Source organism: Antechinus flavipes, chromosome 6, assembly GCF_016432865.1.
Source record: "Antechinus flavipes isolate AdamAnt ecotype Samford, QLD, Australia chromosome 6, AdamAnt_v2, whole genome shotgun sequence".
Classification (NCBI taxonomy): Eukaryota; Metazoa; Chordata; class Mammalia; order Dasyuromorphia; family Dasyuridae; genus Antechinus; species Antechinus flavipes.
This window is the reverse complement of record NC_067403.1, coordinates 15,646,921-15,704,800: the sequence shown is the minus strand read 5'-3', so window position 1 is coordinate 15,704,800 and position 57,880 is coordinate 15,646,921. Positions and strand designations below refer to the sequence as shown.

General features: G+C 36.1%; 1 protein-coding gene across 3 annotated transcripts; it reads right to left on the bottom strand.

The window, feature by feature from the left end:
• Positions 1 to 1,271: 1,271 nt before the first annotated feature.
• On the bottom strand, positions 1,272 to 52,412 carry ZCCHC4 (zinc finger CCHC-type containing 4). 3 transcript variants are annotated; one of them, XR_007948319.1, is made up of 14 exons: positions 50,507 to 52,412; positions 49,227 to 49,345; positions 46,255 to 46,337; positions 41,077 to 41,352; positions 40,384 to 40,464; positions 30,506 to 30,578; positions 23,417 to 23,567; positions 21,497 to 21,594; positions 12,733 to 12,854; positions 12,394 to 12,469; positions 11,575 to 11,626; positions 9,559 to 9,703; positions 2,565 to 3,063; positions 1,830 to 1,926 (listed from the first exon to the last, which is right to left on the bottom strand). XR_007948319.1 is itself a non-coding variant. In XM_051965908.1 (13 exons), exons 1-13 carry the CDS (start codon positions 50,655 to 50,657, stop codon positions 1,791 to 1,793), a joined length of 1,563 nt encoding a protein of 520 aa, XP_051821868.1. In that variant the 5' UTR covers positions 50,658 to 52,412; the 3' UTR covers positions 1,272 to 1,790. The 3 variants fall into 3 exon arrangements, 2 of the variants coding, with proteins under 2 accessions (XP_051821868.1, XP_051821869.1); XM_051965908.1 differs by lacking the exon at positions 2,565 to 3,063 and having other exon boundaries at positions 1,272 to 1,926; XM_051965909.1 differs by lacking the exons at positions 1,830 to 1,926; positions 2,565 to 3,063; positions 9,559 to 9,703; positions 11,575 to 11,626 and having other exon boundaries at positions 12,733 to 12,850.
• Positions 52,413 to 57,880: the final 5,468 nt, after the last annotated feature.

Here is a 57,880-nt window from a genome sequence, read left to right as displayed (position 1 = left end):
CCATCCGCCTTGCCGCCATGTCCCTCTGGCTCCTGGCCACCTTCATCTGACATACTGATCTGCCACCGAAACCTGCATCATCCACTATTAAATGCCCTTTGACACTGTCCCCAACCTTCCCAATCTTTTTACACCTTACTCCCCTTCACCTTCTCTTTGACCCAGTGACACTGGTCTTCTTGCTGCCCCAACACCACCTGAGTTCCAGGGCTTTCCATCCACTCTGCAGCTGAAATCTTTTATAAGTGTTACTTCCCCCATTACTAGGAAGCTCTCACCTTTTCCTTTATCAGTCTCCAGGATTGTCGCAGTGCTTGGCACCTAATAGGAACTTAATAGTTTTAATTCATCCATTCGTTCTCAAAAAGCCCTTATTACACACCGACATTATATGTCGGACACTGTGAAAGGCATTTGGGATACCAAGACAGAAATGAAAATAACTGTCTTCAAGAAGTTCACATTCTAACTGGGGGATACTGATGAATAATCCCTCACTTTACATATCCAAACACTTGCCCAATCATGCTTTTTGACCTCAACAGCACTTCTGGTTTCTAACCCTATGTCTCTTAACAAAGTCAATACCTTGGTTTAAGGACATTATCATCTCTTGCATGGAGTATTGCAATGGTCTCTTATTTGTCCCTTGCCTCAAGCCTCTCCCAACTCAAGTAAGGGATAGTATATCATGGACATGTATAATCCATAAAGCAAGTGAGTTAGTCATGAATGAAAGTGAGAAATAACATGTTGCTAGGTAGTCTGCAACAATAGCCAAAAATTTTTAAGTGAATTATAGCTAGAAGTCCAATGCAATAAATAGATCCTTTATAGAGAAATGGAGAAGAATTTCACTATCTGTGAATAGTAAAGAACAAACAAAAAACATAGCCATCAAAGTAGGCTCACAGAATTTTCATGAGAATATAAAATAAAGAGGAAATGTAAAAACAAAACAAAACAAAACAAAAAACTACTTTTGTTTCAAGATAGCTGGTAGAACCATTATGTATAAGTTTGAAAAATTAAGTGTCTCAATACTAATATCAGCAAACATCTAAACATTCTTGCTTTAAAAATAATATACTAATAAGGTAGCTATTTCAATCTTTACATTTTTAGAGCTCTTTCAAAATACTGAGTCATATTAGATACCAATCAAAAACAATGATATATGCTCATTGTACTTTTCAAGGAAGGTTTAAGTGCATTGTTGTTGTTGTTCAATGCTCTGGGTTAAAATCTGTGGGGAAAAAAAGACATCACTATTTCAAAATCTTATTAATTTTAATGGTCATTGTAGACAAAACATTATAGGCTTTAATATTCATCCTTATTTAGAATCTACAGAATAAATAAGCTTCAAGTACTAAGAGTTTTAGAAGTAAAGTGATCAAGAGAACAACCCAATCAAAGAAAGAATCTGGGTTCCAAACAGGTTCAACATGGCTCTTATCTACCAGATAAAGCATTCTTAACCAGAAGTCTGTGAACTTAAAAATAAAAAAAAAATTGATAACTATATTATCAATTTCTTTTCTGGACTCTTTTATGCATTTAAAAGCATCATTCTGAAAATGGATTCAGACTTGAGTAGCTCCCCAAAAGGGAACCCTTACCCCAAAAAGGATAAGAGCACTTCCACCAGAGAGAGCATCCTGCCTGACAATAGTAACTTTCTGAAGGTGCACATCTCTGAAAGTAACAGAATGTAAGTCCAATATAGCACTTTCCAAAAATGGCTCCAAAGGTTAAGCTGTAAATCTTATTCTCAGGTCACTGGACATTTAGGAGCAAGGATATTGATGTCCTCTTTTCTTCTTTTTCTTTTTCCTTGTAACAATTGCATGATTCATAGATTGTCCTTTAGTGGTCTCCATTTTCATCTTGTTACTTTTTTTTTGCTTCTGTTTCCTGACAGCCCTGCAAAACAAGGTGTTAAATTATGTTATAGAAAAAGCACAGTAAATTACAAATACGTTGCCATCCAATTAACCAGCTAACCAAATAAGCAAGTACAAGAGTTGAAAGAATTTACTGTACAATATAAGCCCATAAAATTCTAACAGTAATAACAAGGAGTTAGAGGCCTGAGCAAGCAAAACGTTGTTTGGGAAAACAAATTTCTTTGAAAGATGGTTACCAGTGATTCAGATCAGTCTATCCAGGACAAACAGCACAGAGTTAAACAGACAGGCCAATGAAAAACTATTTCTTAACACCCATACTGCTCAGCTCAGCACTTCAATCTTCAAATCCTTGAATTACATTTTCTAGAAAAAGGACTAAGACTTGGGAAGTTATCAGGGTGAAAAAAAAATGTAAAAGCATAACAGATGGGGATGACAATTGAAGGGCCCATTTTATAACCTCTCTAGTTAATTTTCCATTCCTTATTAAATCCAACAACTCTGACAAATGCTACACGGAAGGTATAAAATACATGATCACTGTCTCTTGCAAGCTTGCAATTAGTTTAAAGCAATGAATGATGGATCCCAATGATCTAAAGAAGAGTTAAGCCCGATAAGAATATGAAACTACAGTAGAGAACATCGAACCTTTCAGTGTGACCTCCTTCAAAGTGACAACAGATGGTTAGCCTTTTGAGGACAGGGACTGCCTTTTACTTCTTTTTATAGTATCTGGCAAATAGAAGGCACTTAATAAATGTTTCCTGATTGATGGACATGAGCCAATTAGTGGCTAAGAAAAATTCCACACAAAAGAACTTTGCAGCTTATCATATTTTGGAAGAAACTTGTATGCTTAAGGATCTGTCGCTAGCCCAGTCTAAGAGTCATGTCCACTTCCCATAGTTATTCTCTATAAAAAGAAGTGGATTCATTTTTCACAAAACACAGCAAGTCCCATGATGTCAGAGGCAAAGCTTTCTCTTGACATGTCAAATGTGATAACACCTCCATCAATGGGCCAAGTGTATTTAAAGACTTCACAGGCTTGTCGGTTACTCCAACTCAGCTCTGTATCTGATTCCTTTCTCTCCTTACTGTGGTTTTTCCATCATTCTTAGAAGTTACTTGCTTTGATCGAAAGAGTCTAGGTAGAAGTTAAATGAGAGAAAAAAGAACAAAATGAAAAAATATAGAAAGGAGGCATCATCTTTTCCTTTAAAACTACCTACGAAATCATAGTTTAAGTATCGACTTATTTTTAAGTCGATACAAAATTTTATAAATTTCAACCTCCTGCCTATTCCCAAAATCTGAATGACTGTCAAGAAAATACTAATGAAGACCACTGTTACTAACTGCATGGGAGAGGGACCCCAAATATTGAGCAGGCCAATGTTTTCTGCTCTGATAAGCTGTTATAGGTATTTAGGAAAATATGGGGGCTTTTTACTGCTGTGCTGCAATGTTCTACCAGATTTCTATTTTTTTTAATGAATATTTTTTTATTGAAGCTTTTTATTTTCAAAACATACACAAGGATAATTTTTTAACACTAACCCTTATAATAATACCTTGTGTTCCTATATCTTCCCCCTTTCCCTCTACCTCCTCTCCAGATGAAAAGAAATCCATTTAAACATGGTAAAAATATCTGAAAAGGCTGCACAAGAAAAATCAAATCAAAAAGGAAAAAAATGAAAAAAGAAAGTAAAATGTAAGCAAAGAACAAAAAGAGTAACAATGTTATATTGCCATCTATACTCAGTTCCCATAGTCCTCTCTCTGGGTGTAGATGGCTCTCTTTATCACAAGATCATTGGAACTGGCCTGAATCACTATTGGAAAGATCCATATCCAGCAGAATTGATCATCAGATAATCTACTTGTTGCTGTGTACAAGGATCTCCTGGTTCTGCTCACTTCACTCAGCATCAATTCATCTAAGTCTCCCCAAGCTTCTCTGAAATCATCCTGTTGGCCATTTCTTACAGAACATAACCTTCCATAGACATAATTTATTTAGCCATTCCCCAGCTGATGAGCATCCACTCAGTTTCCAGTTTCTTGCCACTACAAAGAGGGCTGGCACAAACATTTTTGCACACGTGGGTCCCTTTCCCTCCTTTAAGATCTCTTTGGCATATAAGCGCAGTAGAAACACTGCTGGATCAAGGGTATGCACAGTTTAATAGTCCTTAAGCAGAGTTCCAAGCTGTTCTCCAGAAAGGTTGGACCTGTTCACAGTTCCACCAACAATGCATCAGTGTCCCAGTTTTCCCACATCCCCTACAACATTTATCATTATCTTTTCCTGTCATCTTAGCCAGTCTGAGAGGTGTTCTACCAGATTTTTTAAAAACAGGTTACTGTATTCAAAAGTTTTTTTAAGGTTAGAAATTTTTATCCCAAAACATTTTCTTTTTCTGCTGTTAGTTGACTCCAAGGCCAACACTGTGTATCACACAAAGTATCTAGGCCACTGGCGCTTTCCTTCTCTTCATATTTATTTTCCATGGCAATGATCATCCTAAGGGAAGAGTCTATTTTTAATATTGGAGAGCTAAACTCTCACCATTATTCCACTGCCATGCTTTTTTGTCTGCCTTTATTTACTTCCAGGAGGCAAAGGAGTAGCAAGTGAATGGAAGATGGGCTGCCTAGGATGTTTAAATATACTTGCTAGAATTTTTGGTCCATTTGGCTAAGTATTTTCCAGACATTTATCCTAAATGGCTAGACTAAAAAACATTTAGGTGGCACTGTGGATAGAACACCAGGCCTGGAATGAGTTCAAATCAACCCTCAAACACTTCCTTTGTGTTTTGTGATCTTGGGCAAATCATTTCATCCTCTGTCTCAGTTTTCTTACTGTAAAATGGGTAGGAATAAGAAATGGCAAGCCACTCCAGTGCCTTTGTCAAGAAAACCCAAATGGAGTCATAGAGTTAGAAATGACTGAACAATAACCAAGAAAAGTTTTGCAATTTTAAAGGATTATGTCAGTGGATATTATTTTATTATTATGATTGTTACCATTTTCAATCTCTCTCTGGGGTGTTCCAACAGAGGCAGGCCTGTGACACTCTTGTTCTTTGGGACTAATGTTCTAAAATAGGGGTCCTCAAACTTTTTAAATAAGGGGCCAGTTCACTGTCCCTCAGGCTGTTGGAGGGCTGGACTATAGTAAAAACAAAAACTTTGTTTTGTGGGCCTTTAAATAAAGAAACTTCATAACCCTGGGTGAAGGGGATAAATATCCTCAGCTGCCTCATCTGGCCCGCGGCCATAGTTTGAGGACCCCTGTAAAAGGTAGATAAAAGATTGTGTTTTGTCATTGGATGTAGGCATTGGGATGTAGCTTATCTTCTGGGAGATCACTGAAAATATCTGCAGATTTTTCCTTGCAGACAAAAGGACAGCAGAGTTTTATACTTCACCCTGTTTCTAAATGGTTTTAATTTCTTCCAATAGGTCTTTATATTTTGAGAGCTTTCCTTTCCTTTTAGTTTAGAAATCATAGCAACATTTATTAAAAACATTGTTTTTCTCAGTAAATGTTCTGAAAGCTAGTGAATAATGTGGTAAGGTTTAAAGGATCTGGGTTTGGGACAAGTCATCTATCTGTTCAGAAGAATGGTTCAAAGGGCTATCAAACTGTGCATATCCTCTGTCCCAGCAGTGTCTCTACGGGGCCTTTATCCCAAAGAGATCTTAAAGAAGGGAAAGGGACCTGTATATGCAAGAATGTTTGTGGCAGCCCTCTGTAGTGGCCAGAAACTGGAAACTGGATGGATGCCCATCAGTTGGATAATGGCTGAATAAGTTATGGTATATGAAGGTTATGGAATATTATTGTTCTGTAATTAACGACCAGCAGGATGATTTCTGAGAGGCCTGGAAAGACTTACGTGAACTGATGCTGAGTGAAGTGAGCAGAACCAGGAGATCATTATACACAGCAACAACAAGACTCTATGATGATCAATTCTGATGGACCTGGATCTTTTCAAGAGTGATTCAGGCCAGTTCCAATAACCCTGTTATGGAGCCATCTGACCCACAAAGAGGATTATGGGGACTGAGTACGGATCACAACATAGTATTTTCATCTTTTTTGCTTGTTTTTTTTTTTTTCCTCAATTTTTCTCTTTTGATTCTTCTTGTGCAGCATGATAAATGTGGAAATATGTTTAGAAGAATTAAACATGTTTAATATATATTGGATTACTTACTATCTAAGAGAGGAAGGTAGGGGGAAGGGAGAAAATTTTGAAACACAAGGTTTGTAAAAGTGAATATTGAAAAGTAACTTTGCATATATTTTGAAAAATAAAAAGCTGTTATTATTTTTAAAAAAGAATGTGTCAAGTACATTATCAAACTGCACAACACAGCTGGTTTTCATTTTGTGTTGTGCGTTCCCATAAACAACTGATGTTGGATATAACTTGTATATGGCTAATAGTGACACCACCAGATTAAAAGGTTACCATTTGATCTTTAAAAAAGAAAACAAAAGAACCATTTATTAAAAACACTGGTTTTTCTTAATCAAAAGATACATTTGACAGAATATATGTATCTGATATCCAGTAAAATATTCTAGGACTGATTTCATTAGGGACAAGAAAGTATTTGAAGACATCCAGTCCATGCTATAGACAACTTCAAATGCAAGGAAGAGAGGTGTTTTCATTCTAATGAGGGACTTGGGGGTTTGTGACTCGGATCACCCAAGTTTTCAACATTAGTATTTCTTAAACTTTTACAGGTCAATGTTATCTCCAAGTGACAGTAACAATTTTGTCAGGGATTCTGCTCCAGTTCTAAAATTTACTAATTCTCAAGGAAATATGGGGGTTTACACACTTCACAGAATTAGTCCCTACTTAGAAACCTGTAAGAAGGGAGCCCCACCATGTGTCACGGCAGGCAGCCCCTTAGCTTCTGGACAGCTCTGACCCATCTCCACATGAAACCTAACTTTGTCTCTTTGCAATTTACATTCATTTCTTCTGATTCTGTCCTCTGGGGCTATAGAGAACAAGTCTGATTCTTCCTCCTCATGACAACCTTTCAAATCCTCATACCCTGCTTTCATGGTCCCCTACGTCTTCTCTCCAGGCTAAAAACCTGCAATTCTTTCAAGCGATCCTCATATGGCATGGATTCAATGTCCTTCCTCATCCTAGCTATCTTATTAATACCGTTCTTAAACCAGAATGCCTACAACTGAATACAATATTCCAAATGAAATCAGACAAGAATAGAATTTGTAGAACTATCATTTCTTGTCCCTAGGAATTATATAAAATGAAGCCCAAGATTCAACTGGGTCTTTTGGGTACCACATCACACTGGTGACTCATATTGAATATACCAAGCACTGAAATCCCTATTATTTATATATATAGTTATTTTTTTTTTCAGATAAACTGTTGTCTAACCACATCTAACCCATCATATACTTGTTAATTTGATTTCTGTATGTGTGCTTGTGTACAAGACTTCCTACTTATTCTTCTTGAATTTCATCTTATTAGAGTCACTCTAAAGCTTATATGTCAATTTTTTTTTAGAGCTTGACTTACTTAGTGATAGCTAGCACTTCCTTCTTATTGTCATCTGTAATTCTGATAAGTCCAGAGTTCTAACAACTCTCCTATATATTTCCTCACATTTATATTTTATAGTACAGTTCAAGAGGAAAAAAATGGAATTTTAAGTTTTTAATGTGCCAGTTATATAACCATGTTTAACTTTTCCCCATAAAACTGATATGGGACAATTTCCTATTTAGTTTAAGTAAAGATTTAGTTTAAAAAAAAAAATGACTTAGCAAACTCAGTGATACCCTGAAAAAAAACCCAAATCTCAGTGTTATCTTTAGATATAAAATTTAAGATAACAACAAACAAAAGCTGAACATTTTATTTTTAAAATATATCTTGTAAATGGCTATCAAACCTTTAGTAGTGATAAAACAATAAAGCACATAAATATTATAGAAAAATAAGATAATGAATAAGCTCGTACAATCAACCTTTTTCACATGTCCTGAGAATCAATCTATTGTCTCTTTCAAATTTTATGATTTTTGGATAAATTTTAAAAATTAGTTAGATAACCACAAGAGGGAGTCAGTCTCCAGTTCATCACAAAAGAAATTAGTAGCTGTAAAAATGTGTTTGCTTCTAAAATAGTCTAAGTTTATATTCATAGTAAAAAAGCTTGAAAGTTCTTGCTAGAATTATGGAATCTTTTAAAAAATGTTTCAGAAACAATCACTTCTTGTTTTAGCCTAAAAATCAATAAAACTCAAGTCAAGAAATATATATTAAACTCCTAGTATGAACAAGGCATTGTAATTTCACTATAATTAAAATACACTGAAAGCAATACTTAGGGTTAATTGGGAACAATAGCATAAGCAGGAATCTTCAGGGAGAAAAAAAATAAAGAACTATTTTAGACTTATTCAAGCATATCACTTCCCACAGGATTAATTCTTTATATCATACTGAGATGATGAAATCTCCAACAATGAATAAAATTGAGTAATCTGAGCTACTAAATGATGTCCCTCAATTAAAGTGCTATGCCCTATCATCAAACAGGCCACCTGGGAAGAAATTCGGAGAAATAGAATGATTTACAAAAAACAACAAAGAACGAAAATTTGTTTATATAGATAGATATATAAAAAATTTTCCGGCATCCTGTTGCCTAAGAGAATCACCGAGTTGGAAAAAACTCAAAAGGCAAAGTCTAGACAATCTGCCTTCATGCAAGACTATGTTTAAACTGTCCAGACAACAGAATGTGCATTTTCTTTTTAAAGAGGTTCAAAGAAAAATATTCTAATGTGATTTTGTCGAGTTATCCTGCAGCAATTATGACCTGTGTGACAAAAGGGTAAGTCAGGCAATCTCCTTGGGCCTCGGTTGACTAATCTGTAAACTGAGATGACCTCTAAGGATTCTGTCAATTCTAGTTATGATTCTGTGTTGATGTAACAGAAAGGAAGATTGAAATGAGTGAAAAGTGAGAACTAGGAATGGAGGCTGCTGAGTATAAACTGAAGTTACACACCAGGGAGTCTAGAAGAATGATGGTGTTCTCAATAGGAATAAAGATATTTAGATAGAAACATCTCCCTGTTTGATATTGATAATCAGAGTGTTCAAAGTCAATTCTGCTGTTAATATCTTAAGAAACCTTGATTAAGAGTGAGTGAATACCATGAATTCTAAGGTCTTAAAACATTCCATGTTTCTAGAAACTAAGATGTCAACTTAATATCTGAAATAATAAGATTTTTTTCCAAATAGCTTATTATCATTGCTTTAATATCCCCCTGTTAAAACTTATTTGCAAATGAAGGTAGGGAAAAGAGAGAGGAGAGGCATTTTGTGGGCAGTGGATGTGGAGGGAATAGAAGGAATACTATAGAAAGAATAAACATACTTTAGGAGAAAATATTTCACAGCTTATATATAATTAAGAAACAGCTGATTTAACATGTCTAAATTTCTTGACCACAGATAATTTTTTGGCTATCCTTTCAAAATTATTTGAGAAAAGTATGCAAATCATGATTTTTTCTAATAAGCAGAATAAGTCAAATAATTCAACTAACTTGTTAGCTCTTTTAGATGAAGAGAAATTAGGACACTTGGTACGTTTGTGATCTGCTTCACCACATATAAAGCAACCATCTTTAGCACCTGCACATGAATGATTGGGAAGTGCACAGTAATTGCAAATGCTGCAGTGAATCCAAGCTGCAAAACAAGAATTAGATTTTTAGAATACAATTCTAATTTAGTACACTGTTGAATTTTAACAGACATTAAGATAACTTACTTGAAGCAACATGATGACTGGGTCATTTTTTCCCTTAAAGTATTAGTGCTGAAGTTATAGATTAGAATCCCATGTAAATAACCTGGTTTTAACATATTATGTGACCATATACTACATGTATCTCTAACCAAGCCAGCAATATTTCCTCCAAAATATCATAAGTCAAAAGGGACACTAAAAGGCTGTTAAATAATCCAAATACAACCCTACCAATGAAAATGAAACTAAATGTCCTACTGAAAATAATCAGTTGTGTTGACTTTGTAAAATGTAGGCAATGAAGCGCACACACACACACACACACACACACACGTGTATATGTGGATATATACACACGTACATGTGTACACATATACTATATATACATATGTCATGTACGTATGTCTATTAAAAAGACTTATTTGATGGGAAGAGGTCAGTAGGCAATTAGAGATAAGCAAAATATGATATCATTACAGCATTTTTTAATGCACAGAAGAAAAAAGGGAATATGAATATATAGAACAATTTTTTATTACCTTGTTAAATTACATACAGAGGTGGATTATAATTATTATATATTACTTATAACATGTAATATTACATGTTATTATTATATATAAAACATATAATTATTATCTCTCTCCCTCTATTAAACAAATCTGTGCAGATGTTCAATTCTATATACATTACTCTCTCCAATTCTTTGTACAGTGAAACGTTTGCAGTTGCTTAATTTACAACAAAAAAGAAAATAAGAATAAGAAATTAAAAAAAAAAAAACTAAGGAAACTGTACCTTTGGTTTTCACCACAATAATGGAAAATAACAGAGTCCTTCAAGCTCCTAAGGTACTTATTTTTCTGTTAAGAAAAGTGATAGACTGAGGGGCACACAGCTAGTCTAATTTGGAAAGATCTCGGCTCAACTAACTCATTCTAGCTATGTGATTATGGGCAAGTAACTCAATCTCTCAGTCTGTCAAGCTCTAAAGCTCTAAGTTTCCAAGAAGTTGCCAATCAGTGACAGGGGAGATTTTTCATTGCAGAAGTTCTCTCATAAAATCACGGGGTTCTCTTCCCTTCACCAACCCTCCATACAACAAAATCAACGTATTGTCAAAATGAAGCAATACACTAACATTTTTTAAAATGCACCAAACCTGTTAAATTCTTATATAGAACTAATCTGGTACAATATTATTGTTTTTTAAATTTAAGAATTTCATCCAGTCAATATTACTAAAAAGTACATAACGGCTGACTAACATCCTAACGATGAGCCTGTTGGTACTGGTCTTCATATGGTAATCTGTGACTAGGTCTGCCCCCAAAGCATTTCCAGTTAAGTAAATTCTGCCAAATGCTGGGGTCCAATGGCACAGTTTTTCAGAAATCAAGATCACCTTCCAGATGCCTACAGTGAGGTCACAAAATAGGTCTTTGGGGGCTCTCCATTACTAACTTCCACAATTAGAAAAGCTTCATAAAATTCAGCTCCAATAGACCAACATAGCCTTGAACAGGTTTGGATCAGATTAACATTGGAATCTAATTTGTAAAATGTTATTATGTGCATAAAAAAAAAAAAAAAAACCCAACATTATCTTGGGCTTGGTCTAAACTGTTTATTAAACTTAGTCTTGATCATAGAAACAAACTATTAGAAAATTTCATACTCTAGAAACAACCAAAAGAAGCTGATTTATTTAATTTTAATTTTTTAAGTGAATTTTAAAAATTATTACTAGATAAATAGCAAGTTAAATATAATTATAATCTCACAAAGAAAAATATTCTCCAGTACTTACAGGGCTTGACACATTTTTTGCAAAGAAGACAATGCTTCCACCTCCTGCCATCCTATCAAAAATAATTTTTTAAAAGTATGTTATTTAGTTGGTGTATAACAACTCATATATAAATGGAAATCAAAATAAATCTCATAAAATATAATGTGTCATCTTTATTTATTCTATATTCTTAATTTCCTTATAATTTACAATGAAATATTTGCTTGTTCACTGACTGACTGAACAATGATTTTAACAATAACATCTATTATATTTTATAAGTCTAGTATTTGTATACAACAGAATGTCATAATCTATTTGTCCCACAGAAAAGTTTGCAGAATTAAAATTAAAAGAAAAAAAATTCTTTGAAGTATGTTATACTGATTACATAAAATGAGCAACTTAAAGACTAAATATTAATTATGCAGCATAAGTTTCAAAAGGTATGCTCTACCAATATTATAAATGATTAATTGATTTCGGAAAAGGTCTTAGAAGCTTATTGTACCTTTACTACACAATCTAGTTTTTCTTATTAATTTTAAGACTCAAGAAGTTAGGATAACTTCCTAAAGAAAATAATTCACTGGAACACAGACATAGTCATCAGTTATTAATCATCAGTTCTTAATCATTATTAATATGGTACTACATTCAGTTCTACAATTGGTTTCAGTGCTATTAGGTGTACTACAAAATTCTACTTGCCTTTCTCAAACAATTTATAACAAAAAATAGCTTCTCAGTTAAATAAACAACAACCCTTACATGTTTCACACATATGATATACACACATATATCAAATAAGCATTTAAATTACAAGAAATATCTTACCTTTGATGTACATGAATTGCAGATCTCACAGTGTTGATTCTCTAAAGAAACGTAACGCTGACACACGGCACAAAACCTAGAAAGAGACAGAATTGACTTGGATAGTCAGTTACAAATATTTTTTGAGTATCTAAATAATTCATACGTAGCATTATATGAACACTACTCATACCAAATGAGCAGTCTACAAATTCCTTGAAATAATGAAATCATGCAAGGAATTTAAGTTTAAAAGGATAAACCCATTATAAATAAGTAATCTGACAAAAATATTTATACTTAAATATGTATTTTTATTGTAATGGCTCACGGAAACTTGAGTCTCCTTAGCACCCTTACCTGTATCCTTCTTCTGCTGGAAGAATTATTTTGTTGGGAGGAATATTAGTGAAAATGCGCACAGGAGACTGTTTTCGACCTGTCTTTCCATGTTTATAAAGTGCATGATTATCATAATCTACCTAGGAAGTTGAAAATATAAGCATCAGAATTTATTTTAATAAAAGATACATTGTTATTGAAATAAAAAATTAAGTGTAAAAACTAATAAATTATAAATTAAAGCAAATTAAGAAAAGATATTAAATAAATACGAAAAAAGCAACATTTAATTTTTAATCTGATGATAAGAAGGTCTATGATGCGATGAAATCGCACATTAGCAGGTGATGAAATTTGTTTTTTATACATAAAGAAAAGTTAAAGGAATAACAGATAATGAATAGAAGAGTTGTGATTTAAACCTGGGAGTTCATATGAATGCAAATCTAATGCTGCTCCTTTTAGATGTGAGTTTCAGATTTTTTTTGTTTGTTTGTTGAGATTTTATAAAAATTAAAAACTGAGCTCGAAATCCTAGGAAATCCCACCTTTTGATTGCAATTGGTTCAGAGTAAGTTAAGAGATAAATTCTATCATTCACTATCATTTACCAAACATTTAAAGAGGAATTAATACTAGATACAACACAAATTAATCTCAGAGATTGATAAAGAAAACATTCTACAAAATTCCTTTTATGAAACAAGGAATGGTCCTAACACCTAAATCAAGTAGGAACAGAGGGGGAAAAAAAGAGAACTACTGATTAATAATCTTAATGGATGTAAAAATGATCAAATAAAATCTTGGCAGAAAGATTATAGGATCTTGGCAGAAAGATTATAGGAGGGGTTCTCAACCTTTTTTTGCATATGTTATGGATTTTTTGCAAAGAAGGCAATGCTTCCACCTCCTGCCATCCTATCAAAAATAATTTTTTCAAAAGTATGTTATTCAGTTGATGTATAACAACTCATATATAAATGAGTTTTATATATTCATGTATATTTATATTTATATTTAGATGTATATTTATATTTATATTTTATATACTTTTTGACAATATGGTAAAGCTTAAGGATTTTTTTTAAAGAATTAAATAGTAAAAGAAATTTCAGTTAGATGTTAGTAAATATAAAAATTTAATTTTTTTTCCCATCCAAATTCATGGACCACAAGACTAGGATGCGGTGTGTGTGTGTGTGTATTTCTTTATGAACACAAGTTTAGATAGTAACATAAAAATATAAAACCAAGCTATTTAATAATCCAGGAAGAAATAATAAAAAGATAAAGCGACTTCATTTGTATCCTTGACCTAGTGCTAGTAAGAAAGAAGATTTGAAATATTAGGATCAAAAGTGAGGGAAAAGAGGAAAGAACCACAATTTACCTGTTTCTCATTCTGCCTCAATCACTGCTAGAAAGACTTTGGCAAATATCTACAACTGGGAAGGAGAAAAGCCCCCTCCACCTTCTCCCCCCTCCATCCCTCCATCTTGACTTCCAGCTCCTATCCAAATCCTAGTCCAAAGGCACAGAAATTACACAACCTAGACTAGAACTAGTTAATCCAGATTCCTGAAGGAGATGTCTTGCTGACATCCCATATTTCAAGTGGGAATAGTTTTTCCAGAGAAACACTGTTCTAAACAGTAGCCAGTTTCTATAATACAATTAAATCCACACTTTTAGATATATTCTATTTTTGCCTGAAAACCTTAGAATGTGTATATGTATATATAGATAGTTCTATGTATAAAATATATATGAACATATACAGTGTGTATACATCTCTCTATTCACATATGTATCCATATGTATAGACATACTCTCACATATAGATGCAACATTGGTCTTACGAGAAAGGAAAAAGTACTTCTAAGTTAGAACTGATTTACAAGTGAAATTTGGGGAAAAAACCCATTTGTAATTTGGGGGCTTATTATATGTTTGTACTTCAGTGAACCATCAATGTTTTTATGACATACAATTCTAAGTTTGCTCCTTTCATATTTTCTGTAGCTGAATGAAAAAGGCTAAATCTTTAACATTCACAGTATTGGTTAAAGTAACCTTGAGGCAATGTGATGGAATTTGAAATCAGAGAGGTGTGACTGGAGAAAAGGTCATTTAGCTTCTCCAAGCCTCAGTTTCCTTGTTGCTGAAATGAAAAGCTTGGGTTGAATCATCCCCAAGATTTCTACCAGCGCTAAATTCTATGATGTATATACTTTTATCTCTTTATCAAAATGTTGTGGGGGAAAGTGGTGGTTTTACCAAGTCCACATTAATACAGATGAAAAGCAGCACAACTGTTCCTTAACTGATTACATTAGAAGAACTATTCCTTCACCTTTTCTAACCCTGCTTCTTCTTTCTCTTCTTTTTTTGAGCAAACACCAAAAGATTAACATATATTTTAAATAAAGTCAACTAATTTTACCTCTTAGAGACTAAATAAAAACATAATTCTATCTTTTACACTAAAATAAAAACACAACTGTCTCAAAAAGCATTTTACTGAATTAAAGAATATATTATACACATAACCCAAAAATTTAAATCCAAATAATTTTCCTTTTAAAAAATTTAAATTTATAGGAGACCTACAGCTCTTGACTAATTATTCTCAAAAATCCAAATTGTTTTGAACATACATACATATCAAAAGGAAAAAAAAAGAAAGAAATGGTCTTCCTAAGAAGATTTTTGAAAGCTTATTAGGCATTGGAAAATGAAATTTTATAACAGCTAATAGTTCCTGGTATATGACAAATTTCATGAAATACAAAGAAAGCAGATGGAAGAAAGAGGGGAAAAAGGGGAAATTTCTTCATGGTTCCCAAGGAGTCAAAGAATGTATGTGTCTAGAAAGTGGTTGATTGCACAGTTTTGCATAACCTAATTGCGATTATTATTATTTTTAAATGTGGTGGTGTTGTACTAATTAACCATAAACATATGGGATGTAAAATGCATGCTGCTAGGGAAAATTAATGTACCTCTAACATACATTCATATTTCATAGCCTGAGCTACAAAAATGAGCCTCCTATGGAAGAACAGGAAAGCAGACACCATTTTACAAACTGAATATTACTACTGGTGATGCTGATAGCCACTTTTCCTCCATTATCCTTGATATTTCATTCACAGTGATGATGAGAGGTTTTTACAGAAAGAAAATTTCACCCAATGGAACCAATTAATGTGATGAAGTTATATTCAAGAATGAAAACATTAAAATCTTTCTGACTTTTAATTTTTAATTCTACCTTTATTCAGATATTTTTATTGAAATACTGAATTAACTAAAATCAAAGTTTTACCCTATCTCTATGTAATACCTAAGACTTTTAGGGTCTTTAAAATATCCTAAAGTACTGTGATAAAGGATTAGGATCCCAGATCCTATATGGGATCTTCAAAAAAGCTCTTTTAAAAGCTCTTTAAAAAGTACTAGAATGAACCATGATAAAGAAAACCAAAGAGAATCAGTAATATCCCGTACTACCTCGTCTGAGATGACAAAAACATGGTCAGAATCCTACAGAAGCCCCGAGCAGTTGTGAGCCAAGGGGGGTGGAAGACAAAATTAGAAATAGCCTTGAGCAAGAGACACGGTCAGAGTTCTGTCCAACAGCCTGAGCCAACGGCCAGTTGGGTCTAAACAAGCTAGCATTCAATCCAAACTCTTAAAAACTCTAGGTATCTTAAAACCATATGGTAAGCCAATGAGGGAATGGCTAAACCAATCGGGGAATACAGCCAAAATGGAATATTATTGTGCAAGAGATATGAAGAGATAGGCTTTGGGTCAGAACCAGGAGGCCTTTTGAAAGGGAAATGCAGGGCCAACAGAAACACCAAAAGGCCCACCCATCTGATTAAACAAAAGGGAAATAGCAAGATGAACCATTTTCTTTCTAACAGAGGAAAAAGAAAGATATATTGCCCCAGAACGCTAAAGTCTTCAAAAGTCACAGAGAAAGTTAAATGAGAGAGGGAGAGAGTCTGGCGATACTTTTGTTCCATTGTTTTGTTTCGTTGTCTTAGAAAAAAGATTATAACACTCCATGCTTGGGAAGAGTCAAAGAAGAGGAGGGATAGCACTATCTTCTGTAATGGAGTGCATGGTATGAAAAAAATCACAAAAAGGCATGAAGAGAATGGACATCCCACAAGTTTTACTGTAATCTGAATTGGATAAAGCGGCTGGGTGAATAACATCCCACTTCTTCTCCCTCTTTATCTTTGTGTCTCACACAAAGACACACACACACACACACACACACACACACACACACACACACACACACACACACACACTGCAAAAATGCATTGAATTCAAGAGGAAAATAAGAGGGAAGTAACCACAGGGAAAGATGGCATTAAAAGGGTAGAGAATTTAGTCATTGTCAAAAGAAAACTTCAGCATTGGAGAGATATAAAGGGAGGATAGTAAAGGCAGATTAAAAGAAAAAAAAAGTTAAAATCTGTTAAGGGATTACAAGGAAAAGAAGAGGCACAAAAGCTAATTTCTAGATCACAAGTATCTTTTACCACTTTTTTTTCTTTTTAAGACATGATATGATATAAAGAGAAAAAAGTTTACTACCACAGGAATGGAAGGAAATACCCAATTAACTATGAATGTAAATAGGATGAACTTGTTCCCAAAATATAGCAAAATTGATTAAAAAAGCAGAATATCCCACTTACAAGAAATATACTTGAAACATAAATATTAATAATACAGTTAAAATGAGAAGCTAGAGCAGAATCCATTAAACTTTGGTAAACTTTCAAAAGGCACTGGCAGTAATCATAACTTCAGACAAGAATAAGTAAAAAAGAAACAAAATTAAAAGAGATAGGTAGGGAAAATACATTATGTTTAAAAGTGACATTGAAAACAAAAAGAAATTTGAGGAACATAGCATTTAAATTCTTAATAGAAATACTTAAAGGTTAGTCTAATTACAGGAAGAAATAGATAGTAAATCCATACTAGTAAAGGGACTTCACTATAGCCTTGTCAGATTTTTGAAATCTAACAAGAAAGATAAACAAGAAAGGAACTAAAGACTAAAATACTTGAATAGAACTTTAGAACAATTAGAGATAATAGATAGCTTGCAATTACCAAATGTGAATAAAAAAGATTTTATATATTTCTAAGCCATTCACTGCATCTTTATAAAAATTAATCGTGTACCAAGACATGAAAATATCCCAAACAAAGAAAGCAAAAATATAAACAAATTCTTTATAGACCACAAGGTAATAAAATTATATTCAATAAATGGCCTTTGAAGAAGGAATTAAAAATTAATTGAGACTAAAATAAATCCCAAAATTGGTGAGTTATAAAAAATTAGAAAAACAAAAAAGAATTTTATCAAAGAAAATGACAAATAGACAATATACTAAAATTTATCGGATGCAACTGAAGCAATGCAAAGGGGGAAATTTATATCTCTCATTATATCGCTAATAATTTTCATCAACAAAAGAATAAATTAACAAACTAGGCATACAACTAAAAAATTTAGAAATTCAAGTAATCAAAAAACAAACAGACAAATCAATAGAACCTTGAAGTCTAAACATTAACAGAGAGATTAGAAAAATTGAAAGGAAATATATATATATCATTTGATATATGAAAATAATAGATTCTTTTTAAAGGGGTAGAGAAGAAAGCTAATAAAATAATATTTTTGTCCAATCTACTAGAAGAACAATTTGGAACTGTGCCAAAACAGTCACTAAATTATCCATACTCTTTGACCTTGTGATTCTACTGCAAGTCCTTAACCCAAAGAAAGAGTAAAAAGATTCACATGCACAAGAATATTTCCAGGTGCTCTTTTTATGGCAGCAAAGAACTAGAAACAAAGGGAAGGCTTATCTATTGGGAAATGAATAAACAAATGAATATAATAGGATATTGTTGTGTCAAAAGAAATAAAAGGATATTTATTAAATTCAGAATAAAAATAATTCAATTAAAGTTCACAGAAATATGTTGTTTTTTAGAGGCCTTCTATCTCTATCAACCTTTAACAACACTTTAAATTTATAGTAACAGGGTTTTTCATTCTATTACTTATATCAAATTAAACTAACTTATTCTTTATATCATCTCCATTTACATGCCCCCTAAATTTATAAACTTTTTACCAAAAGAATTGAAAAGAAGAAGGAAAGGAAGTTGATTACATTTGGAAAATCACATAGTGATTTCAGTAACTCACAATTACCCTTTGGGTTATATACAATTTTAAAAATCTAAATGTTTTATTAAAAACTTAATGTTTTACATTAACATAATTATCTAAATTTCCTTAATAACTACTTGCCTTTAAATTAATTTCAAAGATAAAACATCATAAATTTTCAGTGACTCCCTTTAATGTTCCCATCAAGACACTGTCCTTTCTTTCTAAGAATAATTTTAATAGCTGGCATTTAGCTCTAAGATTTGAAAAGCTTTAAAAAAAAAAAATCACTCAACTTTATTCTCACAACAACTCAGGAAGGTAGGTAATTTTATATCTGACAGAGGTAAAGTCATTTATCCAGGTTCACAGAACTAGTTAATATCCAAAGCCAGAACTATACTAAAGTTTTCCTGACTCCAGGTCTAGCACTCTATTTCATATATATATATATATATATAAATGGCTTCTAGTGTCTTCCTTGCTTCTGGTCCTGCTTTTTTTGCTTTGCATTATTTTATAAAGATCTTTCTAAGTTTCTTGCATTTTTCATCCTTACCAATCTTAATGGCCTTAAAATATCCCATAGCATTAATATGAATATTTAAATGCACAAACCATTTATTAAGTACTTGCTATGTTCAAAGCTCTGCTTTAATATGCTTCAATTTAATTTTTTTTCTTTTGTTGGACAGTAAGGTCACTTCCAGTTGATTTTTTTTTTCCATTAAATAGAATTCTGCTATATAAAGCTTTAAACAGAACTCTTTTTCCCCCTCCTTTCCTCATTTTAATAATACTTTCAAGGGTATATCAATGAATCAATTTCAACGGTTTAATCATGGAATTACTGGGTCAGAGGGTTTGCTTATTTTGGGGTCATCTGCAATTTTGATTCTTCTGAGAATGTGAAATTTTATGATTTTCAGCCATATGGCATCAATGGGAAAATAATGATGTCAAAAAAGATGGGCTTTTGTAGCAGGGAACAGCTTGTGATCATGGAAAGGCTTGCACAATTTCCCAAATGCAATCTGTCTCACCATGCTCCTCATATTCAATTCTGGGACCAATTCACTGCCCATCTGCAGAAGATGTCCAAGATGTGTGTGTGTGATATAGGTATGTGTATGTTTTAGGGTGTGCACACATGCAAAGACGTACATGGAATAACTTACCTGACTGTTTGTCTAGCCAGCTAAAGACTAGAAAGGGGAAATATGAACTTTTTACATATGTTTAATTTTCCCAGTGTGGATGGCTAATCTTGCTGTTATTTGCATCTCCAACATTTAGCAGAGTTCCTGGAACATAGTAAGTACTTAATAAATGATCATTCCTTCTTTCTTTTTTTTTTTTTCCCCTTCTTTAAGATACTTATGAACTTCACTGAGAAGACTATAGTATTTTGGGGCTTGATGTAACATGCTCACCTGTATACCACAATGATGTCTAAGAGTAAGATTTTTTTTTTAATTAATAATGTACTAGAAAAAAAGAGAGAACTAAATCAGTTTTACTGCATTAATGTTATTGTGGGATAGAAGGATCACCTGCTGTTAATTTTGTTTGAATTGTGTTTCAGAGTTATGTTTAAAATATCACATATTTAAGAATGTAAATAAAAAGAGGGGAGTTTATCCCATCACTGAGAATATTGAATGATGAGTCATCAAATGGGATCCAGGAGAGCAAATCTAGCTTGAACATTCAGTGAGTATGGGATAGTCAGGGCTCTCTCTGCTCTGTAAAGCTGATGGAAGGGGGAGGCATCCCTCAAAACAACATGGGAACTCAGAGAAGAGCCTAAAAGGGAAAATGAGCTTTGAAAAAGGAAGAGCTAGAAGGAAATAAGATTTTGGCCATATCTTATAATTAATGTGATGGTAAGAAGTTCTAAGTAAAAGGAACATCTGCCACTGGGACCACAAGACTCCTAGAGATATTAGGCTAAGATGCCCTGAAGCCCAAGGTAGAAATTTTTGCAGGTGAGTCTAATTAACTAGAATGTGCCATCCTCCTTCAGGGATCCAGGATTGCAAGGAACAAGGCCTGAGAGCTAACCCCATTGGATCCCTTCCCCATCATGTTATGGCAATGCAAACTATGGTATCGATTCTCTTCTAGTGTACGAATGAACACTCCACTGTTCATATCGGCGAGCCAACCATAGTTCTTATATCTTTTACCATCTTCCAGAAATGATAAAATAACCTATCAACCAGAAATTGTCATTAACCTTGCTTATGTGCAATACAATAATTAAATTTCATACATGATATGTCATTATGCAATCCCGAGATAATTTCTAGACCATTACAGAAATATTTGATTTTGTTCAGAGTAAATTTGCTATTGTATGTGGATGCACAGAACATTATATTTATATAACATATGACAAGCAACATAATATAACAAATCATAGTATACTACAGTATAGGATTTGGACATACCTACAGTCATATATAGTAGATAATGTACACTTCTATTAATCAAGTAATTTTCTATCAGAATACTATTCCGTGATTGTACCCAGAAACGTAGGTTTTACTGTACCTGGTAATCCAGCATGCTGAAGCTTGGAAAAAACTGAAGAATTCGAGATTCAAAAAAATAGGGGAAAATCCAAAATAATGGTAGTTCCTTGTTATTATCTAAAAGCAACCAGAAACAAAAACAAAAACAAAAACAAAACTGGTCTTTAAAGAGAAAAAGTCAGATCAATTAAAAAAACAATAACAAATCTTTATTAAGCATCTGTTATATGAAAGACACAATGCTAACTTTGGTTCATTGTGCTAAGTCCTGGACAGACCAGATATGAAAATGGCCTGTGTCCTATGACTTTTATCCACAGGATGTAATGTGCCAACTTGCAGAAGACAACTGAATGCTGAAATAGATTAGTCAATCAGTAATCACATAGATTCTTTTTTTTTTTTTTTTTTTTCGGTTAGGCAATTGGGAGTTAAGTGACTTGTCCAAGGTTACATAGCTCACACGTGTTAAGTGTTTGAAGCTGGATTTGAACTCAAGTCCTCCAGTATTCTATCCACTGTGCCATCTAGCTGCCCACACATAGATTCTTAATAAAATCAAAACAGTCCCATATAAACAGATTGTACTGTCATTGCCGGACCTAGGAATTTTATCTTAGACCCAAACATAGTTGCAAAGATGCATGAATACAATCTTGGTATGATAGAGTTGCTCTTTATGAAAATGCAACAGTTATTTTCTTTCTTTCTTTTTTTTTAATTAAAGCTTTTTATTTACAAAACATATGTATGGGTAATTTTTCAACATTGACCCTTGCAAAACCTAGTGTTTTAAAATTTCCTCTTCTTCCCCGCCCCAGATGGCAAGTAATTCAATATATGTTAAACATGTTAAAATATATATTAATTTCAATATATGTAAATATATTTGTACAATTATCTTGTTGCACAAGAAAAATCAGATCAAGAGGGGAAAAAAACTGAGAAAAAAACAAAATGCAAGCAAATACAACAGAAAGTGAAAATGCTAAGTGCAACCATTACTTTCAAAGGAAAATCATTTGATATTTAGCCACATTATGAAAAGTATGATGTATTTCAAATATGACCAGTCACAGAGGAAAACTTTAATCACTGTTTCAAAAAGATGATATGATCAATTTTTACAAGTGTTTGATATAGTCCTAATGCATGTTCTTCACAATTTAAAATTTTACATTTAATTTTTAAGCAATAAACATCTGAAAAAAAGTGATTTTAATTTTTTTTTTGTAGACTGCAGCTCCATCATGAATAGCAAAAAGAAATTTATGTATTTATTGGTTATTACTGCAAGAAATTCATGAGAAGGCAAGAAGGTACAACTTTGTGAAAGAAAAGTAGTGTAAAGAATGACGCCAAAAATGAATAACGGGGAAAGAAATGTTTGTAGTGAAAATGAGTAACTGACAGCCATGCATACTACTGGTATGCATACTATGTTGAGAGAGCTAGAAGAAGGGCTCCAGCATGGTGGGTGAAGCTCCTGGAGCAAACGTACAAGAAACATGGACATGGATCGTACAGAGCCAAAGAGCATGGCCAAGTTGCCACTGGATAAGAGTATTGACATAAACTGATGAGATCGCAAACCCACTGAATTATCAAAAACCCATAGACAAATGCAAAACATTTACATGAGAAGTCAACATATCAAAAGAAAATTATTTTTAAGGGGGAGCAGGGAAAGAACTTAAGAAATCATTCAGCATCTGTCAAAGTTAGGCTAAATTTATCTTTTTTTTTCCCCTGAGGCAATTGGGGTTAAGTGACTTGTCCAGGATCACACAGCGAGGAAGTGGTAAGTATTTGAGGCCAGATTTGAACTCAGGTCCTCCTGACTTCAGGGTTGTTGCTCTATCCACTGAGCCCCTAAATTTATCTTTATGACAGTGAAAATGCTTATGTATTTATGAGGCACTTAGTATAAATTACATACCTGGGCTTTGTTGTTCTCCCCACATATCCATAAACTTCCTGAAGGTAACAGCCAGTGGTTCTACCAAACCTCCAAATGGAGGATCTGTCACCAGAATGAGTCCTACACCTTTATCTTCTTGTAAGAATTTTCTACAAGTTTCAAAACCTGCCTACAAAAGACAGAAGTTCATTTTCAAACTCAGTATTGCAAATGAGTACTTAATCTTACTCAGACAAGCATGTGCCTAAAATAAGCTTCTGCTACCTTGTCATCAAAGTAAATACCCACACTGCCATCTCAGCAGGCTTCACTACTCTCCTCGAGGCCAAAAATGTTCTTGTTCAGGCTCCATATGGTGCTATCTTTGACTTCTCTTGGCAAACAGGTGTTTTGTTTGGTATTTTTAAAGCAGATTTCGACAGTTGACTACTCTAACATCAGAACTTGTCAGAGAACAAAACATTTGAAGCAATAATGTTCAAAAATTAAATGTGTTATTGATACAGAACACCAAAAGCATTACCATTTCCTCCCCGGTATCTCCTCTCCCAATTTCAGCAGACATCTATAGCTAGCATCTCTACTTTGCCAAACACAAGATCATAAATGCTCATTTTCAATTTCTTTTATTATATTTAGAATGCTTCAATGTTACATACATTATAATCCTCTTAACATATACACAAAATACATCTTCTACAAAATTCCCCTATTCAGAAACACAGTTATATCGCTTTCTGAACATGTTGCCTGGAAGTCCTTTTCCTGGCAAAGTCTCTATGATGTGTGTTTGTACGTATGTGTATAATATCAGTTATTTTGGGAAAACAAAGCCATATAATTTCTAGAGCACTAACTTTACAACACATTTCACATTTCAAGAAGTTTTTTGTAAGGGTAAAGCTCTACACTATAAGGATACAAAATGAGAATAATTTTTAAGAACTTAATACATTTGTATATTTTTTCTATAATACAATATGCCCTGTTCTATATTTGATTCAATTTAAAAGAAACACCTTTTTAAAACTTCAATATATATATATATATATCCTTTTCCCTCAAAAGAGTTTTTGTAAACTTCCAAATGGAACTCCTACAGCACAAAATGGCTGGTTTATTCATTCATTCACCAAGGAGGTTAATCACCATTCAATTCAGCTAAGTCATTTCTTCTGTTTATCTTCTCATAAGGACTAGGGACAAATCCTTTCAAATTCTATATTCAATTCAACAAACATTTTTAAGCACCTACTTTGTGAAAAGCACTATAATAAGCACTGATGATATAAAGACAAAAATGAAAGGGTCCCTGTTCTCCTCAGGAGTTATGATGTGCACAGAATTGAAGAAGAGAAAGAACACTGATCAGTTGTTAAGGAAAGGTCAGGAAAGAGCCCTCAAGTAGAAAGTAACACCTGGGTTAGGGATGCTCCGGGTCTGCAGTGATGAGAGAGCTTATTCAACAACAGAAGACAGACACAGAGAGAAGAGAGGATGTTGAGGTTGGGGAACAGCCAGTTGGCCAATCTGGTTCAAGTATATAGCGCATGAAGGAAGGCTACATGAAGTAAACCCAGAAGGGTAGGTAGTGGGGGGACTGAAAGACCACACTGAAAAGTCTATGAAGATAAACAGGGAAACAATAAAGATATTCTGATCAAATGAGTGACACAGTCATGTCTGTGTTGCAGGAACATTCATTTTCCAGCTTTATGAAGACAGATATGGAGGAAAGATTGGAATCAGAGAGACAAATTAGGAGACAATCACAATAGTTTAAGTGAGAGTTGATAAGGAGCTCAATTTGTGTGAAGGCTCTATAAGTAAAAGAATGGCTCAGATGCAAGGGCCAAGTTGATAAGAATCGGCAGGGTAAGAAGAGTGAAGGGTCAAAGGCAATTCAACTGTTGCAAAGCTGATCATTAATGAAAAGATGGTGCTTCCTTCAAAAGAAATAAGAAAATCTGGAAGTGAAATAAATATATAAGGAAAATATTGAATTCTGTTATCCAGGTGATGTCCTGCAGGAAGCTAGAAGCATGAGAATTTAAGAGTAACTAGGTCTACATGTACCAATTTGGGAGTCATCCTGAACCCAGGAGAGATACCATTATTCTGGAAGAAGTATAAAAAGAGACGAGGTCCAGGGCAGAGCCCTGAGTGATAACTATGCCTTGAGAAAAGGAACTGAATAAAGATCCATAAAGTGGGGAAGAGAAGAAAAATCCAGCGAGAAAAGAGTCACAAAAGCCAAGGAAAGAGAAATAATCAGAAGAGTGATCTCTGGTGTTAAAAACTGTTCAGAGGTCAAATAGGATGAGGACTGAGAAGAGGTCACTGGATTGAGCAGCTGATAATCTCGGGGAAAGAAAGTTCAGTAAAGTGGTAGAGTCAGGAAACAGTCTACAAAAGGCTAAGAAGTAAATGGGAACTGAGGAAGGAGAGGCAACAAATGGATAAATTCTTCTAGGAGTTGGACTATCAAAGGGAAGAAAGTTATAGGATAATGAAATGAGATAATAGCAAATGAAAGTAGTAGTCAGCAAGCAAAAACAACCAATAGTTAAGATAAATTAAATAAGAGAGAGGGATCAAATGTTCAAAGGGAAAGGACTCAGAAGGGATGGAAAGGGATGAGGTCAATGACATAAATATAATCCTGTCAAGATAAAGGATGACTTCTTGCTCAAAGACTGGAATAAAGAAGTGAGGGATGGTGTAAAGAACTTTTTAGCAGGAGTATACAAGATAAGAGAGCTAATGGTGGATGGCTTTGATTTTCTCTCAGAAAATTAGGAAATGGGACAGCTGGTGGTACAGTGTATAGAGCAGCAACCCTGAAGTCAGAGAACCTGAGTTCAAATCTAGCCTCAGACACTTAACATTTCCTAGCTGTGTGACCCTGGCAAGTCACTTAACCCTCCCTCCCCCCACCAAAAAAAAAATAATTAGGAAATGAAGTCCTCTGCTAAGAGGGAAAAGGATGGGAATGATGTAAGTGTCTTGAGGAGGGAAGGAAAGATTGGGAATAGCTGCTGAAAGGAGTGTGAAAGTCAACTGGCGAAAGCCAAAAGTTTTGTTGACTAATAGTGAGCACTCAGTGAAGATCTGTAGGAAATCCAGTTGGCACATTTGTGAGACATTCTTGGGTAATTTCCAGCAATGCTCAAACAGAAAGGCTATGGGGGCAGCTAATCCAGTGCTGGGCTTCAAAAAATATAAACAGTAAATTAAAGAAGTTGTCAAAGACCTGATCCAGAAGAATCAGGAAGGCGTAAAATAAGTGCCTACTGCTGCTCTTGGCCTAGTGCTCCTAACACTCTCCCCTCGTCCTGCCATCCCACTAGAAGCTGGCCCTTCAGATTTCGGTCCCACAGAGCACAATGCCTCTCAGCCCCAGTGGCTCCGACTCCTTCCCCACTGGGCTCCCTGAGGGCAGGGACTATCTTGTTTGACTTTGTATCACTGGCACTGAGCACACTGCCCAGCAAAAAGGAAGTGTTTAGTCAATGTTCTACCTACATACTACAGTGTGTTGGAAATCATTAGAGAAGGAAGATCCAGTACTGGAGTGTCTGTCAGGATGTAATGGCTTCAGAAGAAATAGTTAAAAGTAAGTGACACTTAATCAAGAAACTAAGTATTTTAAGTTCTTTTAAAAAATTTTCATCACTTATTTTTTCCCAATTATATGTAAAATTTTGTTAACCTTCATTTTTTTTTAATCATTTTGATAAATTCTCTCCTACCTACCCTTCCCTCCCCCATCACTGAGAAGGCAAACAATTTGATAAAGGTTATACATGTGCAGTCACGCAAAACATATTTCCATATTAGTCATGTTGTGAAAGAAAAAATAATTATTTTTTAACAGACAGGCTCAAGGTCAATTGGAATACAGCTGTTGAGCATCTGTAGAAAACAAGTGCTCATAAACTAAAGTTGCTCTCTCCACTGCTGCCAGACCCTTCATCCGTGGCTATTGTTTTTTTTAGTATTCTTTAAACAATCACAATCATCAGCAGCTGGGTTTTCTAAGCCTTACTCCTTGAAGTGGCAACAGTGATTCAACAACAAATTTATTATCTAAAAGGCTGCTCCTAAAATAGCCGAGGCCTAATGACATTTCTTTCTTCCAGTGAAGATGAAATGAAATCTGTCAGTCTCAGAAGTCCACTTAAACGACAACATCCATAATAAGAAATTAGAGAGAGAAAACTTCCTAGCAAAAACCGATCAAATGATCCCATCACTCTTTCCTTGGGCATCCAAATTTAATCTTATTTGTATTTTGTCCCTAATGTTCAAAATTAAAAGGCAAAAGCACGATGGATATTGGAAACGTGTGTCTACTAAACTTCTCCCTAGTTTTAGTGATGTTGTCATTCAGCTTCGCTATGAAACCGACTGAGACAAAGGTCCCTGTGAGAGGAGGAGGGCGCAGGAGGGTCCAGAGGAGCAAGTGTGCCCAGAACACAAAAACCAAAGGGAGCAAGGGCCGGCCCCCAGAGAGAGGCAGAAAACAACACGGTTACAGATAAGACAGCGGGATGGGTAGAAACTCAAACTCAAACAAAGTGGGGGAGGGGGACTAAGAAAGAGACTCAAGAGGCAGATTCTTGAAGGAGGCGGCCAGGAACCGAGTCATGAAGAAAGGAGGCTTCCAAGAGGCAGACCTGAGGCCACCCATGCCCTGAGCCCACAAGGCTGGGGAGGAAAGGCTGCGGGCAGGGGACCCGAGGAGGGCAGAAGGTGGGATCAGGGGAAGAGCCAAGCTCCGTGGGCTTGGGATGCCCAAGAGTCTGCACTGAATCAAGCCCGTAACATGGCCTCGCTGGGGGAAACAGGCCCACCGGGATCATGGTGACCTAGGGGCCCACATGCACCGCTGGATCCAAGCTGTCCCCAAAGCTTCCATGCAGCTCACAACTGCACTGAGACTTTTGGGACAGCCTGTGCGTGTGTGTGTGTGTGTGTGTGTGTGTGTGTGTGTGCGCGCATACACACAGCTGCCATACACTGGCAGACACACATATACAAACACAAAAAACTTCCATGTCTCAGACACAGCCCAGACAAATATCACACACACACACACACAATCACACACACACACACACAATCACACATTGGTTTCTGGAAGACAACGTATCAAAGAGCAGTTTGGGAGAAGCTGGCGATCCCTTGCCCTTTGCCCTTTGCCCTCAAGGATGCTGGGGTGCAGACCTAAGTGGGGAAGAGCCGGTTACCAAGCCAGCACCCCTCTTTGGCTGAGAGAGAGTGTGTCCCTGGCAGTGAAGGCTGAAGGGCGGAGCCTCGGGTGAGGGTTCTCCCAGCCCAGAGAGACATTCGCTGTGTCCATGGGGATGAGCCCTGGTACTCCCTGCGGGCCTGCCCCTGCCCCAGCTCTAGATGTTTCCCGGATCTTGGAAGCTTGTCCACCAAGGAGAGGTGGAGCTGGGGTCCGTGGAAACAGCCCAAGTTCTAGAGTTAGAGGCCCTGGGTTCGAACACCGCCTCTGACCCCTGGCATCTCATTTACACAATGAGGCGGTTGGCCCAGGGGGCTTCTGAGGGCTTTCCCATCTCCCTCCCATGTGCCCCAGGGACCTGAGCAAGACTTCTACTGCCTAAACTGCTCCACCTCAGACTTACTAACAAGTAAGCCAGGAAGATCCTTTTTTCTGGCATCATGCTGAAATAAAAGGTCACCAAGTCATTTCTAAAAGGAAATCTGAGGCAAAATAATGAATTTTAAAGATGACAGGACTTCTAGAAATAAAAAGATTTGACAGTCTGCTTGTCCTAGAAAGCAATTAAATCATCAAAGACTTATTCACAATTTGTTCCCCAAACATAGGAATATTGAAAGTCAAGGTTATCTGAGCTATCCCTCAAAGGTTACAGAATAAAGTAGGTTCTACAGAGGTGATGTTAATTGAAAAGACAGAAAATCAAGATTTTAGGGAAATTTATAGAGGACAGTCATAAAAAGTTTGATTGTAGAAAAGGACAGCACCAAATTTGGGGTAGGTGGAACCTCAGGAAAAGACATTTTATAATTTAACATATTCATTTTACAAAGAGATTATCTTAGGCCTGAGAAGTTAAGGGCCCAATAACGTGCAATAAGCCAACAGCATAATTCAATCAAAATGTTAATGGTATTTTTGGCCTTCGAGAGCAACTATTCCAATAGATGATTACCTTATGAATGGTAATGGTTAAGAATTACAGTCACCTTTTCCAGTTATCCATAAGGAAATTAGATTTGTGGATTATCTACGGCTTGTGCCTATCTGACCCCTACAATCAAACAACAGAGGTCATGTATTTGATATCAGAATCTGAATCTGAAGCTTTAGGAATATACACACATCAAGTTTTGATCTAAACATGTAACTGAAATGTTCTTACACAACAGAGTTTCAAAAGCAAATATATATTATTTTTCACTATTCACTATTTTATATCATCTGGACCTTTGTTCCCCTCAAATAGTTTTGTCAAATTCTGTTATTAAGAAATTTTCAAAATGGTACCAATAGAGGATAACCAAGGCATTCCATTTACAAGGCAATACAATTTAGTAATTGGAGTAATTGAAACTATATTGTGTATTTTGATGAAAATGCACTCTCTGTGAGGCAAAGATCTAGTTTATCTACTGCTCACATTATTATTTTTTCAGGGGAAAAAACCCACAGGCCTGTAGCTTTTTAAAAGATAAATGTTGGTATAAGTGATTATATGAAGAGGCTTTAAAATCTCACCATGGGTTGGCAAAAAAGACATTCAAAGTTTTGCCTCTTTGTCCAGTTTTCAACTGGGGAAAAAAAAAAAACAAACCTTTAATTTTATTATTCTGAGAAGAGTGTGGATTTCATTTTGCAGTACCATAGGTATACTTTTTTTGGAGAAGATTTCCTTAGAATGATCATTTTTATTTTCTTTTGCTTTTGTACAACTCTAAGCTCAATTAGTTAGCCAATAATGTTAACCAAAATATCTCATTCTTCTGGAATTTACATTATCAAGTTATACTTTACTAAGTTAGCAAACACCATATTGGATTTACAAGTAAAAAAATAGTCACGGTTCTTACCTTTCCATCAAAGAAATGATGATTAAACATATTGTAATGGCAGAAGCTGTCTTCTGTATAAAACTGTGAATACCTATAAAATAATTTTTGTTAGGTTATTTGAATAATGGCAAATATTTTGGAGCAAACATTTTCAAACAATTAATTTAAAGGATTTGTGATAGGTATTTTCAGTATCACAATAACATTTGGTCTTTGCCTGGATTTGATTATTCATCACCATCCTTTCATCTGAGGAAATCAAAGTGTTTTCCAAACATCAAACTAACTTTAACAATAACTAGAGATAGAAAATATCGTGTTATTATGTCTTTCTCTTCAGGTATTGTTATACACATAAAAAACCCCACGAATTTACTCAAGTATAAAAAGTAAGTAGCAAAGCTAAATAATAGCTCAGTATGAAATGCAAACATTCCTTCTGCCTGATAAGTAGATGTATAAAAAATTACCTGGGTCATTCAACATACAAATTAAAGTCAAGGTATAATAGCAAATAAAAATGGATTTTGTGCATCATACATATTTAGCAACTTTAGAAAGTACTGCACTACTATATTTGATTAGCATTAGTTAGTCATATTCACTTGTGATTAACACTGAAAAAAATAAATATTTAACACCAACATTTTAAATTTCCAATATTAATCAGCTCAGCTTTATATTTAATGGCTATCAATACAAAAAAGTTGATACATACTAGATTCAATGCAATCAGCACCTATAAAAATATATATATTTTTTGACAAGATAATTTTACTTTCTAACAAATCCTCTAATTTATTTTTTTAAAAAGTATAATCAAGTAGACCTTTTTAGAAAAGGACAACTGTTTAATATTCCTTTGATTACTGTTAAACAAAGAATAATACTGAGATATACCCTCACCAAAGATATCAGGCAGGATTTTTTGGACATGGTCCAAGATGGATTCCCTATACAATGGTGAGATTACAACTTATAGAAGATTCTGTGCTGCAATAAGGATCACTCAGGATCTAGCAGCTTCCACTCAGGATCAAGCAGGATCCATTAAAGGATCCAAGGGCAAGGAATATGATATTTCGAAAGACAAAAGAACTTGGAATGCAGCCAAGAATAAACTACCCAGCTAAGCTGAGCATTTTCTTCCAGGGAAGAAGATGGACATCCAATGAAACAGGTGAATTCCATTTATTTCTAATGAAAAAACTATAGCTAAACAAAAAATTTGACCTCCAAATACAGGACTCAAGAGAAGCACAAAAAAAAAAAAAAAAAAAAAAACCAACTCTTAAGAACTGTATTTCTGCTATGGGCATACATAATGAGTGCATGTATAATTTGATTTTATTGTTATAATACAAAAAAAGGGGGAATTAGAAGGAGAAAGGGGATTATATTTTTCTCCTGTGCTGAGTGTAGCACATTACTGGGCCTCCTTAAGAAAAACCAGCCTAACAAGCCGTATAGGAAAAAGTAAAAGGACAAAATATGATTATCACCCAGATACAATATAGAGTTAGATAGATGGCTGGTTCACTAAGTTAGTCCATTAATAAAAAAATACATCTGATATACTGTAGCCTATTCAACATGTAAAGGACTGCTTGCCATCTGGGGGAGGGGATCGAGGGAGGGAGGGAAAAAATAGGAACAGGAGTGAGTGCAATGGATAATGCTGTAAAAAATTACCCTGGCATGGGTTCTGTCAATAAAAAGCTATTTAAAAAAATACATCTGAGCACTGCACATTGGAAGAATTAAGAGACTGAGCTAAATTGAATTTGGGAAGCTGAACAAGGTAACAATCCAAAGATACTTCTGAGAACAAACTTCATCTTTTAAACATAAATATTCTCCCACAAGTAACAATGATGCTACTGTGGTTGTAGACTGAGGAATGCTGCAATCTTCCAAGAGTCAAATTGCAAATGACTCAAAGAATAACAGAGAAGTGGACGTGAACACAAGTAACATGTTTCAAAGTATGACCTACACTTGAGAAGTGGCAGACGGAATAAAACCTTGGAAATGAACCATCAAAAAAGAAAATGGACTGGACACAAGGCAAAAGCAAGCAATGGTATCTAGTAAAAGAACGGATGTTCATCTTCCAATGGACAGCTGGGGGTTCCAATGAGACCTATGAAATCTAAAAAGACTTAGAGCATGTTAGGTGGAAACTTAGGTAGGTATATATGGAGAAAATGAGCAAGAGAGAAACATGGACTAGAAACACAAAAGATGAGAAGATAGAAAAAAGTTGCAATATGCACTAATGGAGGGACTAACCATACTGAGGAAATTTAATCAGAAGCAATGAAATTTTGAAGGACAACCCAATTACTTTATTCAATAATCTTAAGGTGAATATATTGAATGTTTTTCCCAGAAATCCATGGAAAAGGTATTTACTTCCACTGCAGGTCTTGAAACAAACAAATAAATAAATAAAAACCAAACTATTGTTTCAAGCCTTTTACTCTTATAATCTATCCCTGCGACAGCTGTTAAAGAGATTTCTCTTTTTCCCCCCACATTATTTTAAATATTTTATTTTTTTTCCCAATTGCATGTAAAAATAATTTAATTTAAAAAAATAGCTTTTTATTTTTCAAAATATATGCAATGATAGTTTTTTAACACTTCCCCTTGTAAAATCTTGTGTTCCAAGTTTTTCTCCTCCCTTCTCAAAGTTTATGTCACCAAAACACTAACTCTAACAAAATTTACCAAGCTAGATATAGTTCAATTAACAATGCAAAAGCAGACTGTGGGTGATTTTCAATTCTATCCAAATTAAGAATAGAGAAACTTATCACTAATGAATTAACTACTTGGTGCTGACTGTCCCTCAAGCCTATTTAAGAGCTCCATCTCTCCCCTTGCCAACTTCCATTTCCAGCAATGATGGTTGAGAAGCAGAGATAGGAGAGGGGATGGTACTGGAGCTCCCCTATCCCCCCCCAAAAAAATCACAGTTTTTACATTATTTATAAATATTCACTGAACTCTTAGTACTTGAAATGTGACGTCTTTGTTCAACAACCAAAGAGGTAATATACTGTGAGAGGAGCTGAACCTCTCTATTGATAGTCTCTCTACGAATAAAGCCAGAAGAGAAAAGGAAGCTACATCCAGACAAAAATATAACTCACAGATTCTCCCTCAAGAGGCAAACAGAGGAAATGATTCATTTTCCTGAGACACTTGACCATCTCACCCTGCAGGACATATAATGGGCAAAAGAAAAAAGACTTCTATGAAGATAACTGCACTTTATGTGCTATCGCCTATTGCAAAGGATGAAAAAATTCTATGAAGAACTTGATGAAAACTTCCAAACCAAGTCGCCAAAGACAATGACACCTGAATTGAGTGAATTGAGGATGGGCACAGAGAAGAGAGCAAAAAAAATTTGTTCAGAATTAAGAAGGAAATAAGGCCAAAAGCTTGGAGACTATTTGGGTATGTCATGAACTCTTCCTTAAAAAAGAGGAAGATACCTCATGAAAAAAAGAATCAAATGTTATTTTAAAAAGTGGAAATGAATTAAATAATCCAACAGACAGGAAAATGATTACAAAGTGAGGAGTCATTTCTGACTGTGTATGTAGTCTGATTACAGACTACTTAGTACTAAGGGGAAAATCCATACCAAATTAGGAAGACGATATGAAGACACTGCATATGATTATAAACTATTGGCTGAAAAATAGTAAATGACTGAAGAAAATGACATCAACTGATGATCTTCGTTTATAATAGATATTTAACCAATGTAAAACAGTCACTATCGCAAGGGGCCTAGGAATTGACTCAGCCCAAGAAACATTTAATCATCTTGCCAAAGAGAGACAAATGGCAGCCAAGGGCAACACTAGCTTAGAATAAGACTTATTTTGGAAAAGAAGGTAGGAAATTACTAGCAATACACTGACTCACACAACAATTAAAAGCAATGAAGGGAAAAATAAGGTTACAGAAAGTTGATGTCATTCTCAATGAAATCAGAATCTAGAGTATTGGTAAATTAAATTGAAAGGACAACAAATGGATGTAAACCAAAACAGATCTTCCAGGATTTCTAGAGCAATTTCATCTTCAATGGCAGATGAACCACCTTACACACACACACACACACACACACACTATATAAGGAAACACAAATGGCAATTAAAAAGATGAAGTAAGGAAGTGGCCACTTGCCTAAATAAAGATGAAAATAAATTCATGTAAGAAGTGATGATTTTGAAAGCATCAAAGGAACAATTCTTTCAAAGTATATCAGACTTAGAAGGGAAGACACCAAATGCCTGGGATGGTATTATTATCAAAAATGACCAAGAGGACATCAGCAAAGAATGATCCATATATTTGTTTTTATTACTTATGATATTCATGAGAATGATTTTACATATGGCTAGAAAAGGAGATGAGCTGGTCATGCAGAGAGAATGATGGACAACTCAAGTCTGACACTGGGAGTCATGAAATCTTAAAAGACTTTTTTCTCCTTCTGAGGCTATTGGGGTTAAGTGACTTGCCCAGGGTCACACAGCTAGAAAGTGTTAAGTGTCTGGGGTCAGATTTAAACTCAGGTCCTCCTGATTTCAGGGCTTGTGCTCTATCCACTGCTCCACCTAGCTGCCCCTCTTAAAAGACTTTTAAAGGTCTTCTAAGGAAGCCCTTCAGTGGCTTGGGGAAGATTTTTATGAGAGAGTATGGAAAGAAGTGCACAGGATGAAAAGGTCTGGATGGGTTATGAAATGTACCACTGGGAAGAGTCTCTAAAAGACTGTGGTTATAGCATTATAGAAGCACTGAAGACATTTTTAAAAATTCTAAATAGTTCTTTAAGTTGAATTTTGTTTCCCCTCAGATCTGTGGAAAAAGGAGTTTCAGGAATAGAAATCCAGGATGAGGAATTTCAGTATGGAACATCCTTCTACCTACTATAATCTTATAATTGCCTAGGGCACTAAAGGGTTAAGTGTCCTGCCCATGTTCACAAAGCAAGTTGGGTGAGATGCAAGACTCAAATCTAGGTTTTCCAACTCCAATGTTACCCTTCAAGCCTTCTACTACATCATGCTGCCATTCTTGAACTACTTAAACTATATTAGTGAATCACATTAAAAACAAAAGCCCTCTGGAACCCATTGGTTCTATCTCATAGGCTTCCTGAATGGCTGCACCTGAATGATCCACGTTCTATACTAATTCTACAGCAATCAGATCACTGTATCCAATGTCTAATCATCTTGTTGAATGGAGGGCCCAGGTAGAAAGTCTGGAAAAATCCAAGGAAATCCAAACTGACTTGATTTAAAACCAGAAATTGCTGATATCATGCCAGAACTTCTGACTCCCCTTTTGCTACTGGTGAATGGCTATTATATTAGACATCCTTAGTCTTTCCTAGTCATGCTAACTTAATGCTATTATTTCTATACAGTTTTTCATCATATTTAACCAATATTCTTCCTCCTATGGTTAAAACCCATTTCCTCTCATTCTGTAATCCGAGGAGATGCAAAACAGCTGGTCCCCATTCTCTATATAATATCGCCTAGCATTTCTGAATATAATGTCAACACATTTACTCACTGTAAAAAATTAGTATATTGATGAACAAAGGGCCCAGAGAAAAGGAAAATATTTAAAATATGGCTTAATTTAAGTGGACATGAAGAAATAAACATAATGTCATTGTTAATGACTATCTCACAAAGATGTAGTATAATGATTAACTCAATTTTAACCTATTTATTTTCAATAGATAATATGCAAATAAAATAGCTAACAGGAAAGTCATAACTACAAGAAGCTATCCTAAAGTTGATAGTTTTTTTCTGCTTTCGAAGGCTAGAAAAAGATATATTTGTTACACCAACTTATCTTTTTTCATTGTTTCATAAAAAGATTAATATCTTCTTTTAATAACATCCATTTGATCTTTTCAAAATTAAGAACTAGATAAAAATAGTATCATGGGACACCTGGACAAAATATTAAAGGCAGCAATGGAGAGAAAAAGCCAAGATTTCAGTTCCAAGCTTTCATCAAGTTACAAACAAGTGAGCATAATTATTCATATTTTAAATTATGAAAAATCACTCAACAATGCCCTCTTAAAATGAAATTGGCCACAAAGAATTATTCTCTACACTGAATAAGGCAAACAAAACCAATCAGGGATGAATGCACTAGAAAGCCACTCAAAAGGACATTCATTTAATTTGGCCATTCATTCTCTTTAAATAAGAGTCAGTTACCAAATATGAAACATGTACTATACACAGGAAATGTAATCAAGAACTGAATGAAATTAGTTCATGAGATCAACCTAAGAGATTCATTTTTTAAAAATAACTATATTCAGATGATAGGTTGCCAAATACAGTTTCATATCTTCTAAGCTAAATTTGTAATTAAAGCTTGCAGGAATCTATCTTGTGGCAAATATTAACTCTACTTTTCCCAAAAAAGGATCCTTAGGCCATAGGCATATAACCAAAATGAAAATATAATCAGTTTTGGGTATTGTAATCACATCTAGTGACTGCTAGGTGCTACCTACACAAGGATTCCAACATACAGTGTTCCAATATACAATATTCCACGGATCTGTCATAGGGATGGGAAGGCGACATCCCCTCCATTAATGCTAATCACAAATCTTTGTATGTAGTCTTTGAGAGTTGCTGTGGTCAAAAAAATATATGTTTTTGCTGCTAATCTGGTGGTCAGCCTCTTTTGCATTTAGCAAGTTGACCCCTGGACGATACTCGATTTCGAGCTTGATAGTACCTACCAAAGTTTACTACTCTTAGGGATCCACCATCACTTTTGTGCCACAGTGAGAGAGTCAGCTGATGGACAAACTCGCCACCCGTGACAACCCTCGACACTAGGATTTGTTGCAAAGTCAAACAAGACTATATACTTAAATCACAGTGTGAAGACGATCCTTATTTTGACTTCATTTGTAGTCACAAATGTGTTTCTAACTGGTGCAAACCAATAAATAATATTCTCAAAAAGGAAAGTCACAAGGCAAGGGATTAAAAAAGCAATATCCACTATTGACAACATAATGTGAATGTCAAATACAACTATTTACATACAAGCCTACTTGGAAGGCCGTCCTAGAGTGAAGGCACCAGCTGTTGGGGAGACTGTGAAAGTTCTCCTGTTAAAGATGGGGTCTGTAGGGAGCCTAAGGGGCAGAGAGGGGAATGTTCCAGGTATGAAGTGCAGACCGGCCCAGGAGATGGAGCGCCATAGGGGGTGGGCTGGCAAGGAGGCAACGTCCCTGAATTACGGAGCACATCTGGAAAGGCAGCCAGTACCCAGTTTACTAAGGGCCAAACAAACGGCTTTATGTCATTCTGGAGGTAACAGGAAGTCATGGGAGTTCCCTGAAAAGAGAAGCAACAGGGGTGGGCCCACATTTGAGGGAGATCACTTTGGGGGCTGAATGGAAAAGGGCTGGAAGCAGAGGGGTCGTGGGACAGGTTGGAGGGGATGCGGTGAATGTGCAAGTAGATACACAAAAAATAATGGCTGAGCAAAAACAAGATTTGACAATAGAACAGATTAGGTCAGGGGGTGAGAGGGACCCTGAGGTTTGGAGCTAGGGCACTAGGAAGATGGGGTGCTCTCAACAGTATGAGACAAGCTGGGAAGAGGAATGAACTATAGGGGAAGGATAATTGAGCTGGAATGCTCAAAGAGGAGTCAATCAAAATGTCCGGCAGGCAGCTGGAGATGGGCGACAGCGACTCAGGAGAGGAATTAGGGCGGAACACATTATGTGGGAACACATATGTGGGAATCGGCTGCTCGGGCTCCATGACTGAACCCTTTGATGAGGTCACCAAACGAAATGCACAGAGGAAGAAGAGGAGTGAGTCCGGTGTAAAGCTCTGGGGTCTGCAGAGGGTCTGGTGGGACAAGGAGTTCCAGAGAGAACTGGGTCATGGAGTCTCAGCGTGGAGGCAGCATCCAGGAGGAGAAAGCCATCAGCAGGGCTAGGGAGGAGCAGGACTGAGGAAAAGGCCCAAAGCTTTGTTAAATAAGAGATGGCTTGTGAGTATGGAGGGAACAGCTGCTGCTGAGCAACGGGGTCAGGAAAAGAGATGAGTGCATGGAGAAAGAGAGAGACGAGCACAAGGAGAGAGCTTTCCCAAGTGTCTGGCCAAGAGACAAGATGGAGAGGAAGTGAGTGGGATGCTCAGTTCAAGCCAAGGGTTCTTAAAGACAGAGACACCTGGGATGTCTGCAAGCAGAAGGAGAAGGAAGAGAGCCAGAGACTGAAAAGTAGTAAATATAGTAGTGGGAGCAACACTGCACAAGATAGAAGGAGATGGGATCAAGTGTGCACGTGGAGAAGTTGACCTTGGGCCAAAAGAAGGGCCCCCTCTCCTGAAGGGGAGGACAATATGTGCAGGAAGACAGGAGAAGGGAGAAAACAGAGCACTCAGAGAATGGGCTCTATATTCTCATGGTGGAGCTGTGAACCGGTCCAGCCATTATAGAGCAATTTGGAACTGTGCCAAAGGGTGACTGACTCAGAGATGCCTCAAAGACATCATAAAAGGGGAAAGGGCCACACCTTTGTGAAAATGTTAGCAGCAGCAAAAAATTGGAAATTGAGTGGATGCCCATCAACTGGGTAATGGCTTAATAAGTTGTGGTATATAAATGTAATAGGATGCTACTGTTCTATAAGAAATGATCAACAGGCTCATTTCAGAAAAGCCTGGAAAAACTTACATGAACTGATGCTGAGTGACGTGAGTGGAATCAGGAGAACATTGTAGACATTAACAACTAGATTATGAAATAACTATGAGAAACTTAGCTCTTCTCAGCAATGCAGTGATCCAAGATAATTCCAACAAGCTTGAGATAGAAAATGCCATCTACATCCAGAGAAAGAACTATGGAGACTGAATACAGACTGAAACACACAATTCTTACCTTTTTGTGGTTTGTGTTTTCTTTTTCATGGTTTTTCCCTTTTGTTCTGATTTTTCTTTCAGAACACCAACTCATATGAAAATGTATTTAAATTGATTGTACATATATATAACCCATATCAGACTGCTTGTTATCTTGGGGAAGGGGAACTAATTAGGGAGGGAAAAAATTTGGAAATCAAAATCTTACAAAAAAGGAATTTTGAAAATTATCTTCACATGTAATTGGAAAAATAAAATATTGAAATTAAAAAAAAATAAAATGTGTAGAAAGAAGAGGGGAAAAAATATTTTCAGTGAAATATTAACAAAGCCCTTATCTGAGAGGGGGAAGAGGGTATGCCATGGAAGCACTTGAGGAGAAAGGAAAAAAGTTTGCAATAGGCAGCAAATGAAATTAGAACAAATCAATTATTCTCTAGTTGGTCTTCACCTTCACTCCAATAAGCAGCCAATGGAGGGAAATAAATTCTTCTCCAGATGAAATGGACCAAAAAAAATATGTTTTGATAGAACTTGAAAATTTGGTGACGAAGCAAAATTCTACAAATTCTTGTCTAAGTAAGAAGGAGTTCAGCATTCGTTTCAGGATAAAATGAACGAGACATTTCACTCATAGGAAACCAAAGAATAACAAACTTTAAAACAAGCCAGGACTACATTCTGTCGGAAGCAGATTAGGCAAAGCACAGGAATAGAACAGATTTTGTCTCCCGAGAGACAAAATCTAACAGAATCAGCATCGAGTTCTCATGTCTAACAGCCAAAAAGTTATCTCATAAACAACTACTGCCTTTGAGACCCAGCTTGAAGGGAAAAGAGAGATAATAAAAAAACTAAATAAAGAAAATTGCAAAAACCAGAAGATGTTTGGGAAAAAATAACAAATATTATGTCTTGTAAACCTACCTAAAATCAATATCCAGCAGAAGGCTTTTAACGTCAGACTCCTTGTCGCCTGATGCTTTCAATCTGATCAGCTCATGCAGCCTGAAGCAATTAATGAAAGCAATTTAGTAAGAAATTACCAACACCACAGACAGCAAAAAAAAAAAAAAAAAAAAAAAAAGCTGAAATGATTAATCTTTCCCATTGTTTGAAAGCTTGGTTCCACAAAACTTTCAATGAAATAAGCAATAGGATTTGGACAGGTTTTTCAAAATCAACTTATCAGTTTTGTTAATGTTTAAAACATAGTGGCTTTTCCTTACCTAAAAGAAGAGTGGGGACAAAAAAAAAATCTCATAAATAAGATAGAACACACAAATCTTTCTAAGAAAAGGCAGAAAACCTTTAAAAAAAAATGACTATTAATGGGTATTATTTCCTTTCTCTTAATGTCCTAAACTGCATTTGGCAAGTATAGCTGTTAGAGAATATGCTGCCATTTATGAAATCTCCAATCCTGTTTGGCACAATACTGTAGGCCCCCGCATCGGTGGCCTACAGATGTTTCTCCAAAAGAAACTAACAGAGATGCGTTCTACCACCTTGATGTCAAGAACTATGCTGTGTATCACTATGGCTAATCGGGTACTTGCACAAATCAGTTCAATAAAAATCCATTTCTAATGATGATGGAATTTTAAAAAATTAACATACCTTGGTGTTCCAACACACAAAACTTTTCTGAATCCGAGAGTAGAAATCAGGTCCAGTAAGAACTGGCAACTTCTGTCTGTGAACAAATACTGAGCATTTGTCTTCTTATTCTCCAATGGATACAGGAGTTGACTAGGCCTCTTTAGCTGAGCAATGGAGATATCATAAAGTACCTGGTGATCACAATGCTTTCCCCAATCATCTGGTAACAGCAACTGTTGACATCTTTGGCAAAACTTTCTTTGAGATAAAGGCAGCTCAATAAACTTCCAATATCTTCAACAATACAATTCAACAAGACAGAACAAATTTTAAGTCAGTTCTATGGAAGACACTGGATAATTAATATTTTAATATTCAAAAAGTACTTTTGAAAATCCCAAAGATTTGAAAAATGGACAAGAAAAATACATCGGTTATAATTTATATCTAGTTGAATAAGTACAAAGTAGAAAAGAATCAGCAATTTCATAAGAATGAAGATGCTCCAATTTAGCCACTGAATGGAGATCAATATCCATTTTAAATGTGAATTTAATATATAACTCCAACTGAGGTCACTATTACAACTATAATGTTTAAACCTATTGACAAATCTTTATATTTCTGGCTTTAAATGTTAAAATAGTCTTACTTGGTGTGTTAGTCATTACAAAATGAAAAGTTAAGGTCATTCTTCAAGCTCTTATGGCATACTTAGCAAGAAAAATAACCTTCTAAAGAAAAGATGTTTGCTATAAAGGAATTCTATTCTCAGCAATATTGATGAAGCCCAGTTAAAAGGTGATTATGCCCTCCAATCCTTCGTCCCAAAAGACAGAAATGGCTCATAATGCAGATCATGTTCAAAGTCTACTCCATGAAAGAGCTGATGTGACTTTTTTTTCTTTAAAAAGATTGTCATAAGGCCCAAATGAGATGTTTCCAATCATTTTTACATCCACTTTCAAAATCGGCATTCTTGAGAATTTATTGTTCTTGTGCAGAAGTCGGCAGAGGCAAAAACAACTAGTCATTGTCAGTGTTTAAAAAATGTAGATTGCTTTCATGCTTGTCAATGCACATCAGTTATGAAGTAAAAGGGGGGAGAGGGGGAAAAAGCAATTATGAAGCACTCACTATGGGCCAGGCACTGTGTCTGAATTCAGGATTCATTAACCAATGGGAACATAGGAAAGGGAGAGAGCAAATCCATCAGTCACGTCAGATGATGGTTAGAAATATCTAAATCCAGTTACGTCAAATGGTTCTCCAAAAGATCCCTAGAGTTTGGGTAGATTCTTGTGATTTCGATGAAACTAAGTCCTGAGACTTTGCAAGATACACAATGAATTAAATATAAAGTCAATGTAATCAATCAGATTTCATCTAAGCACCAAGTCTTATGTTAAACTTTGGCCTTGACAGAGGTACTTTGGAGCACTGATGTCAACAAAACTTAAAATCATAAATTCAGAGCTGAAGGTTGGAGACTACCTAGTTCAATACTCTAATTTTATAAATGAGACCCAATGGGATAAATCACCTCACAATAACATTACAAAGGGACAAAGGGGAAGGAATTGGATTCAAACTCAGATTTACTGACTGCTATGCTGATACCCTTTTCTATTACAACACACTGTTTGACTAGACGATAAAACAAATGCTTCATCCCTATAATTGCCCTTTGGATGATCTCTATATATTGGGGAAAAAAAAACTTCAGTGATTCAGTAATCAAAGCAGCAATAGGGAAAAGGGCTGGTAAGTAATAAAAGGCAAGGGAGAAGCTAGAACTCAGTCAACCAATCATAAAGTTTATCCACATTTAACACTTTTGTTCAGGAACCAGGCCTCGAGGGGTTTCATAGGGAAATCATAGAACTGATCAGAGGCTTTGAGTTGAATAGTCTACTCAGAGGAGCCATTCTCTGGTCACCAAAAAAAGTCCCCACTGCTCTCTCATGACCTTGCTTAGGTTCGACAGTTGACACCAATGCATACATCATCTCATCAGGTCAGACAGAGACAGTGAGCTACCTGAAGTAAAAGGGTATAGTAAGACAGAATGCCCACCTCTGATACATATAGCTGGGACCCTGAGCAAATCATGCAGCCATGCAGTATCCCAAACAACTAAGACCATATGTTACAGAATAGAAATTGATCTGCACTGGCCGAAGAACTTTCTTCAGTGATATTTTCCTACAACGATAAAAAGGTCAAAAGCTTTGCTTAGGTCTCTAGCCAAGCAAAAAATTGATCATGTCCTTATACAGCTTCAGTTTCAAAGTTTATAGTAAAAGTCTGTAAGGAACATACAATGATCATTTCTTTAAAGGGCACATTGCCAAATCATAAGGCTACTGAAAAGAAAAAATTTGGAACTGTATTCAAATTACTAACTACATTAAAATGTTTTTATTTTGATAAATTTTGTCATAAAAATATAAGGATTAATATTGTTATTCCAAGTTTATAGCACATGAATCATATTTTGCTTTTTAAAGAAATATTTATCCCCACTAGCATAAACTTCATTTATTCTTATTGGTGGTAGTTTTATTAATTTTTTTTGGGGGGGGATGTTGAGATTTCTTGTGTATGCTTTCTTTCTCCTCAAGATAACCATTTGAATAAATCACTAAATTAAGATAATCAGAATTAGGCTTTTAAAAATTTGGTTAGAAGAACGTGAAGATTTGAAGAAGTGTTGATTATTCCATTTTTCCTTCCTTATTCATATTTACTACACATACCTAGGAAGGGAAAAAAAAAAAAAAACATTCATTCTGCTGCTCAGCTCAGCATGATTCACAAATTGCAGGCTAGCATTTTGAAATGTCATTTTTATTGATCTCCATTTGATGTTCCATTTGCCTTTCCCGGAGTAGACAAATTATGTTTATGGTATTTCCCTAATAGCAGACTTTGAAAATCTGAGTTTAAATGAGCACTGAAAAAAAAAACAACCGAATGAAATATCAACTAAACAAAGCTATTCTGGATGCACATAAATTAATGCTGATTTTAGCATTCAAATATGTTCTCACTAGGACTCTATAGGTCACAGTAAGAGTGTGTCAACATCTTTGGTAACGGCATAATGGCACACCTTCAAGAAGTCAAAGGAAACGCTGATGCTTAACCACAGAAATAAATACATCAGTTGAACTTACTGTACCAAAGAACTCTTCCCAAGAGGTAAGAAAAATAATGATCAGCTCTATTTTGTGGAACCCAAAGAGGAGGGCAATAATGTCAGTTCCGTAACACAAATCAGATAACATACTATTTAACTTTTTTTAGCCCCCATCATTCTTTTCCGCCATAATTTTAAAACTAAATTATTCAATCAAAGCACAACAAAACCTTGTTAACTAAAAATGAGTAGGAAGTCCATTTTGATTTAGAGAGTATTCTCCTTCATGGAATTTCTTTTAAAAGAAATTTGGTTTTATTTTTTCAAGTAAATAAATAATAAATAGGCACAAGTAAGTTTAAAAAAGAATTATAATTCAAAATTACAACTTCATTGTGATCACTGATGTTATCATAAGCATTAAAGCTGTATATCATAAAAATAAAAATAAATTAACTGGAAGGAAACAAGTAAAAGGTACACTGAAGAAATCTTTAAATTCTTAAGTCTTAGAAAAAGTCAAAATTCTATTGAAATTTTTTAGAAGAAACTATTTTAAACTCAATGTGAATCTTGTGTTCAATCCTTCAATACTTCAGAAAAGTCATCATTTGTTTCACTGATACAGAAACCTCCCTAACCTAAAGATGACAATTCCTCTAAACTTTAGTGAAGACTTTTTATCAACTGTTGTGATCAAAACAATCACCTGACAGCCAAACTGTGGGTGACATGATATCTAAATTAGCAAATTCCAAATGAGTAGAAACCAAATTAATTAAATTATATTATCAAAAGAACTTTAGAGTCAGCTGAGATAGCATTTCATCCTTAAAATCTTCCCTGATTCCTGCCCTCTCCTTTTTGTAGGTGCTTAGTTCAGGGTCTGGTACAAAGTACTTAATAAATGCTTGCTAACTGACTATTTAAATTAAACTTTATCGTCAACATTATTATCAATGTACTTTTCTACTGGTTACTAAGCTTCTGAAGGCATCAGGCCTCTAGCTGAAGACCCAAAGTCCAACACATCATACACAGCAAGTAAGGAACAGCCAAAAGAGGCAGGATTTAGAATGAGAAGACCAGAGTCTGAATCTTGCCTCTTCTACCATTTATCTGTGTGACCCACACCAAGTCACTAAATGCTTCTCAAGTTTTGACACTGATGTCGTAAGGGAGGTGAAACAGATGCCCCAACATCTATCCTGGCTTTAGATCCTGGGATCCCAGGTTTTTAATAAAAACTCTGTTAAAAAAAGCATTTAAAATAAAAAGATGGATAACATCAATTATTAAGAAGCTGAAAACTATTCTCAAGGAAGACTACCACCTCATTGTAAACAACTAAAACATAGTCATTTGAAGAGTTTTTTACTTTCCCTCCCCACCTCTCCAATACTTCATATCTCACAAAAGTACTTTACATGAAAAATAAAGCATCAAACTTCAGTTAATCTTCTATAATCCTTTTTTCCCCTCAAAGAACCACATTCTGAGAAGAGAAATTTAAGATCTCTAGCTGAGGATCAAAATCCTTATCACTGAAAAAAGATAACAAAATTGTCTCGATTTTTATAATCACCCCAAATTTAACATTAACTTTTTTTCAATCTTATCTTCCCTTGTCGTTTAGTTATATCCAATTCTTCCTGACCCCATTTGGGGTTTTCTTGCAGACACTGGAATGGTTTGCCATTTCCTCCTCCAGCTCATTTTACAAGTAAAGAAACTGAAAGTGACTTGTCCAGGATCATATAGCTATTATATCTGAACTCAGGAAGATGAGTCTTCCTAAACTCAGGCCCAACATTTTATTCACTGAGGCCCCTAGCTGCTCAATCCTATCCTGCTTAATTCCAAATAAAACCCACTGATTCATCTTATTCACCAAGTAAAATATTTTACAGTCTCAGAGTCTCTCTGTTCACTTCCCCAGCCTCCTAGCAAAAACTATACTTTAGAATTGTTTAAAGATTTGGCCACAATGGTTGTTAATTTTAGGGGAAGAGGTTACAGTGAAGTAATAATTAAAAGCAATACAATAGCAGCACCTTTCTACATACTGCTTGTGAGATAGAGGAGGCTGGCAACGTCTGTTGTAGATTTCTCGGGCAGCAAGTCTAGCTTCTGACAGCTGAAAGAAGAACATAGATCATGTAAAGAGAAATTCTCAAATATTCTAAAACAATGGCAGGGATATTTTTTACATGAAGAAACATAAAGTCTAATTAGTTAAGATGTATCACCTATTGATTTAAAAGAAACCAGAAGAACCTAATGAGTTTTAGGAAAGTCTTTCTTTTTAACCTCTGAAAGCACTAAAATTAACACATACATGAATTTTTGTTTGGAGAAAAAGAGTAATCAGGATTCATTTGCTTCAAAGTAGCAATGCTGAAAACTCTTCCTTAAAAGCTTTAGAAATTTTTATATTATTTTATATTATATTTATATTATTATATTATATTCTCTCCATTATCTCAATTTCATAGAACTAAAATTTATCATTCAAAATTCAGAAATGTAACATAGGAAATTAATCACAAGGCCATTTTCAACATCATTAAAGGTGGAGCTTTTTATTAGCAATGGTCATGACCAACCTTCAATATCTCCTTAGGGAAACAATAGCCAGTCTACTGGGTTAATACATTAATACATATATCTGACAACTACTGCAGAAAGACAATGAGCTGGACCCAGAACTGAAAAGGAGAAAGAGAGCAGCTACATGGCACTAAGGAAATTTAAGATGTGCTTTTAATAAATCCTAAGTTGCCCCCAACACAAAAATATACATTTTTATTTATATTTTGTTTATTTGTTTTTGGCAAGGCGATGGGGATTAAGTGATTTGATCAGGGTCACATAGCTACTAAATGTTAACTGTGTAAGGGCAGATTTGATCTCAGGTTTTCCTGACTTTAGGGCCAGTGCTCTATCCACTGCGCAATCTAGTCACCCCAAAACATATCTTTTTAACATCTATGATGTCCTGATAATTGAAAAACTTGGAATATCATAATCTTGAAAAAAATAAAAGTTACAGATTATCCAAAAAGCAATGGAGAAATGCATGGACATAAACAGGTTGCATCGTATTTCCAATAATACCTTATGTGAAAGAACTAGCATAAAAAACAACATCCAGGAAATTCTGATTATTAAAATAGGTGGGCAAATTCATGTGATGAGAGTAAGGGAGGGAAATGTGGAGAGTCAGTACTAGTACTAGAACTCTCAAAATAGAAAAAGACCTAAAGGAAGGCCTCCAGCAAGTTCTCTGTATAACTGAATATGACAGGTTGAAAAGGTGTGAATTCTCCTTAACTTTCATATTGTTACAACCTTAAATGTTCTTTTAAAGGAGTTTTTTGATTCATTAAAGCTAATTGATGGAGGTCTTCATTTGAATCCTATTTTTGTATATCTTGACTGTTTTATCTTTCAGGGAAAGATTGCTTGCCATAATCCTGATGAAAGAAAATAGAATTTATGTGACCAAATACAGGAAAATATTAATTAAAAGCTTTCATTTTATATATTATATAATCACATATTATATATATCATGTCATCGTATGTAGTTTTATATACATGTTGTTTTAGTCTTCATTCTCAAAGAGGACCACGACATCAGGGAAGTGATACCATGACAAGCAAATGAATTGGATTTAAGTGAGGGCAAAGCCACCTGCCTCACTTTCTCCTCCAGAGCCATCTGGGTCCAGTGGCAAGATATTGATCAACATGACTGGAGATGATCTTGGATGTTTTTATATACATACACATGTCTGTATTCATATATATATGTGTGTGTGTATATGTATACATGTATATAACCCCTTCCCATGGATTTTAAATCTTACCCAAGCATTAAAAGACAGAAAGAGGTCTAGATTTTCAAGACAAGGATTTCACTGACCAATAATTAATATCTTTGTGATAATAAAAATTCACTAATCCTAGTCTCTAACAATAAAAGATTAGGGCACCACATTCATGGTGTAATGGAAACGGAGTATGTAATCTAAGATCTTTGGACTTTGGCTCTTTATTATCTATGTGGCCCTAGGTAATAATAACAATAAGTGGCATTTATACAGTGCTTTAAGATTTGAAAAAAAAAATTTATATAGGTTACCTTTTTTTGAAACTTACAATAGGCTTATAACACGTAGTTTTACAAGTATCATTGTAGCCCTCTCAGTTTCAAATTTTGTATCTGTAAAATGAATGTGTCGGACCGCTTTACCTTAAAGATCTTTCTCAGCTTTAAATCCTACGATCTCTCTCATACACAAGACAGTGAAAATGTCACTGGACTAAAAATCAGAGACCTGAGTTCTAATCTTATCTCTTGTCACTAAATAGCTATGTTACTTTGAACAAATCACTTAGTCTCTACGTGCCACAAGTTTCCCCATCTTTTTTTTTTTTTAAAAACTAATTAATTAGTTTATTTATTGCTGAGGCAATTGGGGTTAAATGACTTGCCCAGGGTCACACAGCAAGGAAATATTAAGTGTCTGAGGCCATATTTCAGCTCAGGACCTCCTGACTTCAGGACTGGTGCTTTATCCAGTGTGTCACCTAGCTGCCCACGTTTCCCCGTCTTTAAAAACATGATCCATAATGTCCTACAATGCTAATTTTCTATGACACTCATATTCAAAATCTATGCTATTCTTAGGTCTTACCAGTTTAATTATATCACATATCACTACATCAAGGGTCTATTAATTTCATCACTGTGAGAAATCCTAGCATTGGAATCGTATTTGTGATACAGTCCTTTTATCATAAGCACTCTAACTATAATTTCAGTCTTAAGAGAGTTGCCTGAAGCCCAGAGGGGTTATCTGTCATAACATACACCTATTAAGTTTCAGAAATCAAATTTGAATCCAATATTACTGATGACAAGTCTGAACTCTATCTGCTCTACAACTTCCTCTCTCTTATCATAACAGGAAACAAGAAAAAAAAAAAAAAACCCACTGTATTTCCAAAAACTGTCATACCTTTTCATCTTCCCACTGAAAGAAATTACAGTCTTTTCTATCTCTACAAGCTGAGCAAGCATAAAATCTTCGAGCCTCTTCTTTACCTTGGTTCACCTTTACAAACAGAAGAGTAGGACCTACAGAATAAAAATTAACAGTACCATCAGTTTTTGCATAAGAAAAATTTCTAGAACTCCACTTAAAATTGCTAGTTTTCACTTTAATGAAAATTGTACATTTTTTTTTTTTGGTTGTTGTTTTGTTTTTTATTAAAAGGTAGTAGGATAAAGTCTAGCATTTAGAAATTTAATACTGGGGTTGAAATCCTACTTTTCTGTATCACCTTGGGTTTTGATTTTTAACTGCCTAAGTCACCTTTTTCTCACCTGTAAAACAGGCTGATTTCTACAATTCCTTAACTCTAAATTCTATCATGCTAAATCTATCATTTTGACTAATTTAACAAGATTTCTATGGAACAACTTTCAGGCATGAATAATCTAAATAAATAATCTGAAGTCATGAATAAATATCATCTTTTGGAAATTGAACTCACTTAAAAATGAAATGTGAGGACGTGAAGCTTCGTGTGGTGGAAAGGAGCTGCTTTATTGTAAAATGGAGACAACAGATATTCGCATTTGTGAAGCATTTTTAAGGTTTATAAAACTTTCCTTAAAGCATCCTTGAGATGACGCAACTAATCTACGGCCCAGAAAGTTAAGGAGCCTTGCCCGAGTTCACACGACTATTAGAAGGCGAACATGAACCCAATTCAGGGAATGAATGGGAGCAGCCTCAGTGTCCCCCCATTTCCACGTCCGGCACACCAGGGCTGCCTCTGAGTCTATCAGTGCTTGTCCGCACCAGGAAATCCCTGAGCCGTTCTCGGGAGGGTGGGCAGTACCCCAAAGGGAAGCCTTCTCCTTGGCTTGTCCCCTGCCCACTCTCCCCCGCCCCTACGCAAGCTCCTACACCACGCGCCCGCCGGTTCGCTCGGACCCGAGGGAGCAGAAAGCCCGGTGCTTGTAGGGCGCGGGAGGATTCGCCAGGGGCTCGAAGCACCAATCCGCGGACAAAAACGAACGAAGAGTCCGGAAGCATTACCCGGAAGGGTTCACGGGACAAGGTTTATAGGGAGGGGAGGGGGGCCTCAGAGACCACCCCACTACCATTTTACTGATAAGGAAACTGAGGTCCTTAAGTATGACGTGATTTGTACAGTAGCCCCTCGGAAGCGATAGGGAGAAGAGGGGGGTGGTTGGCCAGGAAGGGCCCTCCACGCCGCCAGGACCCACCGTGGGGACACTGAGGAGGAGAGCCCGACGTGTCTTGGGAAACCAGCACCTCCACCCCGGACCTTCCGCTCCGCCCCGCAGCCTCGACCACGGCTGCCGCCGCTTCCTCCTCCGCCATGGTTACTCCCTCCTCGCTCCTGGGGGCCGCCATCTTGCCGCCACGATCCCGAAAGCCTCAGCGGCCAATGACGATGCGCCGCCAGGCGTGGGCTAGAGCGTCGCCGGACGCTATACATGTCGCCCCCGCGGGCCCTGGAGGTCTCATAACAGCCGCAGGGACTGCCGCGTCCTCTTGCACCCCTTAGGCTGGCAATGCAGGGGCAGGTCATGAGGCTCTTGGATCCCCTTCTAAAAGGAGAGAAATCCGTGGTGCTTTACCATTTCTGCGCATGTGTCCTAAATAGCCTCACTTTACACAGCAAAACGCATGCTTGGGAGAGCTCTGTCGCGAGAGGCAGGAAGACCTGAGTGCAAATTCCGCCCACGAGCCGGGGAAGTCCCTTACACCTTGTGTAAATGGGGGATGCCGCCGGGGCCGCCTCCCAGGGATGTAGGATGGGACGGCCGACTGTTTGCAAAGGGCTCGGCCAACCTCAAAGTCAATGCTAACCGGTGGGGGAGGCCCTGATACTTTGTATCTCCCGAGGCACTAAGGAAAGACTGTATCCCTGCGCTGGGAGAGGCCGCTCGGGCTGTTTTCTCCTGTGGCCTCAAGCAGCTTCCTCAGTTCCTCCCTCTGTAAAGTGAGGCCGTTAGGGCTCAATGACCAGAGGCCCCTTCCTGTTTCCGGGGGGCCGGACCACGACAGGCTCTCCCCTCTGAACATTAGAAGGTGGTTCTCGGTAAGAGGACATCTGCCTTTGCAGCTTCCCCTCCTCGCTGCAGCTTCTGCGGCCGCGGAGGAGCGAGCTGAGGCGTCCGAGTGCTTGAACCGGGATCTTGTGTCCGTGCCGCAAACACCAAGTTTTCCTTCTCCGGGCCTAACTTGGCTAGTTTCTCGAACCCATCCCTGTAGGAGATAATCTTCCTCTGGCCATTCTGCAGACAACCAATAGCCTTCCCGTCCCGTGGTAGCCGGAGCTGGAGGCCATTGCCGGTCATCCTGACCTCTGTCTTGCCCCCGGCCCGGATGGCTGTGGAGGAGAGAGGCTGGTGACTTGGTACAGCCACCCTCGCTGAAATCCAAGTCACTTGCCCATCAAGGCACCCCCCTGCTGATGTCATGGCTGATGTCATGGCCGATGTCATGGCCGATGTCTTCAAGAACCCAGAATTGGCTCCGGGACTCCAAATGGCCAGAGAACAGGAAGGTCCCATCCATTGTTGGCCCTGGGCGCTATAAGATGGTGTTATTCTGCGGCTGCCATATCATTATTTTGAGTCCTAGAGAGCTCAGGGGTTCCCAACCAAGGGCCCCTAGAGAAGAATTACAAGGCATCTGTGAGTCCATATGTGTATCAAGCATTGTTATTTTGATCTTTATTTAGAGCCAACAAAAATAGGCTTGATTCAGTAGGTAGTTATTCCTTCCAAATAACCCCTCCCCCCCATCTGGAAAATCCACCTAGATTTTTTTGGCCCTCTCTTTATACCAGAAAAGAAGTCGCAATGTTTTTCTTTTTCTTTTTCTTTTATGGGCTGTTTATAGTATCTTATTGTAAAATTTGGAATGGTATTATACAATACTACACAAATATTTTATGCATTTCTAAGTTTCCACACTTTTTCTGTGTTGTCTGTGGCCTTCATGTTGTCATCTGTAGCGTCCACAAAACTCCTCAGAACTTCCTATTTAATTTCTTATGCTGATGGACAAGATAGCAAAACCGTGAAGGGGAAACAATATGGAAGAGATAAATGTAATAAATGTACAAACATGCTTTTTGTGACCGAAATAATGCCTCATATCCACATGTATTTGTGTGTGTGTGTGTGTGGGGGGGAACCAGACCTTTGATTTCATTGGCTCAGAGAGCTCTTGGTGAGGAAGCACCTCCTATCAATGCAGATAACTAATAAGTTTGGAAACAGAATTCAACTCTAGGTCTTCTTCACTCCAAGTCCAGCTTGAGATAGTAACCCTATACCAAAGCTGCCTTCACTTTATCCCTCCTCTATATTTTCAAAATCTCTATGAATGCTGTGGTGATTTTAAAAAAAATCCAAACTGATTTTTTTAAATTACTGAAAGTAGTTTTTTGTCATATATTTTATCAAAGGATACTATATTTTAAAATGCACTTAATATTTCATACACCAGGAGTTTTAAAAACATGATTTTTATTGATCCTCACAACAACCTTGAGAGGTAGGTCCTATTATTATCTCATCTGATCCTCACAACAAATCTGGGAGGTAATTTCTATTACCACCCCATTTTACAGATGAAGAAACTGGGCAAACAAGTTAAGTGACTATTAAACTACTACAGCTACTAAATGACTGAGACGAACTTGAAATTTTTATAGTTGAGGAGACTGAGACAGAGGTTAAGTTCTTTACCCAGAGATACACAGCTAGGAAGTGTATAATATGGAATTTAAACTCAGCTCTTCTCATTTCCAGAGTAGCTAGTTGGTAGAGTGGATGTAGAGCTGGGTTTGGAGTCCAGAAGTCTTGAGTTCAAATCCGGTCTTAGACTCCACGGAACCCTGGGAAAATCACTTAACCCCGATTGTCTCAGTTTCCTCATCTGTAAAATGAGCTGGAGAAAGAAATGGCAAAGAACACCAGTATCTCTGCCAAGAAAATCCGGACTGGGATCATGGAAAGTTGGACCCTACTGAACAACAATTTCTTATCTCCAAGGTCATCACTCCATCCACTGTACCACTTAGCTTGTCGCACATTCAAAAAGCTTGCAAACCCACTCGTTTAGACTACGGCCCTAATTGTAACAAGGGAGAAGGAGACCAGCCACCTTAAGAAGATCAGGACATTGGACCTCCAAAGACTCTGAAAACTCAGGCTCTGAAAACTCGTGCTTGTTTTTCTCAGATTCATTGTGGGCTCTTTGGGGCGATAAATTTCTCAACTCATGTTCCGAGCCCCAACTCATGCAATTTTATTATATTTACAGACCATGCTGAGCTAATCCAACAACAAAAGCATTTAATTATACAGTGTAAATAACAGGAAAGCTCCTAGAAGAATACAAATGAGATCATTGGAAAAGTGCTTAGCACAATGCCTGGCACAGAGTAGGCTTTTTCTCTAACCCCAGCACAAGGAGGTACAATTTTCTACACCCCCCAGGTGGAAGATGGGAAAGAAATCTCTGAAGAAAATTTGGGGGAAGGGGAGGTAGAATCACAACTTTGGGTGTGATGGGGAGGATGAAGAAACTGCTTCCTCTCAGCATGCTTTCAGGGGACTGCTGAGGCCTGTGACAGTCTCAGTCTTGGCTGCCAGCTCCTTTGCAAAGAAATGATTTCATGGCTAGATGCAGGGCTGGAATCAGGAAAACCTGGCTTCAGGCACTTAATATGTGTTTGAACCTGGGTAAGTCATTTAACTTGTTTGCTTGATTTCTTCATCTGTAAAATGGGGTGATAATAGTAATTACCTCCCAGAATTTTAATAAGAATCAAACGAGATAATAATTATAGAGTGCTTAGCACAGTATCTGGCACATAATTAAGCACTATATAAATATTAGCAGCATCACCATTATTTTTATTATTATTTGGACATCACTTCCTCTGCTGCATCATTGTTTCCTGCTCAATAGACCATATGTGGTCCAGGACTTCAGACTACTTTCCCTTCCCTTCAGCTCCTAAACCCTTATTTCTGTTGTTTCCCTAAGAAACACAGCCTCTTTTCTTTCTTTCTTTTTTTTATTATTATAGGTTTTTATTTACAAATATATGCATAGGTAATTTTTCAGCATTGACAGTTGCAAATCCTTTTGTTCCAACGTTTCCCTTCCTTCCTTCCCTCTCCCCCCCTCCAGGTGGCAGGTTGACCAATACATGTTAAATATGTTAAAGTATAACTTAAACACAATATATGTATACACGTCCATACAGTTCTTTTGCACAGTCTCTCTTTTCATCCTTTTTGCCCCACGCTTGTTTGTTGATGCAATCCCTTCTCAGTATCCCAATAAGTAGCTTTCTCCTTAGCTTGGTCCTTGAAGGAATGATGGATAATTCTTATAAAGAACAACCTGCCCTATTCCATAGAGAATCCATGAACTCAGCCAGGACCCTAACACAAGTCATCTAACACCGAATCCAGTATTCTTTCTATTATACCTTGCTGACTTCTTGTAAACATGTCCAAAAGCACAGCTGGAACCTAGGAGTCAAGGCTCAGCATTTGCATAAGAACTCTTCTCATTGGTGGAAGGAATGATTCCTGAATGTTCTGAGCTTATGTGGTGGGAGGAATTGGTACAAGAGATTCCAGTTTCTACCAGCTCTGACTCAAAGCACTGAATAATCACTCTCTCCACCAATAAGTATTTAGATTTGAATCATGAGATATACAGTCAGTAGGAGCTGGATGGCCTTTTTGAGCAAAGGCTTCAGACCAACTGGGGCTCCAGTAGCTGATGACAGCTGTAGCTGCAACAAAGGAGAGCTTTTCATCTAGAAAGGATTGTCAGCTTCCCCTTTTCTCTTACTCCTCGCAGCCCCCACACCTTTTTATTTTCAGAAACACTTTTACCGATTCTCTAAGTCATTGGACAGACTTAAGCACAGAGTATAGTTCTCACAATTTAGAATTGGAAGGGGTTTTGAAATTGCAAGGCAGTACAATGCAGGGCTTGTCCCAGCTTGTTCGGGTAGACCAGCAGGCCAGGTACTGGGCCTCCACAACTCTTTCCATCTCCCCTATTTGTCTTGTTTCAGCACTCTGAATCCCAGACTCTAAATCCCAGTTTTCTCCCCAAGTGCAGTGGAATAGATCATCTTTAAAGTTTCTTCTAGCCCTTCAAAGTCCACATACTATGATTATGATGATGATCAGATAAAGAGAGAAATGGAGAGCTCAAAAGAAGCCAGACCTTTGGGATCTCCCATTCTTGAACTTTTCACTCAAGTTCTTCGTTGGCTTTTGTTGGCGTTTGGCTCTGGGAAATCTTGACAGTTTGCTGTTTGTAAATACTCTGCCAAAAGGAAGTATCAATTACGGATTTAACGCTACTCTCTCTCGGTGGCATTTAACACAATGCTTCACACAGGAAAGTAGTGAACAAAGCTATCGGGGGTATATTTGTTCTGGTTCTGTGATGTCCACAATCTAGTACCACTCTTGATGACTTCAATTTGACTTGCACAGATGAGGTTGCCCTGGTACTAAAAGACATTGGATAAGCAACAGCATCGTTTTTTTACTTTGAAAATGGTTCTATGACATCATAACAACCGCAATTAGCAACTTTATCTTCAATTATGAAGGGTCAATTTTGAAATTAGAGATATTATCTTCTTCTATACTGATGGCAGAAGAGGATAATTCAGAAAAGATTTTTCTCTTGATAATAGCTTCTGTTAAAGGGTTGCTTTTGCTAAAGTCATGTGGGGAAATGGATTTAAATGATCACATTAAAAAATTTCTATGCAAATTATGTGCAGATCATAGTAGGAACTCTTTATTTTTAAGGGAATCAATTTGCATAAATTACCTACTATGTGCTAGACACTGTTCTAAATGTTTCACAGATATAACTTCACTTCATCCTCACAAGAATACTGGGAACTGCCTCTTTAAATCTTAATATTGTTAGATTTTATAATACAACAACTTAAAGGTTCTTCTGAGTTCTCACGAGTATCATGGGGTTTTAAAAATGAATTTTGTGTTTGCCTCCTTTTCAAACTACAATGATTTCTAAAAGGAAATGATGTTGGCACTTTCTGTAGAAGAATTACAGCTCTTAAAAAAAAAAAAAACTCAGTAGGTAATCTAATGAATAGAGTGCTTTCATTGTACTCAGGTCAGAAAGGCAAGTTCTAATCCTTTCCCAGAAACTTACTAGTTATGCAAATATGGGCAAATTAACTTTCTTTAACTTTTCTTATCTTCAGTTTCCTCATCTGTAAAATGGGAATAATAATAGCACCTGACTCACCTGATTGTGATGAGAATTAAATGAGATAATATATGTAAAATTTCACTGTGCTATTTTTAAAGTACATAGAAAGTAATTATTACTGTTATTTTAAAGTTATAAACTTTTAGGAAGAGAATGAATGAATTATAGGGAGAAAGGCAGAGTTAAGAACTTCTATGGAAGCTCTTATATTTTCATATATTCTCATTAGATTGTGAGCCCCTTGAGGTCAGAGACTGCTTTTGCCTTTCTTTGCATTTCTGGTCCCAGCACAAAGCCTGGCAAATGAAGCTACTAAATAAACACTTATTGTTTTGATCTTTTTTTTTTTAAGGGAAAAAACCAGATTGTGGTGTTCTTTTTCTTTTTCTAATATATAATGGTTCTCTGGGAGCAGGTTTCTTGGGGAGGTTTTTTGGAGACAGCCTTCGTTTCAGTTCCAAGTAATAATCACTTCAAACGCAGCCAGGAGTTAAAATCCAGTCCTTTATTGTGTCCTAAACTTCAGCCCCCAGCTCCCTCCGAATGTCTCCAGCCAGCACAAAGCTGGAATATGGAATGAATCTGTCTCCGCCTCCGAGAGTGGGCTTCTGTGTCTGGCCCTGAGAGCTTCTTGCTTATATGCTGTACACTGAGTACACACCAATCATTATATCACTGGGAAACCATTATTTGTTGTAGGATTAAATCAATTCTAAACTGGATTTAAGCATTGTCTCTTCAATTCCATTTAGTACCTTGTTTCAAGTTCTGGCCCATAACATCTCCTTATAGGATCAGATCAATCATACTGAACCATGCTAAATTAGATAATCATTGTATCTATCAAGTCTAATGACTTAACACTTCATAGGGATTCCAACACCAGATTCCTCAAAAGTCATAAAAATAATTAAAATCCATCAAAGTAGAAAATGACCAAAGCAAAAAAGAACGATATTATACTTTATTTTAGAAATATACTCTGGAATAGCTGAAACAAGTAAATTAATTGAAGCAATATAGACAAAAAGGATGAAAAACACAATGTACCCTGAGACAGATGACACATTTAATTAATTTAAGCAAGAACCAATACTGATAAGAATAGTATAATAGCAAATAAAAGAAAGGCTTATGGGGGGAAAAAAGCCCCAAGAGGAAATGAATGTTTAATTAAAAGATACTCACTTTTCAAGTTGGGAAAAATCATTAACAAAAAAACTAATATGGAAAATATAACTAAAAAAATTTAATAGAAGCAAAAGTTTGCTATCATGAAAGATAAAATTGTAGACAACATAAAGTAAAAAAAAAAAAAAAAAAGAGTT

Excerpts from the sequence above, each read along its gene's own strand:
- ZCCHC4 (XM_051965908.1), bottom strand. The coding sequence starts at position 50,657 with ATGGCGGCCCCCAGGAGCGAGGAGGGAGTAACCATGGCGGAGGAGGAA. Across the intron at positions 49,346-50,506 it reads TCCTCCTCAGTGTCCCCACG|GTCCTACTCTTCTGTTTGTA; the intron begins GTGGGTCCTGGC and ends TTTATTCTGTAG. Across the intron at positions 46,338-49,226 it reads TTCAGTGGGAAGATGAAAAG|CTGTCAGAAGCTAGACTTGC; the intron begins GTATGACAGTTT and ends TTCTTCTTTCAG.